The sequence below is a fragment of the Sciurus carolinensis genome (genome assembly GCF_902686445.1).
Source record: "Sciurus carolinensis chromosome 14 unlocalized genomic scaffold, mSciCar1.2 SUPER_6_x, whole genome shotgun sequence".
Taxonomy (NCBI): domain Eukaryota; kingdom Metazoa; phylum Chordata; class Mammalia; order Rodentia; family Sciuridae; genus Sciurus; species Sciurus carolinensis.
This window is the reverse complement of record NW_025920104.1, coordinates 7,079,603-7,144,790: the sequence shown is the minus strand read 5'-3', so window position 1 is coordinate 7,144,790 and position 65,188 is coordinate 7,079,603. Positions and strand designations below refer to the sequence as shown.

Below are 65,188 nucleotides of genomic sequence, written 5' to 3'. Positions count from 1 at the left end.
TTTTTTTAATTGTTGATGGACATTTATTTTATTTATTTATCTGTTGTTGAGAATTGAACTCAGTGCCTCACACATGCTAGGCAAGTGCTCTGCCCAGCTCAGCAGAAGACTTTGAGTTAATCTTATTGTGGTCCTTCAGAGTGAAATTTTTCTCTTCTCTTGTATTCCTCTCCCAGATGCATCAATTCAGTTATGAGAAATGTCATCAACTGTATAATTGTTGATTTTCAAAAGGTACTAAAAAACATTTTTTTGGAATATAAATTAAAATTTGCACATTGATTTATCCAGCTATATATATTGTGAGCCCTTTTTTTTAAGGTTTAAGGCTTCTGATTTTGTCTACTTTTAGTATGGGTGTATAACTTGTAATAACTTTGTGGTGTTGTTTTTGGAAAATTACTTTGTGGTTTCTATTTATTGTCACTGTTTGAAACTATTATTTACTTTTCTAAGTTTAGCTGTATAAGAATTTGAGTCATTTTGTTACAAAGAATACTTTCCTTTTCTTCTCAGTCTTAGTTCAAACAAAGGGTTTTAAGTTGTATTTAGTTTATTCTCTTCTGTGGCCTAGAAATTGCTTTGTCTAGATAACCATGCTACTCATAAATAGTAACCACATATTTGAGTCTATTTTGCAGACTTTTTTAAAAAGTGAAATTTATTTTTACTATAAATGTAATAGAAACTTGGAAAACTGCAAATATGCAAAAAATAATCTTGGTGGGGATTAGGGAGATGTTGGTCAAAAGATACAAAATTTCAGTTAGGAATAAATTCATTTCTGTTGCATAATGTGATGAATATAGTAATTACATGTACTGTGTACTTGAAAATTGCTAAGATAGTAAATTTTATCTGCTCTCACCACACTGCCCAAAAATGTATGTGACATACATGTTAGTGAGCTTGATTTATGCAGTCTGGGGATATAACTCAATGGTAAGAGTATATGTCTAGCTTGTGTGAGGTCCACACCATCTCCAGAGAGGGTCCTTGATTTAGCCATTCCATATTATATATATATTCCAAAACATCATGTTGTACAACATAAATAATACAATTTTATTTGCTAATTTTTTGAAATTTCCAGAAAAAAAAACACTCAAAAATATGCACATTTACTTCCTGTGAACTTTGACTTTCTATTATTTTGATATGAATGTTTTTTGATTTTGCTTACCTTTCTCTTTTCTTTTTCTTTCACTTCTTTTCATATCTTTCTTTTCCTTCACATGGTTGGATCCTAGGGTCTGTTACCAGAGATTTTAGAGATTTAGGGGTCCTAACTTCAAGGAATTCCAAAAAATTAGATCTGGTCACTCACTCCAGAAGTCAAATGGGAAACAGTAATGGAGAAAGACAATTTAATCAGTAGAGCTAAATCAGAAAGACAAGGGGGATCAAAGACCAGCCTGTCTTTGAGGATATTGATGTGAGCTTTAGGTTCAAATAGAAGAAGAATTGGGGCAGGAAGCAGGAGATATGCATAATTGAACAGTGTTGGTCATATTGGTGTGGTTGGTTATTATCTCAGAATTGGTTCTATGAAGCTCAAGAAGTAATCAGCCTCATCATTGGGTGATTTGCCTGTTTCTGGAACATTAAGGACAATGAATGGAGACTCTTCAGTACCATTCTGAGGGACTGGGAGAGGATGGCACAGAAATTGGCACTTAACAGGCTGTTCATGTTACCTTACTTCTCTTATAGATCTCCCCAGTCTTGGAAGAGATGGGATAGGGTAGGTAAGCTGAGGGTTAATCAAAATTGTTTTACCAGTTTTGAAACACTCCTTAAGTGAATAGCATGTCTGTTTGCAAAACTGATTGAAAGTTTAAGATAATAAAGAGACAATGGAGGCAGAGATGCCAAGATGTTTTATCCTGCTTTTTGTTACCCATTGGGTAAAAGCAGCGTGTTAAGTTCTTGTTTCCTACATACTGTTGTGTATTTGGACACACATGTATTTCAGGCAATGTGTATTTGTTTAGAATATCAAAATGCAAGAAAATCTTTGGAGATGTTGCAAAGAATGTTTTTTTTATTTCTTCTGTTTAAATTCTGTTGGGGAATATAGATAAGAAAAAGTAATAAATTTAAAATTGCCAAAGAATCATCAAATATTTTGAACTCGGAAGCTTGCATTAAATGTGTTCTGTAGATCAAGAACTTATTTCTAAAACATATCCTTATTTCTTAGTTGGTGTAACTAACATTTTTTCATTGACAGTTAATGTTCCTTGATTTGGGTAACATTGTTTCTTCCCTTCTTGCCATTTTTAGTATATTCTCTTTCTGTCATCTTTTTATTAAGGAAATTGAAATGAGAATAATCTAATAAAATTATACATATGATATTTCCAACAAAGCACCAATCTAATGCACACTCACCTGTTTCTAGTCATTATAGTTTCTAGTCCATGTAAATACATCATGTTTTCTCAGTATAAAGTTTTCATGTGGGGAAATTCCCTTATAAGAAAACAGAGTAAGATTTATTTTTAATAAATAAAGAATAGACTCTATGTTTTTAAAGTTTTAAAAAAGCTAAGAGGGCAGCATATTTGGGAACTCTACATTTTAGTTTTCCTGTGGCTCAGAATTGAAGTAGCTGAAGAACAGCTACACAACCACACAAGTGTCTGAGGGAGTTCACTGCTAGACACAGAGACTTGAAGAGACCCAGATAGTCTGGTCTTTGTAATAGAGGGCAAGAAAGGATGCATCAGCACTCTGCCTGATGGCAGTGACAGTACCAAAGCCTGGCAGGCAGGCATTGTGGGAAAAGGAAAGAGAGAGAAACATAGTGGTCATATTTGGCAAAAAAAAAAAAAAGCTATAGAGCAGAAAGGCAGTTTGAACTTAGCTCACAAGTGATCCACATTTCTCAACTTGTGAGCAGAGACCTGTGGCAGAGAGCCATCATGTGGAGGTTGCAACTGAATTCACTGCTGTGAAAGTCCTAGAGTGCCTACCATGTGGCCCAGGGTGACCCTGGTGGAATGCTATTGAAGTAGGCACAGAGAAGATTATACACAATGAGATACAGAAGGGCATGCAGCCTGCTTTCCTTTTGAGTCTGGTAGTGAGGACAACCAGTTGAAGAGTTTGGGAGATTGAATGGGAACAAGTTATTGCTTGTGAGAACTGGAACTTGGAAGTCCATACTTGTGTGAGTGCACTGTTCAGGTACTGATGTACCCTCCACCCCCACCAACTGAGATGTTTGGTTACTCTATCCTATAAGTAGAAATCTTGGTAAGTTCCCAAGATCCAGACACACAGCAGTGACAGACATCTGCCAGGCCCTAGTGGTATATCTATCTGCTCTGTCCAGAGTAGACTTCAGCCAAGGAAATATCCCATGAAGAGCTTGGTGTCTGATGCTCAAACATTCCATTTAGAACTCCAAAAATCAACAGCACTCTGGGAGTGCCTCAATCTAATCTGTCAAGAGCAAACTCAAGTGGATGGTACTTTTCTCATTCCATGCTACCAAGTACTGATGAGCAGGAAAGCTGAGAACCATTTAAGTCAGTTTTAGTCCCTGAACACTCCAGTTGATGGTTTGGCAACTGACCCAAAAGGAGAAGGGGGTGAATGAACCTCAGTCCATCCTCTTACCATTGGGTGAATAGCCCAAGAAGACAAGGTAAGAAGTGTAGATTGGCAGAGATAGTGAGTCTGCTTTTATGCACAGGTTTGATGGCCTTCATACTAACAACCTGAGCATATTCTAATTCCCACATATGCCTGCCTTTCCCCTGACTCTGGCCTCCATGCTCACTGACATCATTTCCTGCTTACTGATCAGCTACAACTCTTTTCCTCCTTCAATAGACAGGGATAAACTTTTCCCCTCATGACACACCCCTAGATTGTGGGTAATGATGTGCACAAAATGTTTCTTGCAGGATTGCTGTGAAAAGGAAAATGAAGAATGCATTAGAAATCTTTCAGCTTTGTCTGGGGCTGGTTTTTCAGCATAGAATTTGAGAGACTCAGACACATAGAGGATCTAGAGGGTAACTAAAAGGGGTTCCTCTGGTGCTAAAGAAATAGGTAATTTTTTGCATGTGCAAGTGCTAGGGTTTGAGTCCCCCATGGCTCAGGGAAAAAGAAATAAAAATAAAAAAAAACTCTTTTGAATATGCTAACCCTCCCTGGTCTCAACTTTTTCTCCTTATTCATCAACAGAATCAGCACAGTTGAAAAAGTACCAGTTGGACACACAAGCCTTTTCCAATCAGACTTTAAGCATGGAGCTGCACTGAAAGTTAGCAGTGCTTCACCAGTCACCTGCATTTCTTAAGAGGAGGTGTTCCTTGAGATAAGTCAACTCTCAAGAACCAAGAGGTCAGATTGTTCTCACAAGTATGCTCTTGGGGTTAAATCATCAGCAAGTTCTTGACGAAGATGATGCTCACCAGGTTGCAATGGCAGGAATCAACTACTCAGTTGCTAAGATCCAGTACATTTATGCTATAGTGTTTTTGCTTTGGTCATACACAAAACCTTTATACAAGTGTTTGCTTTGGCAGCACATATACTAAAATTGGAATGCTACAGAGATTAATGTAACCCTGTACGATAATGACACACAAATTCATGAAGCATTCCATATTTTTAATCAGTTAATAAAAAGATGAAAATGCATGCTTTTTATCTTCACTTTCCCAAAGCATTAAAACAAAGATATTTCTCAAAAGTAAATCCACCACTAAAGATCTATACAATTCTGGGATTTCATAAATAAAAGCCACAGATATTACTTTAGCCACTGAACCAAATTACTACTTATCCCAAATTATTAAGATCCGATTATTTTTCTGTGTGCATGTGCATGTTGCATGTGCTGGGGGCCACAACTCAGTCTTTGCCCCTGCTGAGCAAGCACTCTACCACTGAGCTATACCCTCAGCGCCAAGACCATTTTTAAGTAAGTAATTCAAAAGCTACTAACACACACCATTTCTGCCAGTTATTTGGAGAACTAAAAGAAAAACATAGCACTTATCCATTTTGTCTTCATAAACATTCATATGAGAAAGATTGCTAATGGTAGCAATGTGAGAAAATTCCATTTAAAAAAAATTAACATTGACTTTGGCATAGAAGAAAATGTAAAGGAAACTACCTCTCTGAAATTGTAAATCCTTCCTAATTACAAAGATACTAACAATAAACACTCACTTGATTCTTAAAAGACACCTAGGATAGAATGAACAAACATCACTTCCTGTATCTTTTTTTAAACCTTAAAATTTTGTACTCTGTAACTAAGTTGCTAAGGAGTACAGGTGGAGGGACTACAATTTCTTCTGTTTTCCAAAGCTTATATAGTGAACTTTAAGATGAAGGGAAAAGTAAGGATGGTATTCATTTTGGCCTTAAACTAACTGAATTTTCTCTTAACCCATCTTCTGAATCTCCTCATGACATGCACAGAAATAGGCAGAAAGTTTTATCATAAGAGAACAAGGATAGCAACATGTACTTAACAGGACTTTTTGACCTCAGGTCTTCTGTAAATTATTTGATGAATATTTAGCCCTCAGAAAAAAGTAAAAAGAACTAATTTGGACTCGAGCTATATTTATCCATTTCTTAGGCTGTTACAGGAAGAGCCCCAAGCTCACCAAGAATAAAACTAGCACTGGGTTACAGTTTGTCAATCTAACATGTCCTGTTGGGCAGGAAAGGCCAAGCACTGAGGAGAATTTCTAAGGGCCTGGGTGAGTGATAGAACCAGTGGCAGAAAAAACTGACCTTGTGCATTTCCCAAGCTTGTAGAGAAGTACATTAGTTTTGGTTGAAACATGCTGCTTAGAGAAAAACAGAAAATATAAGAGGACCTCTGTTTTGTGAATATTGGGAACAGAGGAAATATAAGAGAACATCTGTTTTGTAAATATTTGGGGAAAAGGAACAAGTAGGTAAAGTGCTGGTTTTAACCCAATGACGTCTGATGACCATCATGCGCAATTCTGGCAATGTAACCATTTCCAAGTTGATGTTTTGATGCAGAGAATTGACTTTCCTTGTGTTTTTGCAGGTACAAAGGGTTCAGTATGAAGTTCAAAGGACAGAACTCTTGCCTGGGGACTGGGAAAACCTTGCCTTTCAGACCCAGCGTGGCCCAGAAAAGCATGAACTACCTGTGTGTTCGTGTATACCAAGAGCTGGCAAGAATTTTGTTCTTAGGATTAGACACACAGAGACCTGTCAAAGGTACCCAATGTCCTGACAGCCTAAAAGTACTTCCTCTTCCACATCTCCTTGGAATGGTCTGACCAAAAATTCACTGGTCCCATTCAAAGAGAACTAAAGGAAATGTTGAAGTTGGATGTTTTAGAAACAACCAGTGAATTAATGAGAACTCAATTTTTTCCCTAAAAGTTCAAAGCAAAATTCTCATAGGAAACTAAATGACCCAAGTATTATTTTGAGTAGTGATTAATAAATATTTCATTTGACCTTTGATAATCAGATATTACTCAGAAAATATCACCTATCAAGATTTCCCTCAAACTGGCATGTGCACCTACCCAGTTTTTAACCTCAGCACTATTTCAAAAGTTGACTATAATAGCTGGGGTTGTAGCTTAGTGGTAGAGCACTTGCCTAGCATGTCATCAGACAATGGGTTTTGATCCTCAGCACCACATAAAATAAGTAAATAAATAAAATAAAGATATTGTGCCCATCCTAAAATAAAAAAAAATTGCCAGTGACATTTCCTCAGAGTATGAATCCTCTGAACAGACAGTAAGTCTTCCAGCACAGGATTTGCACTAATTCTAGCAGTGTCTTTGCTACAAATCCCTTGGTCATCTTAGGAAATTATGATGTCATGGAAAGTACTAGGGGGAAAAAATGAGTACCAGAGGAAACAAAGATGCTTCTTTCCTCCTCAGGTATCTCCCCTAAGTAAGGAAGATGCTGGACAATATTGAGTGTCATGCATCCAATTCCCAAGGAAAGTTTCCACTTCAGCAGATATTACAGTGGTTGATGCTTTACATAAAATACCAGGGAAAAAACATATGTAATCAATCTCACAGGCACTCAAAAGAATGACTAGTGCTTTTGCTTAATAAACAGAACCAAGAATCAAAGCATCAAACACAACTATTAATAAAAATTCAGTTAGTTCAGGAATCCCCAAGGGTATTTAGTATGCCATTAAAATGTAGATAACATGGTTCCAAAAGAATATTTGAATGACTGACAAAGGCCAATATTATGTCTTAGAGGTTTTCAACTTACATTTCATGTAGAGTCAAAACTCAAACCTGACTGGAATGGCTTCTATTTCCCATAAGTTTTCCTACACATGTGGAATTTTTTAATGAAAGCTGAACCACAAAAGAAAATTCCTTAGGCTTGCTGGACCTCATCTTGGTGTTTGTGAAATGTCCTCTTCCAGGCTTATAATAAGGTCCACTTTTGTACATAGACCAATACAGCAGAACTACTTTCCATATCTAACATTTTGTAGCTAAAATTTCTCAGAGGACTTCAGCATGTCATTTATACTATTACCCATTTATCCTTTATCCAAATGTTTTTGTTTTGCATTTCTAAAGAGTTGGTGTCTTGCTATGTTGCCCAGGCTGGACTTGAACTCCGGGGTTAAAGAGACCCTCCTGTTGCAGTCTCCAAAGTAGCTGGGACTGCGTGTGAGTGCATATCAGCATGTCCTACCCTTTATTCCTGCATTTTAGCATCTTTATTTGTCTGTAACACTGAAGTAATTACTAATCAGAAAGTCAACCATATCCATATATGTTACTGATTTTTATCTTTTTAACAGATGAAGGTGTTGAATAAGCCTAAAAAATACATTACTCAACAATAGCTAAAAGTAGTCCCAGATAACTAAAATCCTGTTCTTGCCTAGTAACAAGTTTTTGTAATCCAATCCACTAATGTTATATTCACTTGTTTTAACACAGAGAAATACCAATTAAAGACAACACATTAAGACTATCTAGGAAACTTTATTGTCTATTTACAGAAGAAAAGCTTTCATATCATTAAACAAAACAAATAAAATGTTTTCTTTTGCAACAGAATACATTGTCATTCTTTTAAAGCTATGTCATAGAAATAAGACACTTTTTTTTGTTATCTTTCCTGGTACTCTGGATAAAACCCAGGGGTGCTCCACCACTGAGTTACATTCCCAGTTCTATTCATTTACTTATCTATAGGAAGAGTCTTGCTAAATTATTGAGGCTGACCTTGAGCTTGCCATCATCCTGCCTCAGCCTCCCACATGCTGGGATTATGGTCCTGTACCACTGTGCCCAGCAAGACATGGACATTTACAAGAATCTGGTTGAGAATCCTTTAAAGATCTAAACATTCATCATTCAAGGTGCAGTGTTCATAAATTTAAGTTCCTGGAACAACAGCTTGCATGCATAAGGCATTCACACCAAAGAAATCTGAAAAGGAAAAAATAAGTAGTAATTAGCAGGATTGTATGCAGTGACCCCACTTCTGAAGCCCCAGAAAAAGGAAAGGATTTGATATTATAGCTGACAAGTGAACAAGCAGCACAGAAGTGTTCACCTATCCTGCCACCTTGCTTCAGGGTACTTCTTTCCCCTAGCCATATTCTGTGATATTTTCTAGCTTTTTTTTTTCCAGACACAATTTGCATTCACCCTCCTCAAAAGGTTTAAGAAAAACTTGCTGTTTAAAATTCCTGTGCAAGGAAAGCCTTATTATTTCAAAACAATGAATGGTCTGGATAAATTATCAAACTTCCACTGACTTGGAAAAATAAGTCTTTTTCCTTGTATAAAACTAGGCATCTCACAGAGGCTATGTTACCAAAGTTGGGAAAAGGCCAACCTGTTCCACCACACTTAGTCTGCCTGTATCAATAGCCCAACATGATTATACCTTAAAAAATGATCAAGTCTATACATGCCTGAGTTTTATTGTGACAACCCCTGCATTCATATGTATGGGTCCTGGTGTTAGCAACTGCCATTATTACACAAAGATTGCAAACATGAACCTGAAATGGATCTGATGCCTGAAACAAACTTTGTCTTAAAAACTGGTCTGCTCCATGGGCAATCTGACAATCTTGTTCCATTTCTCCAAAATGCCGGCCACCATCACTATTGAGGGGAAAACATCAGATTATTTTGTATTTTTTAAAATTATAAACACAACCTTGACTAATAGCAAAGATTAAGGATGATATTAGTAAAGAAAGAGAATCCAACTTCAATTTATATACCCTAGTGTTACAGTTATATGTGGTGTCCCCCAAAAGCCCATGTGTGAAAAAATACAAGAAGGTTCAGAGGAGAAACAATTAGGTTGTAAGAATCTTAAAACAATCAGTGAATTAATCCCCTAATAGCAGTTATCTGAGTGGTAACTGAAGTGGTGGGGTGTGGCTGGAGGAGGTGGGAACTGAGAGCATGGATTTTGGGTATATATTTGTATTTGACAATTGGAGTCTCTCTGCTACCTGCTCACCAAGTAAGCTGCTTCACCTTCTGCTACACTCTTCTGCCATGATATTCTACCTCACCTTGAGCCACCAAGGAATGGAGATGACCTTGGTGTATAGGCTCATTGTGTTATCATTTAATTTTCTAGAGGTCAACTCTACAATCAAATGTGAATTACAAAAGTAAATCTAAACAAAGCAGCTTCTCAATGAATGAGTCTCCCAGGAAGGAACACCTGAAATGATAAATGTAAGGTTGGCAAATGCAATAGAAAAACAGGTAAGTGATTACAGTTTTCCCCAATACACAAATTAAATACATTGTGCCAGAGGATAATAACAATTTTCTTAACATAAAATACATTAAACAAAACAAATGGGTTTACATTATTACAAAGAAAAAAGAGTTCCCACTAATGGGCCTCTGGAACAGAAGTCACCTTTGTGTTTCTGAAAAAGAAAAGTCATTATTCACTTTTGAAGAATACTGAACAACAAATTCATTATTTTGAAAACTGGCAAATTAAGGAAAATAATCAAGCATTTATCCTGCCTTTACCAAAAGAACTACATACCAGGTAACTAGTTAAAGAAACAAGAAGCAAAGGTTTGAGAAGTAATTCAGCTAATGAAGGAATGATAAGAATTAGAATCTCATGAGTTTGAAATCACTTTTTCATCAAGGACTTAAGGCAGTGATCATCAGTAACTACTTAAATCATAAAAAAGAAAGGTGACAAGATACTGTAAGTACATAATACCACCTAAGAGGTATTAGTGTCAAAACCTTAAGCCTGAGGTTAGGCATGGTGGCACATGCCTGTAATTCCAGAAATTTGATTCCCTGAGACAGGAGATTGAAAGTTCAAGGCCAGCCTCAGCAATTTAGTGAGACCCTGTCTCAATATGAAAAGAGTTACAGGTGTAGCTCAGTGCTACTTCACACTGAGTTCAAAGTCTGACAAATTTAAAAAAAAACCTCAAACCCTAAGTATCATCAAATCTTTTGATCAGATTAGCTCTTTATAGAACAACATAGCCATGAGATTAGTTAGCAAAGCCCAGACTATTTGAAACCTTCCAAAATAAAATGTCCTATTTCTTCCACTATGTACAAGAAGAAAAGGATGGAGGTCAACCTCTAGATTATTTTTAGAAAGGACTTAAGAAACATATCAATTGCAAAACATGACCTTATTTGCATCCTGATTAAAAAACCAAAAAAGTTCCAAGTGACATTCCTCATAGAAATAGAAAAAGTAATCATGAAATTCTTTTGGAAAAACTAGAGACCCAGAGTAGCCAAAGCAATCTTTAGCAAGAAGAGTGAAGCAGGGGGCATCACAGTACCAGACCTTAAACTATACTACAGAGCTATAGTAACAAAAACATCATGATACTGGCACCAAAATAGACAGGTAGACAAAGGTACAAAATAGAAGACACAGAGACCATCCCACATAAATACAGTTATCTCATACTAGACAAAGGCACCAAAAGCATACATTGAAGAAAAGATAGCCTCTTCAACAAATGGTGCTTGGAAAACTGGAAACCATATGCAGCAAAATGAAATTAAACCTCTATATCCCTGCAAAAAACACAACTCAAAATTGATCAAGGACCTAGGAATTAGACCAGAGACTCTGCATATAATAAAAGAAAGAAGGTCCAAATCTCCATCATGTTGGCTTAGGATCTGACTTCCTTAACAAGACTCCTAAAGCACAAGAAGTAAAATCAAGGATATATAAATGGGATGGATTCAAACTAAAAAGCTTATTCTCAGTAACGTGAAGAACAAGCCTACCAAATGGGAGAAAATCTTTACCACACACTCATCCGATAGAGCACTAATCTCCAGGATATATAAAGAACTCACAAAACTTAACACCAAAAGAAAAAGTCAAATAACCCAAACAATAAATGGACTAAGGAATTGGACAGACACTTCACAGAGAAATGCAATTGATCAACAAATGTGAAAAAATGTACTTCATCTCTTGCAATTAGAGAAATGCAAATCAAACTTGCTCTAAGATTTCATCTCACTCCAGTCAGAATGGCAATTATCAAGAATATTAGCAATAATAAGTGTTGTCAAGGATGTGGGAGAAAAGGAAAACTCATACATTGCTGGTATGACAGCAAATTCATGCCAGAACTCTGGAAAGCACTATGGAGATTCCTTACAAAAACTGGAATGGATCCACCATTTGACCCAGTCATCCCACTCCATGGTTTAGGTCTATACCCAAAGAACCTAAATCAGCACATTGCAGGGACACAGTAACATTGATATTTATAGCACCTCAATTCACAATAGCTCTTCAATAGATGATGAATGATAAAGAAATGATGGCATATACTTACCACAATGGAATATTACTCCTTCTTAAAGAAGGATGAAATTATGGCATTTGCAGGTAAATGGATGGAACCAGAGAATATCATGCTAAGAAAAAGAAGTCAATCCAAAAACACCAAAAACCAAATGTTTTCTTGTGATATGTGAATAGTGATCAACAATGGGAGTGAGAGAACTTTAGATTAGGCAGAGGGGAGTGATGGGAGGAAGGAGGTATGGGGACAGGAAAGGTGGTGGAATGATACAGACATTATTACCCTATGTACATGTATGATTGCATGAATAGTGTGACTGTGCATTGTGTATAACCAGAGAAATGAAAAGTGCTCACAAAAAAACTGCTTAAAGAATTTTGTAATAATTGCAAATCTGAACTAGTATTTAGTAATACTAAGAAGGTTAAGGTCTTCTTAAAATGTGCTAATTTTTTAGAATAGAGTCTCTCAAAGTGTGCTCTGTAGATCTCCTGAGAGTCAAAAATATTTTATACTAATAAAATGAATTATTTGCCTATTTCACTGTGTTGACATTTGTACTGATAATGCAAAAGTGAATAAAACTAGTGACACCATAGCATAAATCAAGGCAGTGGAATCAAACTTTACCAGCAGTTCTATTTGTATTCAAGTAAAGGTAAGTTTTACTTAAGAATATCTTTGTGTGTGTATGTGTGTGTGGGGGGGTGCTGAGGATTCAAACAAGGGCATCATGCATGCTAGGCAAGCACTCTACCAACTGAACTACATTTCCAGCACAAGAATGTCTTTAATAAAACAGTAAAAATGATTATCAAACCCTGATCGGGGAATACCCATCTTTTCAATTTTCCAAACAAAAAGAAAGTCCTCAAAAAATGTACCAACTATATGATGAAGATGACTGTCCTGCAGAAAAGCACTTGGATAATTCTGAACAAGTCACTTTTCTCATAAGAACAGAACATCTTTTCTACCTGAAAGTCAGCTGATACCAACCATGTTATCAATAATATTCACAACAATGTGAATTCAAACTTAGATGTCTAGCAAATAAATCAAAGAAAATTAACAAAGTGAACTTTTTACTCTGTGAATAACAATTTTAGCTCTCTCCTCCTCACTCTCACTCACTTTCTCTCCTCCTCACTCTCTCACTCACTCTTACTCTTACTCTCACTCTCACTCTCTCTCTTATTTCTCTCTCTCTCTTTCACCCTGTGGGCAGACACTCTGCCTGTCCATTAATAAAATCTCCTGCATGAAAAAAAGAATAACAATTTTAATTATCTGCTGAAAATCATTAAAAATCATTAAAAATTGACCTAACAGGGCTGGTGTAGTGGCTCAGTGGTAAAGTGCTTGCCTGGCATGTGTGAGTCACTGTGTTCAATCCTCAGCACCACATAAAAATAAATAAACAAAATAAAGGTATTGTATACATCTACAACCAAAATAATTAAAAAATTTTTGGATGAAGGAAAAAAAAATCAGAATTTTAGAAAACCACCCACAACCAAGGTCTTGATACTTCTCCATAAAAGCTTTTATAAATGACATCAGTGGCGATAATAACAAATACATTTTTTAACACACACACATATGTGTAATGAAATGTGTCAACATGTGAAATTCTGTATACCTCAGTGAATCATTATTTTCCAAATGATCAATTATGATGCTTTGAAACTATGCATTTGAGAAAAAAACTCTATTTTTAAAAGATGATTTCGAAGCACACAACAAATCAATGGAGTTTAGATTCTATGTCATGACTAGCCTTTAGTTACTACAATTTGTAGTGTTGGTGTCACATCAAAAAATAAATGCAATTACCTGAAAAAATCAAAATATCCCTCCCCTTTCTAACCAGGTATCTTCATGAGATCAGATATTCTTCGTGTACTTAAATAATTTTTTTAAAAAAATTACAATACTGTAATGGAATTAATAGAGAAGGAACCAGAAAAATCCAGGTTTTATTTGTGATGCTTGGGATTGCATATCTTTTTATACAGTTGTACTTTTTTTTGTTTTGCTTTTTAAACCAGGTATCTTTAAAAAAGCTAGCTCATTAAAGGAATGTATTCAAGATGTTAAGAAATTTTCTGCAGTTTTTCTGTGAGCTGCTGTTTCTACCCTCCTCTCCACCTTGTGCTGTTTCCCAGCTATGGTTCAAGATTCAGCTCAGATGTTACCACCTAAAGACTTTTTTTCACCCTCTAAAGTTGTGATAAAACCTTTCTCCAGCATTCCAACAGAGCAGGTGTGGGGGTCTCTTAGTATTATTCTGTACCATGTTGCAATTACCTGTTCACATCCATCTACAAGTGTATGTAGTAAACTACCAAAGGTTAGGGATCTTGTTTTATTCATCTTTCCAGCTCTACAATGTAGGAAAGCACCTGACATATCACAAGATCCAATAATAATTCACTGAACTGACTTTGCAGTATGGCATCATTTATCATATCAAACCTCAGGGTACAGGAGCTTCATATAAATGAATGTTACTCTGCTAGATGCTGATGAATTCCTTGAGGGTTGGTACAGAGACTTATTCAAGTTGTGAACCCAGCATCAAAAACATCAACTATACTACTGAAATTTTTAATGCATTAAAAGGAACCAGAAAATTAACTTTGCTATGTGCAATATCCTAGAATTTCATAGAGCATCTAGAATTTAGGAATATGAATTTGCTGTCTGAATGCCAAATCAATCAGGTAAAACCAATATACCCCAAAAGGGAGTATATACCCCATAAACCCATAAAGATAGATAAGTACATTATAGCTTTAAAAATTTCACAGGAAAAGAAAATATATATATATATATGACATGATGGTGCAGTCCTGTAATTGTGGCAACTTGGGAGGCTGAGACAAGAGGTTCTCAAGTTTGATTCCAGTCTTGGCAATTTAGCAAGACCCTGTATCAAATTAAAATAAAAAAAGACACTGGGTGTAGTGGCACATGCCTGTAATTCCAGGGACTTGGGAGGCTGAGGTGGGAGACCCCAATTTCAAGACCAGCCTATGCAATGTAGGAAGGTCCTATATTAAAATAAAAAATAAAAAAGGACTTAAATATAGTTTGACACCCTGGATTCAATCTACAATTAACAAAAATGAAAAAAGTAAAGCAAATATAAAAATGTATTTAAAAAATGCCTAATGAGCCTTTTAAAAACTTTTTCTTAATATTCCAGTTGAGATTAGCAACTGCATTCACTACATTAAAAACTCTGAAGTAGCACGAAATTTCCAAAAAATGAAGGGGATACCTATTTATTCTTTGGATCAGCTTCTAATATGTAATTTTTAATATTATTCTTTTTTGGAATTTTTTTAATACACAAAGCTTTACTACCACATACTGTCTCACCACCCATGTAGCTACTCTTATTAACTATCTTGAGTTTCTAAACTGTAAGTCAAAAACTTGGTTCCTCTTTGTTATGCTAATAGCTAAAGAAAAATATCAGTTTCATAATTTAAGTCCTCTAGTGATTTCATATTGAGAACAAAATAAAAATAAAAATGACCTAGGGTAAATGAAATAAAGAAATTACTAGTCCTATAACCTTTTTCCTATGAATCCTGTAGTCATAGTTGACACCCTTACCTGAGATACTCTAGCTCTTGCTTGATGAGCTTTCTTTTGGAAACCCCAGTTTCCAGTAGTTGAAGACTATTTTAATCCATCTGATATTATTCTTGTTTTAATTGCCAATTCCAAGTTAAAGTACTTTCCTCGATCAATAAACTTCTGTGCATAGATTCCCACTTCGTTCAGCAAATGCTTTAACATATTGACAAAATGTTATTGCTTTAAACATGTTAATATCTACAAAATTCTTTCTTTTTCTATTGTAAACAAATGGGATACATTTCATTTCTCTATGCATGGAGTAAAGGCATACCATTCGTGTAATCATAAATATACAAAGGGCAATGTTTGATTCATTCTGCCATTTTCCCTTCCCCCCACCCCTCCCACTACTCCTCTCCCTCTATACAGTCCTTCCTTCCTCCATTCTTGCCCCCTGCCTAACCCAAACCCTAAAACTAATCCTAACCCTAATGCTAACCCCTCCCACCCCCATTAATGTCATCATCCGCTTATCAGTGAGATCATTAATTCTTTGGTTTTTTGAGATTGGCTTATCTCACTTAGCATGATATTCTCCAATTTCATATGTTTGCCTGGAAATGCCATAATTTTATCATTCTTTATGACTGAGTAATATTCCATTGTGTGTATATATATATATATATGCCACAGTTTCTTTATCCATTCATCAATTGAAGGGCATCTAGTTTGGTTCCACAATCTGGCTATGGTGAATTGAGCAGCAATGAACATTGATGTGACTGTATCTCTGTAGCATGCTGATTTTAAGTCCTTTGGGTATAGGCCAAGGAGTGAGATAGCTGGGTCAAATGGTGGTTCCATTCCAAGTTTTCTGAGGAATCTCCACACTGCTTTCCAGAGTGACTGCACTAATTTGCAACCCCACCAGAAATGTATGAGTGTACCTTTTCCCCACATCATACAAACACCTATTGTTGCTTGTGTTCTTGACAATAGCTATTCTAATTGGGTGAGATGGAATCTTAGGGTAGTTTTGAATTACATTTCTCTTATTACTAGAGATGTTGAACATTTTTTCATATGCCTGTTGATTACTTGTACATCTTCTTCTGTGAAGAGTCTGTTCTTTTCCTTAGCCCATTTGATGATTGGATTATTTGTATTCTTGGTGTAGAGTTTTTTGTGTTCTTTATAGATTCTGAAAATTAGTGCTCTATCTGTAGTATGAGTGGCAAAGATTTTCTCCCACTCTGTAGGCTGCCTTGTCACATTACTGAGAGTTTCCTTTGGTGAGAGAAATCTTTTTAGTTTGAATCTATCCCAGTTGTTATCTCTTGCTTTTATTTCTTGTGCTATGGGAGTCCTGTTAAGGAAGTCTGATCCTAAGCCAACATGTTGAAGATTTGGACCTACATTTTCTTCTATAATATGCAGGCTCTCTGGTCTGATTCCGAGGTCCTTGATCCTCTTTGAGTTGAGTTTTGTGCAGGGTGAGAGAGAGGGGTTTAATTACATTCTGTTGCATATGATTTTCCAGTTTTCCCAGCACCATTTGTTGAAGAGGCTATCATTTATCCATTGCAAATTTTTGGCCCCTTTGTATAGTATGAGAAAATTGTATTTATTTGGGTTTGTGTCCATGTCCTCTATTCTGTAACATTGATCTTCCTGTCTATTTTGGTACCAATACCATGCCGTTTTTGTTACTATTGCTTTGTAGTATAGTTGAAGATCTGGTTTTGCGATACCCCCTGCTTCACTCTTTCTGCCAAGGATTGCTTTAGCTATTCTGGCTTTCTTATTCTTCCAGATGATTTTCATAATTGCTTGCTCTATTTCTGTAAGATACGTCATTAGGATTTTAATTGGAATTGTATTGAATCTGTATAGCACTTTTGGTAGTATGGCCATTTTGACAATATTAATTCTGCCTATCCAAGAACATGGGATATCTTTCCATCTTGTAAAGTTTGTTAAATTTCTTTCTTTAGTGTTCTGTAGTTCTAATTGTAGAGGTCTTTCACCTCTTTTGTGAGACTGATACACAAGTATTTTATTTTTTTTGAGGCTATTGTGAATGGGGTAGATTTCCTAACTTCTCTTTTGAAGATTCATCACTTATGTATAAATATGCATTGGATTTATGAACATTGATCTTGTAATCTGCTACTTTTCTGAATTTACTTATGAGTTCTAAAAGTTTTCTGGTGGAATTTCCTGGTTCCTCTAAATATATAATCATGTCATCAGCGAACAGGGATAGTTTGAATTCTTCTTTTCCTATTCATATACCTTTAATTACTTTGGTTTGTCTAATTTCTCTGGCTAGATTTCAAGGACAAGGTTGAATAGAAGTGGTGAAAGAGGGCATCCCTGCCTTGTTCCAGCTTTTAGGGGGAATACTTTCAGTTTTTCACCATTTGGAATGATATTGTCCACAGACTTAGCGTAGATGGCCTTTACAATGCTAGGGAATGTTCCCACTATCCCTATTTTTTCTAGTGTTTTGAGCATGAAGGGATACTGTATTTTATCAAATGCTTTTTCTGCATCTATCAAAATAATCATGTGATTCTTAACTTTAAGTTTGTTGATATGGTGAATGACATTTATTGATTTCCTGATGTTGAACCAACCTTGCATCCCTGGGATAAAACCAACTTGATTATGGTGCACTGTCTTTTTAATATGATTTTGTATGGGATTTGCTAAAATTTTGTTGAGATTTTTTGTGTCAATGTTCATTAAGGATATTGGTCTGAAATTTTCTTTCTTCCATGTGTCTCTGTCTGGTTTAGGTATCAGGGTGATATTGGCTTCATATAATGAGTTTGGGAGGGTTCCCTCCTCTTCTATTTCATGGAATACTTTGAGGAGTATTGGAATGAGTTCTTCTTTAAAAGTTTTGTAGAACGTGGCTGAGAAACCACCTGGTTCCGGACTTTTCTTTGTTGGTAGGCTTTTGATGACATTTTCTATTTCATTGCTTGAAATTGATTTATTTAAGTTATGTATATCCTCCTCTTTTCAATTTGGGTAATTCATATGTCTCTAGAAACTTGTTGATGTCTTCGAGGTTTTCTGTTTTGTTGGAATATAGATTTTCAAAATTGCTTCTAATTATGTTTTGTATTTCACGCATGTCTGTTGTGATATTTCCTTGTTCATTCCGAATTTTAGTAATTTGGGTTTTCTCCCTCTTTCTCTTTGTTAGTGTGGCTAAGCATTTATCAATTTTGTTCATTTTTTCAAAGAACCAACTATTTATTTTGATAATTTTTCTGATTGTTTCTTTAGTTTACAATTTCGTTGATTTCGGCTCTGATTTTAACTATTTCCTGTCTTCTACTACTTTTGGTGTTGGTCTGCTCTTCTTTTTCTAGGGCTTTGAGCTGTAGTGTTAAGTCATTTATTTGTTGATTTTTACTTCTTTTGTTGAATGCCTCTCATGATATAAATCTTCCTCTAAGTACTGATTTCATAGTGTCCCAGAGATTTTGATATGATGTCTTTGTTCTTGTTTACTTCTAAGAAATTTTTTATTTTACTCCTGATGTCTTCTGTTATCTATTCATCATATATTAGCATATTATTTAATTTCCAGGTATTGGAGAAGTTTCTTTTTTTATTCTGTCATTTATTTCTAATTTCAATCCATTATGATCTGATAGAGTGCAAGGTAGTATCTCTATCTTCTTGTATTTGCTAACAGTAGCTTTGTGGCACAAAATGTGGTCTATTTTGGAGAAGGATCCATGTGCTGCTGAGAAGAAAGTGTATTTGTTCTTTGTTGGATGGTATATTCCATATATGTCCATTAAGTCTAAATTGTTGATTGTGTTATTGAGATCTATGGTTTCTTTATTCACGTTTTTTATCAAGATAGCAAGATCTATCCAGTGGTGAGAGAGATGTGCTAAAATCGCCTAGTATTATTGTTTTCTGGTCACTTTGATTTCTGGAATTGAGAAGGAATTGTTTGATGTACAAGGATGAGCCAATGTTTAGGGCAAAGATATTTATGATTGCTTTGTCTTCCTGATTTATGCTTCTCTTAAGCAGTATGTAATGTCCTTCTTTATCCCTTCTGACTAGTTTTTTCTTGAAGTCCACATTATCTGAAATGAGGATGGTTACTCCAGCTTTTTTGCTGTGTCCATGTGCCTGGTATCCTTTTTCCCATCCTTTCACCTTTAGTCTGTGGGTATCTCTTTCTATAAGATGAGTCTCTTGCAGGCAGCATATTGTTGGATTTTTCTTTATAATCCAATCTGCCAGTCTATGTCTTTTGATTGATGAGTTCAGGCCATTAACATTCAGGATTATTATTGTGATATGATTTGTAATCCCAGTCATTTGACTCATGTTTGTTTTTTGACATGATTTGCTTCTCCTTTATTTGGGTGTTCCTTTAGGCTACTTCCTCCCATTGCTGATTGGCATCATTGTTTTTCATCTCTTCCTCATGGAATATTTTGCTGAGAATGTTCTGTAATGCTGGCTTTCTTTTTGTAAATTCTTTTATCATTTTTTATCATGGAAGGATTTTATTTTGTCATCAAATCTGAAAGTAATTTTTGTTGGGTTTAAGATTCTTGGGTGGCATCCATTTTCTTTCAGGGACTTTGTAAATGTTGTTCCAGGCCCTTCTAGCTTTTAGGGTCTGGATTGAGAAATCTGCCGATATTCTTATTGGTTTCCCTCTGAATGTAATTTGATTATTTTCTCTCACGACCTTTAAAATTCTGTCTTTATTTTGTATGTTAGGTATTTTCATAATAAAGTGCCTTTTTGTGGGTCTCATTTAATTTTGTATATTTGGAGGTCTATAAGCCTCTTGTACTTGGTTTTCCATTTCATTCTTCAGATTTGGGAAATTTTCTGATATTATTTCATTGAATAGATTGTTCATTCCTTTGGTTTGTTTCTCTAAGCCTTCCTCAATCCCAATAATTCTTAAATTTGGCCTTTTCATGATATTCCATAATTCTTGTAGATTCTGTTCATGATTTCTTACCATCTTCTTTGTTTGGTCAACTTTGTTTCAAGATTAAATATTTTGCCTTAAATGTCTGAGGTTCTGTCTTCCAGGTGTTCTATCCTATTGGTTATGGTTTCTATGAAGTTTTTAACTTGGTTTATTGTTTCCTTCATTTCAAGGATTTCTGTTTGTTTTTTTCAGTATCTCTAACTCTTTATTGAAATGATCTCTTGCTTCCTGTGTTTGATCTTTTAACTTTTGATTGGTGTGATCATTTAATGCCTGCTTTTGCTCTTTCATCTCCTCCTTCAATGCCTGCATTTGCTCTTTCATCTCCTCATTTGCTTCCCTGATTGTTTTAATTATATACTTTATGAACTCCCTTTCTGACATTTTCTTTGTTGTGCTGTCATTGGGTTTCATTGATATATCTAGGTTTGTTTGGGACATTTTCTTCCCTTTTTTTCTCATATTGGTCAGATATCAGTGGGACTCTGAGATATTGCAGATTTCCTCTTTGGCTTATAGTGTCCCTGTTGATTTCCAGTAAATCACCTCTCAGCCTTCAGTATCCTTAAGTCTTGGAGGAACTTGATAATTCAGTGCTTCCAAAGAAAGCTGTCCCTAGCCTGCTACTGGTTCCAGGGCCGGGGGCTGGTTCTGTGCAGAAAAGTTCTCACTGGGCGGTCTGCTCCAAGAAGCTCGCTGTTGAAGGAGCTTGCTGCTAGAGGGAGCAGGGCTGCTTGGAGAAGTCTGTGGCTGCCCTGACCTGGTCCCAGAAGCTGCCTGTGGGCCAGGGCCTGACTCTGGGTGCAGGGCTTGGAGCTCACTCTGTGCAGAAAAGCTCTCAATGGGCGGACTGCTCTGAGAAGCTGGCTGTGGAAGGAACCTGCTCCTGGAGGGGGCATAGCTGCTTGGGGAAGATTCTAACTGTCCTGCTCTGCTCTGAGAAGCTGCCCCTGTCCAGGTCTGATGCCCGGGCCAAGCTTCACTTGGTGGGAGAGACTTACCCACAGCTCTGTTTTAGCCAGAGTCTTAATGCCTCCCCTTCTTGATGGATCAAAATTCATTCTTAAGAAGGACAATATTGCCTACAAGGGGGTGAAAATGGTTGTGGCAGGGCACAAAACCAAACCAAAACAAAAAAAGAAAAACCACACAAATACATAGTATATACACCTATGTGGAAATTAAGAAAATGTGTCAAAAATGTCTCCATAGTACAATAACAAAAAAGGCTGAAAAATACTAATTTATAACAAAGTGACAAAACCTGTGCAAAATACTAATGTTAATAATATTTTTGTAATGATATGTGTTTTGCTGTTAAAATTATTTTTTTCTGAAAGTTCACTATAGAAAATATGGGAAATATAGAAACATCAAGAATAAAATTTAAGGCCAAATTACATTGTTGTATTGTGTTCATAAAGGAATATGTAACAACAAATATCATTATGTACAACTGTAATGCACCAACAAAAAATATAGGGAAGGCTGGGATTGTGGCTCAGTGGTGGAGTGCTTGCCTAGCTCATGTGAGGCATTGGGTTGTATGCTCGGAATCACATAAGAAAATAAATAAGTTATTGTGTCCATCCACAACTAAAAATATTTTTTTTTAATGTGGGCGAAAGGGTGTCAGTTTTGCTCTTTATGTCCGGCTCTGCAGTACCAGCCCTTCCCTATGATTGACCATGAGGAGTTTCATGTTTCTTCACCTCCCCCACTGCCTCCCTCCTCTCCTTCTTCAGATGTCTCAACAGCATACACCCCCAGTGTCCCAGTGAGTTTGGGCTGGCCAATTTCAAGCAGAAGCAGTGACTGAACTGTGGACCCACTGAGGGAAGTGGAGCTGCAGATCGAAGATGCAGCATTTTCTCTAACCAAACTTCTTGAAGCCACATCTGCAGGATCAGTTCAAGTGAAAGAGCTTACCCTCAAATGTACAGAAAATGCACATTTCCTTAAAAACTTGGCAGGACCACTTGAAAGAAGGCTTTGATTCTTTAAAACCTAACAACTGATTTCACCTGATTTGGACAGTGTAACATCCTTCTTAACATAAATTTTTTGCACATGTATTGCAAAATAGGATGTTCTCTCCAGCAGTTCTCTATACTCAGAATGAATTTTTTCTGGATTTTATGAAAGAAGAATACTGATATTTTTGATGCAGACCAGTATTCATTTATTTTTAAATACTTTCTGACCTCTAACTTCCAAAGAATTCTTTATGGAAGTTAATTCCATCAGTAGAAAATTAATGTTAATAGTGCTACCAGTAGCATACTATACAGATCAATATGCAAGAATGGTAGACTTTGAAGTTGAGCTTCATTTTATGGTCCAAAGGAGTTAACTAAGGTTGCCATGCTAGATCCAACTCCATTAGGGTAAATTCTCCAAAACCTATGACTGAGTCTTGTTTTTATATCCTTAGCACCTGAAACAGTGTCACACAACACTTGCTAAATCCTTGTTGAATAAAAGACTTGACAAACATAATTAAAAGCTTTTTTCCTTTATATTTTTAGCATGAAGACTGTAATTGTTTCTCTAAAAATGTATGAATCTGAACTTCATTGACTTGAAGGTAAACATTCTTTTTTTCAATGGGGATTTGAACTTTGTTAGTAGTTTTTAAAAATACAACTTTTTTTAACCTATGAAGATGCTTTTTTAAAAAAAGCATGTCAGAAAATGAAAGCATGTCAAGAGAGAATGCATGCTTTTGCCCTGTTTATTTCTATGGTTAACTGCTCTCATTGTTAATATTTCCTGTATTTTACATTTTTGTATTGTTGACTGCTTGCTTTAAAATACCTTATCAGGGGCTGGGGAGATAGGTCAGTTGGTAGAGTGCTTGCCTTGCATGCACAAGGCCCTGGGTTCGATCCCCAGCACCACAAAAAAAAAAAAGAAAACCTTATCAAATTTTTGACTCAGTACTAAGTTGCAAGTTATTTACATAATAATTCTAAAGAAATTGCTTTGTTTCCAGTGTATCAAATTTAAATGACATATTATTGATCTCAGTGACAGTGTTCTATTTTATGTGTCCTGTATCTTATATTGCTTTTTGGTGATTTGTGTTATGTGTCAACTATTAAGCCAACTTTGATGCTCTACTATATTATAATATTTTAAACATATTTGATGTGGCATCTTAATTCTATGTAGATATGAAGATGTGTCCAGAAGTATATTCCTGAGCTACAGAGTGGAGACAATTCAAGGGGACATATGAATGGGCAAAGAATAGTTTTGTTCAGCATATTAGGTCATAGATCTTCATTAATTTTTTTAGTTCAAGATCACACATATTGTGTGATTTTTATACCAAAGAGATGCTCATTTCAGTATCATAAAAATATTTTTCTTTTAAATTTATGAAAGTTGTAGTTTTAAAATATATAAAAATAAACTTATTAAAAAACAAATAATAATAATAATAATAATGAATGAATGAATAAATAATAATAATTAATGAATAAATAAATAAATAACTGGAAAAATGAAAAGCCAGGTGTGGTGGTGCATGCCTATAATCCCAACAAATTTGGAGGCTAAGACAGGAGGATCACAAATTTGAAGCCAGCCTTAGCCAATTTAGCAAGGCTCTGGGCAACTTAGTGAGACTCTGTCTCAAAGAATTAAAAGGGTTGGGGATATAACTCAGTGGTAAACGTCCCCTGTCTTAAATTCCCAGTACCAAAAGGAAAAAGAAAAAAATGTAAAATCCCAATGCTCAAAGAAATGATCACTGCTAACATTTTCATGCATTTTCCTCTAGCTCATGTGTGTATACTTTAAGAGAAGATACAAAACAAGACTAATAAAAATTTCAGCATCAGCACTTAGAAAATGAATGCATGGCTGAGAATATAACTCAGTGCTACAGTGCATGCCTTGCATGCACAAGGCCCCAGGTTCAATCCTCAGCACTGCAAAGAAAAAAAAAGAAGAAAGAAAATCAAGGCAATGTATTATTTTCTCACACATTCCTCAAGGTTACCAGAGGAATAAAGAAAATATGCACTGCTGGGCACAGTGTCACATGCCTACAATCCTTGCTCCTTGGAGGCTGAAGGAACAGGATCACAAGTTCAAGGCCAGCTTCAGCAGCTAGCAAGATAAACATAAAAAGAACTGGGAATGTAGTTCAGTGGTAAAATGCCCCAGGGTCCAATCGCAGCATTAAAAAATATAAATAAACAAACATAAACAAGAAATACACTGTGCTTACAAACATCATTCCCAGATATGAACACAAACTAAATCTGAGCAAGTAGCAAAGAGAACATAGCAAGTTTCAGAGGTACATAATATGGTACCAAGATGGTTTAGCAACTCCACATGTAATGAAACAATCTATAATCAATCTCCTTATTTCAACAATTTCCTTCTGTAACATCCTACCCTCTAAAAAAGAACTCAAGTAGTGGCCTGGAAAGATCCAATCTTTTGTTTCCATAGTGATCTCTGTCATCTAGTTCTCTTGCACCCAAAGTGGCTAGAAGTAAACTATGAACCATATATCTTAAAAAAATAAAAGAAAAAAGAAGTGAAAAAAATTTGTTTTTGTTTTCTCCCCCAATAATATTTATCAGAAAACATCATTTTTACATTTAGCTTTAAGAAAAACACCCTATCTCAGCTATATCTTAGTAGAGAACTTAAAACAAAAAAATTTAAAATATCCCAAAAAATATACTTCTTTTTTTTTTTTTTTTTGCAGTGCTGGGGATCGAACCCAGGGCTTTGTGCTTGCAAGGCAAGCACTCTACTGACTGAACTCTCTCCCCAGCTTGAAATACACTTTTATGGTCTCAAAAAAATCACTAACACCAACATGAGGAAGCATTTCTTTTTGTAAGACTTCTTTTACATATTTAATTCTTTTCTCTTTAGTAATGCCAGGCTTTGCCCCTCTTGAACCAATGAAATTTAATGCAACATTCTGTTCTTGAATGACAAAATCTTCATCAAGAGAAGGTTTTACCTGTCAAATAATTTATATAGAATTTTCAAATTCATATTTTCACCTCAAAATGAGTCAGCTCTCATTTAACTTAATAACACACAAAATATTCCTATAAACCTAATCAAATATGTAAGTGTTTTTAGAAAATCAAGGAATTATAAAAACCTTAGAACCACCTCAAAGGGCTGGGGATGTAGATTAGTGGTAAAACACTTCTGGGTTAAATCCCTGGTACCAAAACAAATAAACAAAGAAACAAAAAAAATGCAATGAATGATTCTGAATTGGATTCTGAACTAAGAAAAAAATACTATTAAAGATATTGTTGGAGCTGGGTGTGGTGGGGCACTCAGGAGGCTGAGGCAGGAAGATTCCAAGTTCCAGGTCAGCCTAGAGAACTTTGCAAGGCTGTCTCAAAATATACAAAAAGATATGGGAGTTGGGGATGTGGCTTAGCAGTAGAACGCTTGCCTACCATGCTCAAGGCCCTGAGCTTGATCTCCCGCACTGGGCACACTCACTCATTCACTCACACACACACACACAAATGAGACTGTGGCTTAATAGTATAATGCCCCTGAATTCAATCCCCTACACAAGGGATGGGAAGAACTAGCAAATACAACTAGCAAATACATGAGTAAGATCTGCATATTCATACTATTACATCTACATTAAATTTCTTGATTTTAGTAATTATACCATGATTATGTAAGTGAATATCTTGGATCTTAGGAAACAAACTAAAGTATTAGGAGTTAAGAGGCATAATACCTGTTAACTTACTTTCAAATGGTCCAGAAAAAAAGTCATGTGTATGTATAGATAGAATAATAAAGCAAATGTAGCCAAGTTAACAACTAAATCTGAGTGAAGAATACAGAGTTCTCTGCACTACTCTAGCACCTGTTCTCTAAGTTTGAAATTCCTACAAAACAAAAGGTTTTTCTTTTCCTCAAAATAAAAAGAATTATAGGCATCAACTACTCAATTTCCCTTTTTACTAAATTACACTAGACTAGTGTACTTTTATAATTTTTCTTACTGCTTTCTTCATGAGGCTACCATTGAACTTTTGGCTGTCTCTACTTTTCATGTCTATTTTGTATGGAACTGTCAGCAGAGAGGTCTAGACAGGGAAGACTTTCACTACATATGAAATTTGTGACAGTCAAATTGCTCTTCTCAGATTTCTGCTGCTTTAGAGTTTGTTTGTTTTGGGACCAGGGATTGAACCCAGGAGCACTTAAACACTGAGCCACATCCCCAGTCATTTTTTATACTTTGTTTAAAGACAGGATCTTGCTGAGTTGCTTGGGGTCTTACTGAGTTGCTGAGGCTGGCTTTGAACTTTCCATCCTCTTGCCGCAGTCTCTGGAGCTGCTGGGATTACAGGCATGCACCACCACACCCAGCTCTTCTATGTTTTAAGGTTAGCCACAATTAGTACCTCTAAATTTCTTACCAGACACTATGAACATATTGTTTTCATATTACCATTTTCATCATCTCTGGATCTTCAAAATCATAAGTAATATGTTCTAGGATATCTCTATCAGACACAAAACCTAATGCTCTGAACACAATAATGATGGGAACTTCTTGTTTGATATATGTGCTGACCAATAGCACTTTTTTTGCACCCTAGAAAAATAAAATACCATTAGAACACAAATATACAAGAGTTCAGAGAAATATAAAAGCACCAAGAAATCCATTTAAATTCCAGCTACTCAGATGAATGAGGCAGGATGTTTATAAGTTTGAGGTCAGCCTTGGCAAAGTCCAAACCAGTCTCCACAACTTAGCAAAACCCTGTCTCAAAATAAAAAAATAAAAAGGGAGAGGGGTATAGTTCAGTGGTAAAGTACCTCTAAGTTCAATCCCTAATACAACAAACAAAAACAAAATTTTAATCCCCCAAAAAATGGGAGACAGCAAGCAAACCATTTAAGTTCATACATTTCATAAAATCAAGTCTTCCCATACTCTGAAGAAACTCCTACAACTGCTTTTCAAAACTTCTTTAGTAAGTTAACTAATTTTATAGACAACCTGGTCATTTAAACCATATAGAACTTCCATTGTCATCCATCTGCCTGTCAAGATCCTCTAACAATTAAACAAATACCACACCTGGAAATGACTTTTGGCTGGCAAAGAATACAAATAAAATTGATACCTTCCTATCCCCTCCCCACTGGGGGTTGGGGGGTCTTGGGAAGAAAACAATAGATGAGCAGTAAAAGAGCAAGGACATGAATAGACAAATACAGAAAAAGCTAAGTACAGAATAAAAGCTAAATATTAGATCAGTCAATCTGTGAGTGCTTTGGTTTAGATGTGATGTCCCACAAAATTTTGTGTGTGAGACAATTCAAGATTTGGAAAAAAAATGATTGAGTTATATCCTTAACCTAATCAGTAAATTAATCCAGATAGGGATTAACTGAGTGGTAACTGAAATGGCAGGGTATGGCTGGAGGAGGCAGAAATTGGGGGCGTGTCTTTGGGTATCTGGTGAGTGGAGTTTCTCTCTCTGATTTTTGATCAACATGTAGGCTGTTTCCCTGGGCCCCACTATTCTGCCATAAAGTTCTGCCTCACATCAAGCCCCAAGGAATGGAGCCAGAATTCTACAGACTAAGACCTCTGAAATCATAAGCCCCCAACCTTTTGCTCCCCTACAATTGTGCTGGTCAGTTCTTTAGTCACAGCACAAAAAGGCTGACTAAAATAGTGAAGTAGGCTCTTTCTTCACATTGTTGATAGTCTCCTTTGCTGAGAGAAAGCTTTTAAGTTTGAATTTATCCCAGTTATTGATTCTTGTTTTTATTTCTTGTGCTATGGGAGTCCTGTTGAGGAAGTCTGGTCCTAAGCCGACATGTTGAAGCTCTGGACCTACTTTTTCTTCTGTAAGATGCAAGGTCTCTGGTCTGATTCTGAGGTCATTAATCCATTTTGAGTTTAGTTTCATGCATGGTGAGAGATAAGGGTTTAGTTTCATTCTGTTGCATATGGATTTCCAATTCTCCCAGCACCATTTGTTGAAGAGGCTATCTTTTCTCCATTGCATATTTTTGGCCTCTTTGTCTAGTATGAGAAAATTGTATTTATTTGGGTTTTTGTCCATGTCCTCTATTCTGTACCATTGATCCACCTTTCTATTTTGGTACCAATACCATGCCATTTTTGTTACTATTGCTTTGTAGTAGAGTTGAAGATCTGGTATTGCGAAACCCCCTGCTTCACTCTTTCTGCCAAGGATTGCTTTAGCTATTCTGGGATTTTTATTGTTCCAGATGAATTTCATAATTGCTTGCTCTATTTCTGTAAGGTACATCATTGGGATTTTAATTGGAATTGCATTGAATCTGTATAGCACTTTTGGTAGTATGGCCATTTTGACAATATTAATTCTTCCTATCCAAGAACATGGGAGATCTTTCCATCTTCTAAGGTTTTCTTTAATTTCTTTCTTTAGTGTTCTGTAGTTCTCATTGTAGAGGTCTTTCACCTCTTTCATGAGATTGATTCCCAAGAGCCTACAGAGTGGGAGAAAATCTTTGTCAATCATACTTCAGATACAGCACTAATCTCCAGAATCTATAAAGAACTCAAAAAACTCTACACCAAGAATGCAAATAATCCAACCGACAAATGGGCTAAAAAAATGAATAGACACTTCACAGAAGAAGATCTACAAGCAATCAACAAACATGGAAAAATGTTCAACATCTCTAGTAATAAGAGAAATGCAAATCAAAACCACCCTAAGATTCCACCTCACCCCAATTAGAATGGTGATTATCAAGAATACAAGCAACAACAGGTTTTGGTGAGCATGTGGGGAGAAAAGTACACTCATACATTGCTGATGGGGCTGCAAATTAGTGCAGCCACTCTGGAAAGCAGTTTTAGAAAACTAGGAATGGAACCACCATTTGACCCAGCTATCCCACTCCTCGGCCTATACCCAAAGTACTTAAAGTCAACATACTACAGAGATACAGCCACATCAATGTTCATAGCTGCTCAGTTCACAATAGCCAGATTGTGGAACCAACCTAGGTGTCCTTCAATTGATGAATGGATAAAGAAACTGTGATATATATATATATATATATATATATATATATATATATATATACACAATGGAATATTACTCAGCCATAAAGAATGATAAAATTATGGCATTTGCAGGCAAATGGATGAAACTGGAGAATATCATGCTAAGTGAGATAAGCCAATCTCAAAAAACCAAAGGATGAATGATAACTCTAATAAGTGGATGATGACACATAATGGGGGGTGGGAGGGGTTAGTGTTAGGGTTAGAGTTAGGGTTAGGGAGGGGGCAAGAATGGAGGTTGGAAGGATTGTATAGAGGAAATAGAGGGGTGGGAATGGTGGGAGGGAAGGGAAAAAATAACAGAATGAATCAAACAACATTACCTTATGTAAATTTATGATTACACAAATGGTATGCCTTTACACCATGTAGAAACAGAGAAACAAGATGTATTCCATTTGTTTCCAAAAAAAATAAATAAAATAGTGAAGTACCTTCTTGTTTGAAGACCACTTCAAAACTATCAAACAGCCTCTTACATACAAGTTTCTCTTTCCAATTTCTTTCAAAGGAATAGGGATACAGTTAGTAGTAGAGCACTCCTGGGTCCATTCCCAAGTACCACAAAGAAAAATAAAAGTTTATGATAGAATTCCTGAGTAAGCTATATAAGAGTGGTTCCATCTTGCTTATACTCTCTTGCTTTTCTGCCAGCACTTTCTCCCCATACCAGGGATTATGTGGGCCTTTGTGGGCATTCTACCACATCCTTAGCACCAACCTCCCCCCTTTATTATTTTTGAGACAAGGTCTTGCTAAGTTTCTCAGGCTTAACTCACATTTAAGGTCATCCTGCCTCAGCCTCCCAGGTTGCTGGAATTATTCATTTGTGTCACTGTGCCTTGCTCTATGGCTCTTTGTGCTTGCTCTCTGTGTCAGCTGAATGGAGAGGAACAAATGGCAAGAAACGGAGAGGCTTCCAACCAACAGCCAGTAAAGACCTGAAACTGTCCAATGACCAGTAAAGAACTGAATCCTGTCAACAACCTTGTGAATATGCTTGGGATAACTGCAGCCTAGGCAAACACCTTGACTATCACCTTGTGAGAGACACTCAGTCAGAGGACCCAGTTAAACTGCACCCAGAGTGCTGACCCACAGAAAGTACAAGATGATAAATGTTGCTGTTGGAGTAATATGTTACATGGTAATATTAATAAAACCTAACACATAATACCAAAAACATGCTCCAGAGAACCTTTTTTTGACTAAGAATGCAAAACAAGACACAAAGGAATGAAAAAAAAAAAAAACATATCATAACCCAGACCATACCTGCCTTCCTCTTGCCAGCATGCTAACCCATATAGTACTGGTAGGTCGGGAAGAATTCTCCAGACATGACCTCCACTCTCCTGTGGAGTCATATTTAGAATCCTTTTTGGCAGACACATACTGTTTTTGTTGCCATTTTCTATTGGACAATCAGAACCTATATGTGCCATAAGAAAGTTATAGCCATGAAACCAAAAGGTCATTGAAGTACAAAGAGTGAAATGTGCACCTTAATTTAACTTGATCATAAAGGTTCACAGAGAAACAGCAATTCTTGAACTTTGAAAACTCCATTTTGCATTAAATGCTTTGTAAAAATATATAACTCTAATAAATGAAGAAATGCTAGTTTATAAAATTATATTCATCTAAATAAAGCTTAAGTTTAGCTGTCACACCATAAATAATTTTAAATCCAATTTCTGGCTACCCTGTATGAAAGTCTACTTTTTCATTTCAAATTTAATAATTTAAATTTTAACTGTCATTTTGTAATGTTTCAAAATAATGTTACTATATCTTTTAAGATCCATTAATAAAAAAATAGCCACCATGATCTAAGGGACATTCATTTAACTCACACAGATCATGATCTGTTAAGTCATTCAACAGGCAGCAAGTTTAATGCATCATAATTGGAATTTTTCCTATAAAAGTTTTCTGATCTGAGTCTGAAGTTGTTCTTCACCTTATTTAATGACTGTTTTTGTTATGTAAACATCAAGTGGAGCAGAATACCTTTGAAAATTGAAGTAGGTCACAGTTGAGCAATAGTAGGGTATTTGCTAAAACATAAATCCTCACCTGGTTAACACATATTTTCTGAATTCTATTTCATTAACAGCTGATGATAAAAATATATATTTATTACATGAGATTTCTTAATCTGGTCTCATTTGGCATCATTAGTTAAGGAGTACCCTCTCTTTTCCAATGGGTAGATTTGGAGAGGTAAATTTGCTCAAATTTCAACAAATACATTGGCTAAAATTAAACAAGAAACAGGAAAAGGACAAATAAATTTTCCCATATACACTTTATTGATTCTGACTTAATAAATGACATTAATATTTTAAGTAAAATTAGTTCTTCAAACTGGCAAAATTAATCAATTATTGATATGAGGACTCTTCAAAGTCAATATACACACTACATATATGTATAACTTTACACCTAATTGCTTTTTTAAGGCAGAAATAAAATGACTTAATATTCCATAGGTACATGAAAACTGCATACAGGTTTATATCAGTCAAAATAAATTTTATTAATAATCTGTACAGTTTCATACCCCTCTCTCTGGTTAAGGTCAAAAGTACAAAATGACCAGAGAACAAAAATAAATTGACATTTAGAAGTTCTCAAATCTAATCAATAGAATATTAGGAAAAATAAACCTAACTCTTCCATTAAACAACCAAAAAAATAAAAATAAAAAATAAAAGGGCAGACACAGTGGTACATACCTATAGCCCCAGTGACTCAGGAGGCTGAGACAAGAGGATGGCAAGTTCAAAGACAGCTTCAGCAACTTAGCAAATTCCTAAGGGACTTAGTGAGATCCTGTCTCAAAATTGTACAAAAAATTTTAAAAGGCTTGGGATACAGCTCAGTGGAAAACCCCCTTGGGTTAAATTCCCAGTACCAGACACACAAACACACACACACAAACACACCAAAAGAGAAATCCTAATCATTCTCATTCTGTATAAAGTACTAAGCACTTCCAATCCTGGTTGACTATAGCTCAGCCCACAGCAAAATACAAACAAATAAAAGTTTTCAATTAAACATCTGTTGCCTAACTAAACAAGATCCATGAATATAACTCTTCAGAGAGAAACAGATACAGGATTTCTCTCTACATCAAATCTCATAGAAGATGGAGCTAAGCAGACCCTTTCCTAAGGGAAAATTATTGATATCCAAGGCTCCCAAGCTGGAGTAGATAAAGGGAAAAGAGAATAGGTAGGAGTATTGAACCAAGGGGAAGGAACCCTCCATTCCTTATATCCATTGTCACTTTAGTTTAGGAAACTATCTTAGACTATTCTAAGATTTTCAACTACTTCCAGCCTCTTTCCCTTTCAAGTAAATACCATTTCCAAGGTGACCTTTCTTAAATAATGCTTTATGCATATTCTCTGATAATATTTCAACAATTCCTCATATCATCCAAAATCTCTGACAATCTGGCTCCATCTTATCATCCAGTAAGACCAAAAACAGAAACTGAGCTGGGTGCAGTGGCACACACCTATTGTTAGGGGCAGATACGGTTAGGATAGCTCCCAGAAAAATGCTCCGCAGACACAGGTCTCACACGAGGAACTTTTATTTTATGTGGATGATTTGCGTCCACTCAGGGAAAAGGAAAGAAGAAAAGAAGAACATGGCGCATGGTTTCTCCTCAGATATTGGAATTTTGCGGGCTGGGAGAAACCAATCACGGAGGAGAATTATTACAGACTGACTGATGGACCAATGACATATTAAAACGTAATGTGGGAGGCAGGAAGATTACAGCAATGTAAGCCAGAAATTCCTGTAATGGGAGAGGTGGGCAGAACGCAGATTGACAGGTGGTTGGGAGGCCAGATTCCTTACACCTATGATCCCAGCAACTTGAGTGACTGAGACAAAGACTGCTTGGGCAAATCATTAAGGCCCTATATCAAAATGAAATAAAGAGGACTGGGAATAAAACTCAGTGGTAGAGGACTTGCCTCACCACAGGTGAGACCCTGGGTTAAATACCTAGTATTATGGGGTGGGATGTGGGGAGAAGATAAACTAAAATTTAGAGGTTGATTGCAGTGGTTCCAATCCCATTCTCAAAGCAAATACATCAAAACTTTCTTGTGGAAATGCCTAAGCCTTTTTTTCCTCTGCTCTTCTTTTCTATTAAGCTCTGATAAGTAAGCTTTACAGATCACTTCTACTGGAACTTTGAATATGCTGTTGTACTATTATCTCTCTAATTATGCATAAACCATGAAGAAAAAAATGAGAACAAAAGAAATCTTATGTTCCTTTTTCCATCACAGCCCCTGAAAATTCAATTACTTTTGCTGTTAAGAGCAAAATTCTGTGTAGGATGTCCAATTATAATGAAAACAAACCAGTCCTCTTAATATAAGCTATGGAGAAATAAGACTGAAATGGCAAGAAATAACCACTTTTCCCACTAGCTAACTCTACCTCATTTTGCTTTACAGTTTTTCCTGTTAATGAAAGTCCAACAATATCCCACAGTTGCCTCTCTACATCTCTAAAACTGGGGACAGTCAATGCATTATTTTGGACTTTACAACCATTATATAAAACTAAAATCATACATTTAACAATGTTACAATTTTAACTTATAATTTTAACAAACTTAAAAAATGCACATATGTGAAAAAAACTTTAAAGAACTGAAAAAAATAAAAAGGGCTAATAAGTTTTGATGATTTTCCTTTTTGTCTTTTATTTGTACTTTGAGAACGGTCTCCCCTTGTTACACAGGCTGGGCTAAAACTGGAGATCCTCCAGCCTCAGCCTCAGAAGTAGCTAGGATTACAGACAGGCACCCCCACATTCAGCTTGTGGTTTTCTTTTTCTCAGTCTCATATTGTTATGATAATGCATCCCATGTAATAACCAAAAATCAGGAGAAAAAGTCCTCCTAACACTTTTTCTTATCCAGGCATGATGGCACTGCCTGTAATCCTAGCTACTTGGAAGTCTAAGTCAGGATGGTTTTCAGGTTTGAGGACAGCCTTTTCAATGAGAAAGAATGTTTCAATATAAAATAAAAAGGGGTTGGAACATAGCTCAGAAGGAGAGTGACTTCCTAGCATATACAGGGTCCTGGGTTCAAACCCCAGAACTGGAAGGGGGAAAAGAGACAAAAAGTAAAATTATCTAAAGTAATTATTTTTGGCTTGCTTCTCCTAGTTGTTCATCTTTGAGTTCCTTCTTCCCAAATATTAAATATCCCCATCTACATAAGGATTAGGGTTTTGACTTACTTACAAAAACACATCTCTAGTAACAATAAATTAGAAGTTGACTAAAGATGCTGTAAGTACACTGCTAAAAACTCTTACTGACTTTTAACCTTTAATCCAAGTGCAAACAGGGCTGAAACTTCAAACTATTAACTTACTAGAATAACCATCTTACCAGTTCTTCAACTTCTCCACTAGCATGTTGAACTTTAGCTTGTAGGTCGATAGGTGGAGCATCTTCCACAATTCCTTGAAGACACATCTGAATAAATTCATCAAAAGAATCCAACTGTTGTATGGCCAAGACTTTTTTATCAAAATAAGAACTAGGAAAATAATGAAGTCCAAAAATGAGTTTCAGCTTGGTTTGTTTTCTAGCATATTTCTTCATTCTCATTATAATTCAATTCAAATACTCTTAAGAAACAATCACTATGTGCCAACCACTAAACAAGATATTATGAGGTTGCTAAAAAAAGAATAATGTCAGCACTAAGTATTTTATAGACAAATTTTATTCAACCTCTTAAAACATTTCTTGAAAAAAGTATCAAAGAAAATGGAGAGCAAAATATAATATTAAAAATTTTAATTTGAATAAAAGAAGGATCATGATATTAACATCTAAAATAGGTGCCAGGAACAGTGGTACATGCCTGCAATCCTAGTGGCTTGGGAGGTAAGGCAGGAGGATTGGAAGTTCAAAACCAGCCTCAGAAGCTTAGGCCATAAAAGCTCAGTAAGTCCCTGTTTCTAAATAAAATACAGTGCCACTGAGTTCAATGCCCAGTTCAAAAAAAACAAGAACAAGAAAAAATAAAAGTAAAATAGGAATTGCATATGAATTTTAGGTAAAAATCATTAGTTCTGGGCTTCGGGATATTGCTCATTAGTACACACAAGGTTCTGGGTTAGAACCCCAGCACCAAAACGATAACAAAAACAAAGATAATTAGTTCTCTTTAGAATATGTTAAAGGAGAGATGAGAGTAAGTCATTTTAGTGAAAATACTCAGCAAATGACTGGTGATAAAAGTGAAGCATGTGTGAGAGATGAGTTAGTAGTGTAGTTACAGAAATTAGAAGGTCCAAGAGGAGGATGGACCTTATTAGTCACAAGGAACAGGCCCTTGTACAGGAAAGGGACAGGGAAAGAAACACATAAGACAGAGAAAAAATGCAAGTGAAATCTCAGCACATGACTCCCCAGCACCACTCAGGAAAGCTACAGTTAGGCATCAGAGGCTGGAGAGTTCTAAGATCTAGAACAACCCTAAAAACTGGATTGCCTCATCAGCCCTCAGCAGGAAGTATCCCATCATATCTGTTTCAATTCCTCCACCTGTGACATCGACATTTAATACCTGAGTCTTTCTTAGAATTACTGACTGACTCTCTTGGATCCTTACATCAATTTTCTGAGATATGATAACCAGTCTCCCATTTTTGCATCATCAAATCACCTAGATCATTGACAGGACTACAAAATGGCTGACACTTTATCAAGGGTTTAACCTCATCAAATCAATTATGACCACCAATAAAAAGTTAGATACTACAGTAGGGAGCAAAGCATACAACCATCCTTGTATAAAGCACGACCTAAGAATGAGTCATTTTCTTTTCTTTTTTTTTTTAATCTTTACTTGTTTATTTTTATATGGTAATGAAGATTGAATCTAGTGCCTCAAATGTGTGAGACAAAGGCTCTACCAATGAGTTACAGCCCCAGCCTCTTTCTTTTTCTTTTTTTTTTTTAAGTGGCTGGGGCATTTTCTTTCAGTAGAGTGTGGGATAGCAGGAAAAAATTCTCAACTATGTGGGACATCTACTGATATATAAAAATCACATGGAAGGCATGGCCTAATATAAATAAAAATGGTTGTTATGAAAAATTTAAGATGAAACATCTTCACAAAACTATACAAATATTTCATTACTTCAGGACACTGAATCATAACTATTTTCATTAAAAACTGAAGAATAGTACTTCATTAAAATGTTGTCCTGGAACAGCTTGGCAGTGGTGGTGAGGGCGGGCCTTGCGGGCACTATGACGTCGGGCTTCTCAGTCAGCTCCTTCCCCATCAGCATCCCTGCTGTGATCACAGCTGGCTATGTTCTCTGGCCCCCTGAGAAAGCAGCGTCCAGACTTTAGCCTGCCCTACATTACTAACTGTGTGTCCTAACAGTAGACAGACTGGAGAGAACCATGGCTGGTGGGGCTGGCTGTCTTCCATGTGCTCTGCCTGCTCCTCACCTGCTTCTCATCCCAGAGGTACAGACTACAGATTTGCCATTTCCTGTGCCTTGGTTGTTTTCAAAATACCAGTATTTTGACTCCAGGGGGATGTTCATTTCTGTAATGTTCTCAGCTCCGCTGCTGCTCATTGTGATTTTGTGGGTACACAAGACTTTGAATGTGATGACTGACATGAAGAACTTACAAGAAAAAAGAAAAGAGAAGAAGAGGAGAAAGGAAGAGTAGGCTTGTGGCAGTGCTGGGCTCTGTTGGTCTTCCTGGCCATGGTGGCTTCTGTGCAGTGATGCCCAGGCATCCTCAGTTGGCGTGGTGTGAAACCATGCTCCTCTCTGGGGCTCCAGCACTGGAGCACACACTAAAGTTGTTTCTCAAACCAACATGGATCGTACCCTCATGTGTTTGTTGAACCTGGTCTGCCAGACTGGTTAGCAGGCCTGGTCTCTCAGGCTAAGCCACAGGAGGACCCTGTGCATCCTTCCAGGACTCTATGGTCAGTTGTAGAGTGTCCACTTGGCATGGAACCCCAGCGATAGTGCTGTCCTGCACACAGGTCAATCACCTGACCATTGCCCTGCATCTTGTGCTCTACAGGATAGCTCTTAACTGAGGGCAGGTTTACCCCCAAGGGACATGGGACAGTTTGGTGACACTTTTGCTTGTCACTGGAGGAGGAGTGCTGCTTGCAACTAGTGAGTGGAGCCTGAGTGCTGCTGAAATCCTGCAGGGATGGACTGTGTCCCCACCCGGGAGGATTGCACAGAGTGCTGGCTGGCCCCACATCTACTCTGCCTGAGGCCTTTAAAGCAGGTCTAGAAAAGATGGTGCATATCTCATATACTGACCAGTCCCCTGGACCTGGGCCTTCTGAAACCACCAGATGGGCATATCATGTAATGGCCCATCTCCTGAGTCTGGGTCCTCTGAAAAGCTGGGCATATCTCATGTAGTGACCAGTCCCCTGAGCCTGGGCCTTCTGAAACCAGGAGCTGGGCATGTATCTCAGCTTAACAGCTGGGTCCCATGAGGTTAGGCCTTTTGAGCCAACAGTGGGGCTACTTCGCTTATCACACTTTTGCTAATGTGAGGAGAAGAATGAAGTTGGACTGTGTGGACAAGACTGTGCACCCTTTATTTTGCTCTGAGTGCAGCACTACAAATAGAGAAACATTCCCTGAAGGACCCAGTGGTCTCCACTCCACCTGTACAGTGCAGGTCCCTTCTGCCCTCCTGAGTTCCATCCTGCAGGGGTGCACTCCGGCTGCCTGTCTGGGGCACTCATGTGGTGTAGTAAAACATTTTTCAAATTTCTAAAAGAAAAAACTGTCCAAGTGAAAGCACCTAATATATTAAGAATGTTAACAATTGACAGTTTGATTGCAACATTTTCTTGAAATCCAGATGTGTAAGTTTTAAGTTTTTAGGTGGTGTTAAACTCTTAGTAGAGAAGCTGGCAGGCGGTAGATGTGAGTGGATAGAATCCTCTCAGTCAGGCCACTGGAGTTTTGTGCCTGCAGCTCTTTCCAGTCCCTCTGCAAATTGTTCAGCTTTTACAGTGAATGCAGAGGTGACCTGGGAGTAGCAGCCTGATCTTAAGCAAGACCAAACTCAAGTTGACATTACCTGTGGGATCATGTGGCAAGTATGATTGTGCACATCTCAGTGGATGTCTCAGGGTGTTTGATGACGCATGGCTTGACAAGGGCTCCCCTCACTCCCCACAAGGTGGTTTCACAGAAAACAAAGAGCCACTAATGTGTGACTGCAGGAGTCCAGAGCAGGCATTGTGTGAGTGTGGAGGTGGTCCTCAAGGGCTGTTCCCTGCCAGGATGTCCCAGGCCAGAATTGGGAAGCAGGTCAGGAAATTGCTGGAGAGAACACATCTGAGGCAGCTGTGGGACCTCCCATGCAGCTGAAATAAGCCAGTGAGACCCCATCTGTACATTGGACCATGCAGATCTGGGCCCGTCCACCTGAGTCTAGCTTCCCTGTGATAAAGTGGTGTAATAGTACTGTTAGCTCAGTACCTAGGTGTCAGCCCATGTGTGACCCTGATGTGGGCTCTGGGTTTCACATGTGTGTTGTTTTCACAAAAATGAAGTTTGCATCATTTAGTGAGGCTCCTATCTCAGTGGCTGGAATTGCATTATTGGAAACTGTCTTTACATCTCATCCTCTTATGAGGGAAAATCCTGCAAGCTAAAATCATCAGCTCTCGAGTAATTCATATAACTTGTGTGGGTACATGCAGGGTGTGGGCTGGGACTGTGGTTTGGGGTAGGCACTTGCCCATATGCCTGAGGTGCTGGGTTCCATCACCAGCACTACAGAAAAGTAAATTTAAAATAAGGTGTGGGGTGTGTGCCCCACTACATTCATGCTCTGAGAAGTGGAAGGCTCATAGGTGATCTGCTCCTCTGCTTTAGTTAGCAGATGCTTTTACCATGTGTTTATGAACAAAGCAGAACAAAGAACATTGTGCATTCTACAAGCCTGTGACACTATCAGTTTATTGATTGATGTGTAATAAAACATCTTTGATATAAAAAAATGTCCTGTTTGTGAACATAGACCAGTGGTAGAGCAAACATCTGTCTAGCACACATATGGCTCTGGATTTGATCTCTAGCACCCTTATTGCCAGCAACACAACAATCTAAATAGCCAGGTGCAGTGACATGCACCTGTAAGTTCCAACTACATGGGAAGCTGAGATAAAGCATCATTTGAACCTTGGAGTTTAGGGACAGACTGGGCAACAGAAAGACACCATCTCTCCATTTTTTGGGGAAAGATGTAAGAGTACCACGGATTGAACTCAGGGGCACTCAACCACTAAGTCAAATTACCAGCCCTATTTTATATTTAGAGAAAGGGTCTCCTTGGCACCTTGGCATAATTGAGACAGGCTTTAAACTAGACATCCTCCTGCCTCAGTCTCCCAAGCCACTAGGATTACAGACATGCATAACCAAGTCCAGCAAAAACCCATCTCTTTAAAGAAAAAAAAAAACTCTTTTGAATATGACAACCCTCCCTGGTCTCAACTTTTTCTCATCTTTTCATCAACTCAATTGGCACAGTTGAACAAGTACCAGTTGGATAAGCAAGTTGGACTTTCAGCATTGAGCTGCGGTCAAAGTTAGCAGTGCTTCAATGGTCACCTGCATTTCTTAAGATGAGGTGATCTTTGATATGAGTCAACACTCAGGAACTCATAGGTTAGATCATTCTCACGAGTATGCTCATGGGGATATATCATCAACAAGTTCTTGAAGAAGATGATGCTCATCAGGTTGCAAATGATAGGAACTTCCAATTGACAATTGCACTAGTCTTTGGAAATTACCAGGCTTCTTGGGCACACTCCAGATGCTGTGCAACTGAAGTGGACTTGCACAGTTCAGCACTTTCCATGTCAACCTCAATGTCATGTGGAAAAGCAAGAGGTGAGCACCAGAGACAGCTGCCCTTGGCCCTGGCTCTTCTCACTCAGATTTCCTTGGCATCAGGTTGCAAATGACTTGAAGTCCAATTGTATGATTTAGTGATACATATGTGTTAGCTCCTCCTGATAGCATTCAGGAGGAAATGGGGGAAGGTTCAACCTAGTCTCCCAGTATCATTAGAGGTCCAGTGTCAAGGGGAATGAAGCCTTTTTCTACACTGTTGTTAATTTGGATGAAGGTTCTGAAGAGATGCAGTGTAGAATTGGGTGAAGAACATGGTATTCTCATGTACACCATGGTTCTAGGAATGAGTGGCTTGGGCTTTGCAGGGTCAAGATTGACACAAGAAGTGCTCTTTGAAAGAAAGAGGGAAAGCAGAGACACTAGGCATGTGGCATGTTGGTGGTGGATATAACAAGTCTAAGAAATAAAAAGGATGCTAAAACTTGCAAATGCTTGAGGATACACTCTTTTTTTTTTTAATTGCCAAGCTCTATTTAGGCCGTATTGGTTACAGATAACATATCTAAACCTATATCCCATCCCATCCTATGCAGTCCCCTGGGCAGGCTCTGCCACCTTTTTCCTCCAGTCTCACTTCTTATCCTCTTTCTTCTTGTCCTTCTTGCCATCCTTGGTGGCCTGTGAGTCCAGAGAGCCTATGGCATTTTGAATGACTTCATTATCAGTATCCATACCCAGAAGGTTCTCTAGGACACTCTGAAAAAACTCAGGGTCCTGCATCATGTCATAATCATCCTCCTCCTTGGTTGGTTCAGATTTGCCCATGACTGAGTTGGCATCAAGGTTGGCTGATTCTGCCTGGCCAAACTCTGCTCCCTGCAGGGACATCTGTATGGCATAAGCAATCTGCTCTTTCTCAATCTTACTACTTAGATCAGGGAGCCCTGTGCAGCCAAACTCCTGCTGGCTGATGGTCATATTAAGCAGGGCATCATCTGAGTCTTCAGTCCCACCTGTAGCAATCCCAGCCTCAGCTGCAGAAGCTGCTGCTGCCCACCGTGACTCCTCATCCTGCCTTTGCTACTGCTCTTCCATAGAAACACGAAGAGCCAGGGCAAGCTCAGGATCAGCACTGGGATCCACTTCAAATTCAAAGTAACTGGCACCAAGACCCAGCATGGCACCGCCTTCACCAGCAAGAATTGGAGAACTGATGAGAGCATCAACCAAGTTGGGCCCAGGAGGCATTGTCACCAAACGAGAACAAATTCCATCTTTGCCATTCAGTGTGTTTACAAAGGCCGTCACATTTTCTGTGTTCACCTCCTCTTCCCCAAAATTGATAATGTAAACATTTACTTTTTCTTTCTTGAGGTGCTTAGCCAGTTTAATCAGATCCTTCTCATTGTCTTCTACAGGACTTCCCTCAAAAGCAATGATGCACAGCTTGTGATTCTTGCCCTGTTGGTGCTTCAGAGTCAGATGGGCTATGCGAATGATAGTGCAGAAAGTGATCTTGCACTTGGGTTGAATGGTATGGAGCATGGACAGGATGCTGCCAGTGTCAAGGGTTAGAGTGATTAGCACTTCACCGTCATTGGCCAGTGTGATGAGGCCAACTTTGTACTCACGGTTGCTTCTAGTCTTTGAGTGACATACTTCATTGACAACATACTGTTGGGCCTGTGGCCAAGGGGGTAAGAAGTCTCCATTCCACATATACTCACTGTGGTACACACAAAGCACAGTACTCTCCAAAAAAAAATATTGCAACCTTCCTCCCTCCTGACCAGTTCTTGGGGACTGCCTCCAGGATACACTCTTCCTGCACACTAAAGCCTATCACACATTTGCATGTTCTTTAACGTGTCCTCTTTTGATATTCAGGTTTTTCCCATTTTGGGTATGCACTTTTAATTTTGAGCAGGATTGTTTGGACTAAATGTTGATATTGAGGTACATTCTTGAATTTGAGAGCCATGTTTCAGTGCTGCATATCCTAACATAAAGTCGTTTACATTGAAGGTAAATTGAGTTGTGGGTGTGGAGTAAGGAAAGCCTTTCCTCAGAGGTCTTGTGATGAAAAAAATAAAATCAGCAAATCAGCTGTCACTTGCAATCAAAAGGAAAGAGCCAGGAAGTGGCAAGGACTTTGAAGTCCTTGCTGGGAGAATTAAGGTCAGTCATGATGGTTGCTCATAGAATGATCTGGCACTGACTACCTCCTGTATCTGTACAGGATGTTGAAGCATAAGAAATGTCCTGGAATTTGGACATAGACCTTAAGCAAAGCCCATTTTGTTAGTGTTCATTCACTGAAGTTGGTTTTCAACACCAACACCCTTGTTCTACTCATGCCCCTCAAAGGTCCTCATCCTTCGGTTTGGAATACTCAGCCTTGAAGCTTTGTGCTATTTCTCATTCAGCACGATGCCTGTTCACCTTTGGTATTCTGCCTTGTGAAAATGTGTTCTTCATGCCAAGGGCAGGCTCTTGTTTCATGCACTGGCTTGTACTCTGTATCATACATGGACTGATAATAGGCCATTTCTCAGAGGACCTTGTGACACAGAGGCAGCAGGCTGGTCAAGGGAATGAACCCTTGGGTGAAGAGAGAATGGCTAGATATTACTGCCTCTGAAGGTGGGTTTCAGGACATCTGGAACAATTATGGTAGGACAAATTCTGAGTGCAGCCCACTTGTAAGACAGCAGCCAAGTTGGTTGGCCCTGGCTGGTGGAGTGAGCACAGAACATCTCTCCTTGACTGGCAGCACCCCTCTGTCCTTCTTCCAACATGCTGACTGAATGACTCCCTGGCCTCCTCATGAGCCATCAGAGCAGCCACACACCTGCACTTAGAAGACCAACTCCCCAGGTTCCAGCTGTCTCCTGTTAGGGCTATCTTGGAAAGGAGAGGCAACTGGCCAGACAGGGTGTAATGTTTCCCAATTCAAGGAGCACCTAAGCCAGGGAGCAGTGCTGCAAGCTCCCCTGCCCTGAGCTGTCAGCATCCATCATGCCCTGTGGCTGCTAGGACACTAGGTGAGTTGCCTGACTCCGACAAATCCCGGGTGTGCAAACCTGGAGGAGTGGTTTTGGAGGGCAATGCCAATGTGGCAGTGCTACGGTGAGTGACCAGAACTCATGCAGCCTTCCATCCCTGCCTGGTCCCCCACACCTCATGGGGGATCCCTGCCCACAGCAGTAGCTAGGTGACCGTGCTGTCATGATGCCCGATGCAGTCAAACCAATGCAGCACCACCTAGGAGGCCTAAAGTTTAGTGCAAGTTGTCAGGCTTCAGCTGGGTCCCCTAACCTGCCTGGACTGGGAGTGATTCCTGGCCCACTCGGCTGCACCCCACAAACCTGATATTTCCACTTCAACTGGTTCAACAGGTTAGGATTCCATTTCTTGAAAGATCAGGCCCCTGGCCCTGGCTCCATTTCTCTTTCCTCTTACCATCACCACACAGCTGGCATTTCTTTTCAATTTCCATCTGAAACCCCCAGGATCTGAAGCATCTCTGATTGCTATGGGAACCATGATGCCACCGAGCTGTCCAGTTGCTCCTCTGTGACCTCAGTCATTGTCTGATGTGCAGGCATGAGGTCAAAGACACCACTCCTCAATATCCAGGTGGCCAAGGCCCTGAGAAAGCCTCTGGGGAGAGAGAGAAAGTGTGTGTTCCTACCAGGGCCTGGAACCTCTGCGTCCTTCACACCTGCCATGCCTGAAGCCTGCCCCTTCCACTGAGAATAGAGTCACTCTCCCATCTTTCCCTCTCAGGGAACAAGAACACTGGAAACCCAAATTCAGGCTATTTTCAGAGGGGAACGGATTGAAGTTGAAGGATTGAGATATTCAGGATATGACTTTCAGTCACTTATCTCACTCCATTGAATCTTGAGAGAAAGAGGTACAAAGCTAACTAGTGGCAGGTGGACATTGCATGAAAATGTTTTTTTCTTCCTGCCAGTAAATATTGATCCTGGGACCCCAGATCCCATGAGCCATAACCACTCCCCTTTTCTTCTTTAAATTTACTGACAGGGTCTGGCTATGTTTTTGAGGCATTCCCTCATTTAGGGAAACAGGCTTTGCCCATGAGAAACACCTTCCTATTACTCATCCATAAATAAGATGTGAGGCAAGATCCAGCACCTGCACTGAGTTGTGCCTTTTGCCCAGATATCTCCTGGTTAGAAATTTTCCAAGGAAATGCCAGAAGTAAAAAGAGGAGAAGGAAGGATTCAGTGGTTTGTGATTGTAATGACTAGGGCTCCAGGTGTGAATGATCCCCAATATCTCCCTTCATACTGACAACCTGAGCATATTCTGATTCTCACATACGCCTGCCTCTCTTTCTGCCTCCCCCCACCCAAACTCCAGGTTCACTGACATCATTTTCTTCTCAGTGGTCAGCTGCAAACATTTCCTCCTTCAATATGTAGGGATAAAAATTTCCCCTCAAGATGCATTGCTTGACTGTGGGTCTTGATGTGCAGGAAAGGTTCCTTGCAGGATTGCTGTGGAAAGGAAGATGAAGATTTTGTAAGGAATCTGTTTGCTTTGTTTGGGGCTGGGTTTTCTGCAGAGAATTTGACAGAGTTACAGCAGTAGGGGATCTAGAAGGTACCTAAAAGCAGGTACTGCAAAGCTAAAAGATAACTCCTCTTGGAGAGCACTCACCTAGCATGCACATGGACTATGGTTTGAGTTTCCAGACCCTCAGACAGGGAGGGGAGAGAAAGGCTCTTTTAAATATGCCATCCCTCCCTCCTCTCATCTGTTTCTCCTCTTTTCATCAACTCAATCGGCACAATTGAAAACAAAACAGTTGGACATGCAAGCCTTTTCCAATCAGACTTTCAGCATTGAGCTGCAGTCAAAGTTAGCAGTGCTTGCCGGGTCACCTGTGTTTCTTAGCAGAAGATGTTCCTTGACATGAGTCAACTCACAACAACTCATAGGTGAGCTCCTTCTCATGACAATGCTTGTAGGGTTATATTATCAGTAAGTTCTTTAAGAAGACAATACTCACCAGGTTGCAAATGGCAGGAACTTCAAATGACAACTGCACTAGTCTTTGGAAATTACCAGGCTCCATGGGCACACTCCAGATGTGTGCAACTGGAGTGGACTTGCACAGTTCAGCACTTTCCATATCATCCTCAATGTCATCTGGAAATGCAAGAGGTGAGGACCAGAGATAGCTGCCTTTGGCCCTGGCTCTTCTCACTCAGTTTTCTTTGGCATCAGGTTGCAAATGACTTGAAGTCCAATTGTGTGATTTGGGGATGCATACGTGTTAGCTCCTGATGATAACATTCAGGAGGGAATGCGGGAGTGTGCAACCTAGTCTCCCAGTATCATTGGAGGTCCAGTGTCAAGAGGAATGAAGCCCTTTTCTAGACTATTGTTAATTTGGATGGAGGGTCTGAGGAGATTCAGTGCAGAATTGGCTGAAGGATATGGTGTCTCATATTTACCATGGTTCTGGTAATGAGTGGCTCGTGCTTTGCAAGGTCAAGAATGATACAAGAAGACCTGTTTGAAAGAAGTCACACTGAAAGAGGGAAAGCAGAGACTCTAGGCACCTGATGGGGTGGCAGTGGACATAGCCAGTCCAGGAAATAATAAGGATGCTACAATTTGAAAATGCTTGAGGATACATGTTGTCAAATGTCGGTTGGCTTCTCAGGAAGGGAGTGACTGTGACAGTGCCCCTTAATTCAGACACCAGGATCCAGGTTCTGAGACACAGTCTTTATTTATTCAGGAAGTGCAATAGTTTATATATGGAGTGAGAACCAATCATATGAATGAGACAGCCAGGCCAGTGCTCAGTTTACATGTTTATAATACTGCACTACAGGGAAGAGCAGACTTCTACTGGGGACCAGAAAGGCTCAAGATGCAGTAGGTCATCACAGAGTGTACTGATGTTACATGAAGAGAGCCCAGTGTTCTGTGCTCAAGCCCAGTCCATACCTTGTATCCATGCCTGGTACACCACAGGATTCTGTTCATTTCCCCCCCCCTTTTTTTGACATCATAACCTGAGTTAACATGACCTGTCTAGTTTCAATTTTTGATGTTCTGTTACAAAGGCAGCGAATACATAGAAATGATATTACAATGCCAGCAAGGAAGAGTCCAAATAATGCAATATTTACAGAATCAAATATGGAGGTGATTTTGTTCCATAATCATGTAAAGAAGCATTCAGTACAAGGTGGGCTTGGGTTTCATTGATTGACATGATTGCATGACCTAATTTGAGTGTTAAGTTCTGAAACTGGGCATTCCAAGGACCCCTTAAATATGTACATAATTCTTGCCTCCATTTAGTCACATTGTCAAGTGTTACCATAGTTTCACAAACATAGGGTAATGAGGGATTACATTGTACACACATTGTCATTTGCTGGATATCCATTTTTTTATTTGTGAGATCTATTTGTTGCTGCAAATTTAGGATACCCACTTGTATTAGTGTATTAGTTTGGTGTTGAAGAGCGAAGTCTTCACTTTCTCTAGTAGCCTGTGCATTTAGCACTGCAGCATTAGCACCAGTTTGTACTAAGGCTATTGTGGCAGCAGTTGAAGCAGCTAGAGCAGCAATGATGATACTTGCAAGCAATGCAATAAGTCCAAAATCTTTTAGCAGGTATTAGCTGTACATCTTTAGTAAGAACTATTGGTTGAATAGTATGAGTGTCATTTGATATAGCCCAAATGTAAGGAGGTACTCTAGCTAACAATGCAGTTAAAAATCCAGGAGACCAACAATTGGTCAGGAAGCACTGTGTAGAATCATGACAATATATAGACATATTGGTGGTTTGATTAGAGACAATGTAATAAAATGGATGCTGAACAAAGAGAGTTGCATTTAACATTTGTGAAGATGTTCCATTAAAATGAGTCCCATTGAGAAAAAGCATAGCTCATATATCTAAACATCTTTGCTGATTACATAATGGAGTACCTAACAGTGAGGCACTTCCAGAAGAATTATAATACATTTTCTGTGAGCTTGGGGTGGGTTCTGAGGCATTTATTACTAAAGGTCTGGCAAAGGATGAAAGCTGCTGGGTAACTCTAAAAGGAGTGTGACTCTGCACACACTTGTGGGGATGGATGTCTGCCAATGGTTTAATTCTGTTTTCACTTTTAGTGGTATTGGCAGGAATCCCTGGGCAGACAGGCAGACTGGGGAAGACATTTGTAGAACTATTCTTAGATATAGAAGTTAATTTAACCTATCTAAGAACTGTGATGTTTCCAATAGTACGATCTAGGAGAGTATCAGGGCATAAGCAGATAACATGATTATATAATGAGAGCTCAGGAGTGGAGAAACAATTGGAAAACTTCACGAATAGCCAACTGCCAGTAGTGTTAGCAGTAGTATTAAATTGAGCTTGACAAGGAGGTGCTGAAGTGGCAGGAATGCCCATGGAAGTATTAGAAGTTAAGATAGAAGGCAGGACATCTGCATCTAAGCCTAATGGCAAAACCGTGGATGGATTGGGGATCCCAATAATTGTTGCACCAGTGTGGTGAGAGTTGGCAGTGATAATAGCACACATTATTAAAAACAAAGTGGATGGGGAAGTATCACCATCAGGAGTCATTTGTTGAGCCTCCTGAGTTACCCTTTTAATCACCCCCCAAGTTACTGGAGGTGCATGTTGACCTCTTTTCTTCGTTTTTCTTGTTCTGTTTTGATGATTGTCCTTGCCTAGTTGAGGAGCCCTCTGTGTCCTCAAGATTGAGTCTCTTCAGTTCCTCCATCAAGGTTTGCCAACATCTTTTGTTGTTGCCCTACATATGATGTAGTGGGTTTGATCGATCTGACTGGTATCCAAATTGGCGTAGATTCACTTTCTGGGAAAACACAAGCAAAACCTCACCCCTGAGTTGGTAAAGAGTGTGGTCCACAAAGGTGATTTGATAGGTGGTCTTTCCAGTACATCAATGGCAGAGGAGTACTACCAGAAAAGGAATCCCAATTCTTTCCTTAGTGAACAGAATGTGATAGAGTGTGTATGATGGGGGCATATGTGTTCCTCCTTTTCCCCCTTTTTCTTTTTGTAACTGAGTTTTTATGGTATGGTGTGTTCTTTCTACAATTCCTTGCCCTTGTGGATTGTATGGGATTCCTGTAATTACTTTGATATTCTGAGTAGATGTCCAAATTTTGAATTTGTTTGAGGTGTGTGCAGGTCCATTGTCTGTTTTGATGGCCCAGTTTGGGGGCAATTGTTTATATTCCTAGGTGGTCAGAGTGGAATGCTCCCCTCTGCAAGTTTACATACTTGAGACATTAACTGCTGCAAACCAAGAATTAGGACAAGAGATTCCTTCAGGAGGACCTCATTAACCTGAACCCTCATGAGTCTCTGGTTAAAAATGGACTGCAAACATTTAAGGACTGCAATTATTATAAGGAAGAATATACAGGCTAACCCTAACACTGTAGTAGGATTCAGCATTTTAAACATGTTCTATTTAAAGTTGATAACACAGACCTCTCCCGGGAGGGAGAAGGGGACCACAGCTGATGTTCTAAAGTCCCAAGAAGTGAGTGCACCTTACATCCTTTATAGGTTAAGGTCTCTTTTTTCTCCAGTATTTTCCCCTTATCTCTCCTTCTCACCTGTGTGATTAGGCCTAGTTTTGCAGGTGAGATGCATAAAGTGAGAAGTGAATGGGCAGGAGAAGGACCAATGTGATTCACCCAGGTAAATCTGATAACCAACGTACTCTGCAAATGCTTGACATTACATTCTCCCAGGGATAGTCTCCAACTTCCAGAGGCACATGGTTTTCATGACCTTCATTTCCTCTATTTGACTGATCCCCTATTTCTACACTAACTGCCTGTCCCCAATTCTGGCTTCATTTTCCCCTTTTGCTTTAGGAACTCCTTACTGGTGTAAGAACAGGGAGTGAGTGATGACCACTCTGACTGCTTCAAGCTGGAAGGGGGCACCCTGGGGCAAGCAGTTTGGAGTTCCATTTTAAAAATCAGGTCAATCAAGGGGTCCAAGGTAGAAGTTTGGTTGGGGAAGAGCAGGTTGTAAAGGCATCTGGGGGTGGGTGCTTCTATGAGAGAAGAACAAAGGACATGAGTACTGAAATGAGATTAATACAAAATAAATGTTGCAGAATCTGGAACATGTCCATGAATATCATGAAGATGACAGAAGTCAATAATCCCTCACCAGGAGGCAGAGGAACTGACAAATTGTTCCCATAATAAGGCCTAGCAAAGGCTGGAAAGGAACCTTGTGTGGGAACCTTGACACTGTCCAAGTTATCAGGAATGTAAATACAACATGTAACATTTAATGTCATTGATGTCTCCAGAAAATATAGCTAAGCTACTTGATGTCATCTGATTTTTGTAATATATTATTTTATTGGTATAATCTGGTTTAGTAGAGATCTCTATATTTCTGTTATTTAGGGCTAGATAATCATACTAGCAAACATAGATTAAGCCTACCCATGTAGCTTAGGAAGGTCTGTAGGCCTTAAATTGACTAAAAAATTCTGACTCTTGCTGTTTCTCTTGATAATTATTAGGCACATTTGTCTAAGAATCTCTCTTTTGTAGCTTCCAGTCTTTACTTATTCTACCATGTCAACACAAGTGTATTATTTAATTTGCATTTAACTATTGCTTCTTTTAGACTCTGTAATGTAGTACAATACTCTAACAGTTGTTGTTTAACCATAATTGTATAAACTCTAATTTTCAAAAGTAATTATTCTAAAGAAGAAAACAGACATGATGTTAAGAGTAAATTAGTGTTCCTAAGAAATCCTTGTCATTTTAACATATAGATTGAACTTTGGTTTATATCAGTACATTAGTATTTGACCTTAGGAAAAATCTTAAGTAGCTTTAACTGATTGTTTCACATACATATAACCAACTTAGTTACACACTTGTTGAAATTAGCCCTTTACTTACACATAGATTGTCTTAGCACTTGCTTAGACCCTCATGTTTACCACATAAGCATTTTCTTGCCCAGGAACACTTTGTTGTTTATAGTACTCTAATGGAAACACAATTAAAACTTTTGGAGCTCTTTGTATATAGAATTTTACCTATAAGGACTTAACTCTTAGTTACATTGTGTTTAGTGATAACACAAAACAATCTTTAAACCCTTTTATCCACCAATCTTTGAAACCACCAATAATGTTTAAGTATGTTGCCCCATGGAATTTAAGGAGTTAAGAGTACTTGATGTTATTTAATAATTAGCATTTTAACTTTGCAAATTAATCAAATGTTTCTAACAAACATATTTGAGTAATCTTATATATGTTAAGTCTAATTTACTTATTTTACTGTAAAACCAAGATATCAGACAAGAGTATTGAACAGTATTTGCCAGCTCTTTCCTGTTGAAGAAAAGTCCTAGAATCAATTGATATTAGGCATTTTTAACATTAACATTTTATTAGTTTGACCACCTAGAGACTTTCGAGTTAATTTCAAAGACATTTTACTCTTATTAGTTTACCCAATTTAAATTGAACCTTTTTTTTTCTTTATTTTTTTGCAGTGCGGGGATCAAACCCAGGGTCTCATGCTTGCAAGGCAAGCACTCTACCAACTGAGCTATCTCTGCAGTCCAAATTGAATCTTTTTAAATCATGTGAATTTAAAATATGTGGATCCATTTTTTTAAATTTTAATTTCATGCACACTTATTATTGATACCACTCTTTACTGGTGACGAGTCCTGCTTCCTCAGGTGTTGAAGTATAATGCCAGAGAAGCATGCCGAGGCAAATGTAGAGTGGAAAATGCAGCTTTATTAAAGAAAAGTAAAAGCAGATTTCTCCCGGGTGGAAGAAGGGGACCCAAAGTTGGAATCCATGGGATGAGCAAATCTTGTCCTTTTTATGGGTTTTATTCTCTCATTCTTTCTCCCTTATCTCTTCCCTTCCTGCCTACGGGATTAGGCCTGGTTTTGCAGGTGAGATGTAAAAAGTGAAAAGCGGATGCCCAGGGGGAGGGTCAAAGTGATTCAGACAGGCAAGGGCCCAGAGGGCATTAATCAGCACCTTCCTGCCTGTAGTCTCTGACAAGGGCAGGTAAATTTGGTTATCAATGGGTTCTGCAGGTCCAGGTCCTTGACATTCCATTCTCCCATGGCAGTCTCCAACTTCCAGATGGCTTTATGGCCTCCATTTTCTTGATCTGACCCGATTTCCTATTTCTACACTAACATGCCTGTCCCCAATTCTGGCTTCATTATTCATGTCAATTTTGTCTGGTACATACATAGACAATATGACATTAGACAAAAACATATACACATAACACAAAAGAAAAGGCCTTGTAACATTTATCTCTATTGCAATGTAACAGATGTTCAAAAATAACTCGAGTTGAATAAAAATAGAACTGATTAGAAAATCATTAACCTAGGTATGTAGGATCAAAATTGTGAGCTCATAAAATATTGCATTTAAGGAAAACAAAATAAAAAAGAATTGTAGAAGAAAAAATTATAATAACCATTAATTATAGCATAAAAGACAGAGGAAGAGGAAGGCAGTGAGAAGGGGTGAAGAGAAGGGGTGAGAGAGAGAAAATGATTTATTTCCTTTTTTGCTAGGGATTTGTTTTAAAGTTTGCAGGGTACATAAACCACTTGATCTAAATACTGAGGTGGGTCCTGCACCTGAACAGCTGATGAAACATAGATTCCTTCTCCCTGTAAACATTCAGCATTTAACTGTACTCCTGCCCTATTATTCCTTTCAGCTTGTTGTTCACATTAATCATAGAACTCTGCTCTCCATAGGAGTCACTCACCAGAGCCCAATATCATATGACACAAATATTTCCAGTCCTTGGGAGTGTTAAGATCTAGACTAAAATTCTATATTAACTGTGTAGCAAAAGGGGAATGAACACCATCTTTTTGAACTGCCTTCCTAATAGTAGTAACTGTCTTTTGTTCAGGAGGATACCAATGCAAAAGTCACTGTAGCTGTTCTATTGAGATTTACTGGAAATGCTTGTAAGGGAGTTCCCCAATTATGATCCCTAGTTTGACATAAGTCAATAAAGTGTGAATCCCCCAAGGATTATTATTTGAATATGCTGGAGGAGCAGAAACAGATTCTTTAGCTACCCACGTGGTTCCTTACTGTCATTTGATGGCAATGTAAAACTCTGGCCACAAGATGGCAATACAGGATAAAACTGACTAGGCCTTGGCTGTGGATGATCATCGTCCTCCTTATCTCTAAATTCCTGTGGTTTTTCTAACTCTTATTTTTCACTTTTTTGTCCTGGTGTCTGTTGATTGGCATTTATAGTTTCATCTTTCTTTTAACCATTCCCACGCTCTACTTGAGCAGCCAGAATATCTTGTAAGCCTAAGTATGTTTCCACAGGAATCCCCATAAGACATGCTAAAAGAGCATTAACAATTGGATAAAAAGTGAGAAAGTAGGTTTTACCATCCTATATCTCCTTCCTAAGGGCTAAATGTATAACTCTCTCCCATGATCCAGTATCCCATATTATATCTATTGCCACCCATGAGGCAAATTTATAACACTGTCCCATATATTTATAGCCTCCTTTTCTGAGGCTTTTACATACCTACTCCTTAACAGCACTTGTAAATATTATGCCTGGGGAACTCTAATGAAAGGCGGTAGACTCCCCATAAGAAGGTCACTCACCAAGTGGCTCTGTGGGTATCATCTTCCTCTGAGGCCCCATGTTGGGAGCCAAAATGTTGTCAAATGTGAGTTGGCCTCTCGGTAAGGGAGTGAGTGTGACTGTGCCCCTTAATTCAGACACCGGGAGCCAGATTGTGGGACACAAACTCAATTTATTCAGGAAGTGCAATAGTTTTTATAAGGAGTGAGAACCAATGATATTAATGAGACACCCAGGCAACTGCTCAGGTTACATGTTTAAAATACCACACTACAGGGAAGAGCAGACTTCTGTTGGGGACAAGGAATGCTCAAGAGGCATTGGGTCATCACACAGTGTACTCATGTAACAGGAATAGAGCCCAGTGTTCTGTGCTCAAGACAAGTTCATACCATGGATCCATGAAGGGTACACCACAGGATTCTCCTCAGATACACTCTTCCTGATCACTAAGGCCTATCACACTTTTGCATATTCTTTAAAATGCCCTCTTTTGATATTCAGGTTTTCCCATTCCATTGGGTATTCGATTTTCCTTTTGAGCAGGAGGATTTGCAATAAATGTCTGATATTGACATGCACTCTTGATTTCCAGAACAAAGTTTCTGTGCTGCTTATCACAAAATGAAGTCATTTACATTGAAGATCAATGGAGAAGAGGGTTCGGTGTAAGGAAAGCCTTCCCTCAGTGGTCTTGTGCTGAAAAACTGAAAAATCAGCACATACATCAACAGCTGTCCCTTAAGAAAAACAGGAAAAAGCCAGGATTTAGCAAGGGGCATTGAAGTTCTTGCAAGGGAAATTAGGGTCAGTCATGATGCTTGCTCACAGAATGACCTGGCACTGACTACCTCCTGTACCTGAGCAATATACTGAAGCTAAAGAAATGGCCTGGAATGTGGATATACACCTTAAGCAATGCCCATTTAGTTAGTGTCCCTTAGTGAAGTTGGTTTTCAACACCAACACTGTTCTGCTCTTCATACCCCTCAAAGGTCCTTACTCTGTTGTGTAAATATTCAGCCTGGAAGCTCTGTGCCATTCCCCTTTCAGCACGACGCCTGTTCACTTTTGGTATTGTGCTCTGTGAAAATGTGTTCTTCATGCCAAGAGCAGGCTCTTGTTTCATCCATGGGCTTGTGCTCTGCATCTTACAAGGGCTGATAATAGGACTCTTGGCCATTTCTCAGAGGGTCTTGTGCCACAGAGGCACCAGTCTGGTCAAGGGAATGAACCCTTGCGTGAACAGAGAAGGACTAGATATTTCTCCCTCTGAAGGTGTGTTGCAGGACATCTGGAAAAATCATGGTAGGACAAATTCTGAGTACAGCCCGGGTGTAAATCTGCAGCCAAGGTGGTTGGCCCTGGCAGGTGGAGTGAGCACAAAACATCTCTCCTTGCCTGTCAGCTCTAACCTGCCCTCCTTCCAACATGATGAATGAATGACTCCCTGGCCTCCTCATGAGGAATCACAGCAGTCACACACCTGCACTTGGAAGACAAGCACCCCAGGTTCCAGCTCTCTCCTGTTAGGGCTACCTTGGAAAGGAGAGGCAACTGACCAGACAGGGTGTGATGTTTCCCAATTCAAGAGCACCTAAGCCAGGGAGCTGCACTGCCACTCCCCTGCCCTGAACTGTCAGCAGTCATCATGCCATGTGACTGCTAAAACCCTGGGTGATTTGCAGGCTTGGCCAAATCCCAGGTGTATCCAGACTTGGAGGAGTGGTTTCGAAGGGTGATGCAGATGAGGCCGGTGTTAAGCTGGGTGAACACATGACCTCATGGCAGACCTCTGTCTCTGCCTGGTGCTTCACACCTCCTGGGGGATCCCTGACCACAGCAGGAGCTAGGTGACCATGGTGTCATAACGCCCAGGGTGGCCAAAGTAGCACAGCGCCACCTAGCATGCCTGGAGTGGAGTGAGAGCTGTCAGGCATCAGCGGGGTACCCTGTCCTGCCTGGAACCGCAGTGATCCCTGGCCCACTCATCTGCACCAAAAAAAAAAAAAAAAAAAACACATAGCTCCACTTCAACTGGCTCCACAGATTAGGATACCATTTCTTGAAAGATCAGACCGCTGGCCATGGTTTCCAACAACTTTGCACTTACTAGTACCGTGCAGCTGGCACTCTTTTCAATCTCAGTCTGAAACCACCATGATCAGAAATGTTTCCAGTTGCCAAGGGAACTGTGAGGCCATCCAGCTAGCATGCACCACTCTGTGACCTCAGGCACTGTCTGAGGTGCAGGCACGAGGTCACAGAAACCACTCTTCAACATCCAGGTGGCCCAAGGCCCGGAGAAGGACACTGGGGAGAGAGAGAAAGTGTGTACTCCTGCCTGAGCATGGAACCTCTTCACCCTTGACACCTGCCATGCCTGAAGCCCACCCCTTCCACTGAGAATAGAGTCCCTTTCCCATTTTTTTCCTCTCAGTGAATGGGAACACTGGAGACCAAAAGTGAGGCCATTTACAGAGGGGAACGGATTGAGGTTGAAGGATTGAGGGACAGATCCAGTATATGACTTTTAGTCACTTATCTCACTCCATTGAATCTTGAGAGAAAGAGCTACAAAACTAACTAGGGGCAGGTGGACACTGCATGAGGAATTTGTGTTTTCTTCACCCAAGCATATATCAATCCTGGGGACCTCAGAACCCATGAGTCATCAACACTTCCCTTTTCCTCTTTAGATTGACTGACAGGGTCTGGATGTATTCCTGAGGCATTCCCTCATTTAGGGAAAAAGGCTTTGCTCATGAGAAACACCTTCCTCTTCCTCATTCATAAATAAGATGTGAGGCAAGATCCAGTACCTCCACTGGGTTGTGCCTTTTGCCTAGATATCTCCTGGTAAGAAATTGTCCAAGGAAAATGCCAGAAGGAAAAAGAGGAGTGAGGAAGGAGTCAGTGGTTTGTGATTGTAATGACTAGGGCTCCAGGTGTGAATGATTCCCGATATCTCCCTTCATACTGACAACCTGAGCATATTTTCTAATTCTCACATATGCCTGCCTCTCCTTCTGCCTCCCACCCACATGAACTCCATGCTCACTGACATCATTTTCTTCTCAGTGTTCAGCTACAAACCTTTTCATCCTTCAATAGATAGGGATAAACATTTCCCCTCATGACGCACCGCTTGATTGTGGGTCTTGATGTGTATGAAAGATTCCTTGCAGGATTGCTGTGGAAAGGAAGATGAAGATTTTCTAAGGAATTTGTTGTCTTTGGGGCTCGGTTTTCTGCAGAGAACAATAGATGATCTAGAGGGTATCTAAAAGCTGGTTCTTCCATGCTGAAGAGATAGTTCCTCTTGGAGGGCGCTCACCTAGCATGTGCAATGACCACAGTTCAATTCCCTCCCTGCACCCTTAGATGGGGAGGGGACAGAAAAACACTTTTGAAAATGGCAACACTCCCTCCTGTCATCTTTTTCTCCCTCTTTTCACCAACTCAATCGGCACAGTTGAAAAAGAAACAGTTGGACATGAAAGCCTTTTCCAATCAGACTTTCAGCATGGAGCTGTGGTCAAAGTTAGCAGTGCTTTCCGGGTTTCTTAGCAGGAGATGTTCCTTGACAGGAGTCAACTCACAGCAACTCATAGGTGAGTTCCTTCTCACGACTATGCTCATGGGGTTATATCATCAGCAAGTTCTTCAAGAAGATGATGCTCACCAGGTTGAAAATGGCAGGAACTTCCAAATGACAACTGCACTTGTCTTAGGCAATTACCAGGCTTCTTGGGCACACTCCAGATGCTGTGCAATCTGAAGTGGTCTTGCACAGCTTAGCGCTGTTCCATGTCAACCTCAATGTCATGTGGAAAAGCAAGAGGTGAGGACCAAAGACAGCTGCCCTTGCCCCTGGCTCTTCTCACTCAGATATCCTTGGCATTGGTTTGCAAATGACTTGCAGTACAGTTGTGTGATTTGGGGATGCATACATGTTAGCTCCTGCTGATAGCATTCAGGAGGAAATGTGGGAATGTTCAACCTAGTCTCCCAGTATCATTGGAGGTCCAGTGTCAAGAGGAATGAAGCCCTCTTCCAGACTATTGTTAATTTGGATGGAGGGTCTGAAGAGATGCAGTGCGGAATTGCTTGATGGATATGGTGTTCTCATGTACACCATGGTTCTGGGAATGAGTGGCTTGTGCTTTGCAGGGTCAAGAATGACACAAGAAGCCCTATTGGAAAGAAGTCACATTTAAAGAGGGAAAGCATAGACACTAGGAACCTGGCAGGTTGGCAGTGGATATAGCCAGTTTAGGAAATAATAAGGATGTTACAATTTGAAAATACTTGAGGATACACTGTTCCTACTCCCTAAGGCCTATCACACTTTTGCATGTTGCTTAACGTGTCCTCTTTTGATATTCAGGTTTTACCCCTTCTCCTACTCATATCCCTTTAATTTCTTTTGTCTGTCTTATTGCTCTGGCTAGAGTTTCAAGGACACTGTTGAATAGAAGTGGTGAAATAGAGCATCCCTGCCATATTCCAGTTTTAGGGAGAATGCTTTCAGTTCTTCACCATTTAGAATGATATTGGCCATGGGCTTAGCATAGATGACCTTTAAAACAGTAAGTAATGATCCCACTATCCCTATATTTTCTAGCGTTTTGATCATGAATGGATGCTGTATTTTATCAAATGCTTTTTCTGCTTCTATCGAAATAATCATGTGAAATTTGACTTTAAGTCTGTTGATATGGTGAATGACATTTATTGATTTCCGGATGTTGAACCAACCTTGCATCCCTGAGATATATCCCACTTGATCGTGGTGCACTATCTTTTAAATACATTTTTGTATGTGATTTACTAAAATATTGTTGAGAATTTCTGCATCATGTTCATTAAGGATATTGGTCAGAAATTTTCTTTCTTCCATGTATCTCTGTCTGGTTTAGGTATCAGGGTGATATTGGCTTCATACAATGAGTTTGGGAGGGTTCCCTCCTCTTCTATTTCATGGAATACTTTTAGGAGTATTTTAGAATGAGTTCTTCTTTAAAGGTTTTGTAGAACTCAGCTGAGAACCCATCTGGTCCCAGAATTTTCTTTGTTGGTAGGCTTTTGATGACTTCTTCTATTTCATTACTTGAAATTGATCTATTTAAGTTGTGTATGTCCTTCTGGTTTAGTTTAGATAATTTATATGTCTCTAGAAACCTGTTGATGTCTTCGAGATTTTCTCATATTTTTTGGAGTATAGATTTTCAAAATAGCTTCTAATTATATTTTGTATTTCACTTGTGTCTGTATTGATATTTCCTTGTTCTTCCAAATTTTAGTAATTTGAGTTTTCTCTCTCCTTCTCTTTGTTAGTGTGTTTAAGGGTTTATCAATTTTGTTTCTTTTTTCAAAGAACCAACCATTTATTTGGTTAATTTTTTCTATTGTTTCTTTTGTTTCAATTTCATTGATTTCAGCTCTGATTTTAACTATTTCCTGTCTTCTACTACTTTTGGTGTTGCTCTGTTCTTTTTCTAGGACTTTAAGCTGTAGTGTTAAATCATTTATTTGTTGATTTTTTCTTCTTTTATTGAATACGCTTCATGAAATAAATCTTCCTCTAAGTACTACTTTCATAGTGTCTCAGAGATTTTGATATGATGTGTCTTTGTTCTCAGTTACTTCTAAGAATTTTTTTATTTTCCTCCTAATATATTCTGTTATCCATTCATCATATAATAGCATATTATATAATCTCTAGATGTTGCAGTAGTTTCTGTTTCTTTATTCTATCATTTATTTCTAATTTCAATCCATTATGATCGGATAGAATACAAGGTAGCATCTCTATCTTCTTGTATTTGCCAGCATTAGCTTTATGGCACAAAATATGGTCTATTTTAAAGAAGGATCCATGTGCTGCTGAGAAGAAGGTATACTCACTTTTTGTTGGATGGTATATTCTATATATGGCTGTTAAGTCTAAATTATTGATTGTGTTATTGAGATCTATGGATTCTTTATTCAATTTTTGTTTGGAAGATCTGTCCAGTGGTGAAAGAAGTGTGATAAAATTGCCTAGTATTATTGTGTTGTGTTCTATTTGATTTCTGGAGTTGAGAAGGATATTTTTGATGTACACGAATGAGCCAATGTTTGGGGCATAGATATTTATGATTGTTATGTCTTGCTGATTTATGCTTCCTTTAAGCAGTATGACATGTCCTTTATCCCTTCTGACTAACTTTGGCATGAAGTCCACATTATCTGAAATGAAGATGGACTCTCCAGCTTTTTTGCGGTGTCCATATGCATGGTATGATTTTTCCCATCCTTTCACCTTTAGTCTGTGGGTATCTTTTTCTATGAGATGAGTCTCTTGCAGGCAGCATATTGTTGAATTTTTCTTTTTAATCCAATCTGACAGTCTATGTCTTTTGATTGATGAGTTCAGGCCATTACATTCAGGGTTATTATTGAGATATGATTGTATTTCTAGTCATTTGGCTCAATTTTGTTTTTTGACACGACTTGGTTTCTCCTTTATTTGGCTATTCCTTTAGGCTAGCTCCTCCCTTTACTGTTTTGCATCATTGTTTTTCACCTCTTCCTCATGGAATATTTTGCTGAGAATGTTCTGTAATGCCAACTTTCTTTTTGTAAATTCTCTTAGTTTTTGTTTATCATGGAAGGGTTTTATTTTGTTATCAAATCTGAAGGTAAGTTTTGCTGGGTATAAGATTCTTGGTTGGCATCCATTTTCTTTTAGAGCTTGATAAATGTTCTTCCAGGTTCTTCTAGATTTTAGGGTCTGGATTGAAAAATGTGTTGATATCTTTATTGGTTCTCCCCTGAATGTAATTTGATTATTTTCTCTTGTAGACTTTAAAATTCTGTCTTTATTTTCTATGTTAGATATTTTCATAATAATGTGCCTTGGTGAGGGTCTGTTGTAATTTTGTGTATTTGGAGTTCTATTTGCCTCTTGTAGTTGATTTTCCAATTTATTCCTCAGATTTGGAAAAATTTCTGATATTATTTCATTGAATAGATTGCTCGTTCCTTTGGTTTGTTTCTCTAAGCTGTCCTCAATCCCAATAATTCTTAAATTTGGCCTTTTTGTGATATCCCATAATTCTTGTAGATTCTGTTCATGATTTTTTACCATCTTCTCTGTTTGGTCAACCTTGTTTTCAAGATTAAATATTTTTTCTTCAATGTCTGAATTTCTATCTTCCAGGTATTCTATCCTATTGGTTATGCTCTCTATGGAGCTTTTAATTTGTTTTTTTGTTTCCTTCATTTCAAGGATATCTGGGTTTTTTTTTTCAGTGTCTCTAACTCTTTATTGAAATGATCTTTTGCTTCCCATATTTGCTTTTTTAACTGTTGATTGGTGCGATCATTTAATGCCTGCATTTGCTTTTTCTTCTCATCCTTCAATGCCTCCATTTGATGTTTCATCTCCTCGTTTGCTTCTCTGATTGTTTTAAATATGTACAGTCTGAACTCCCTTTCTGACATTTCTTCTGCAATGCTGTCATTGGGTTTTATTGATATAGCATCTAGGTTTGTTTGGGACATTTTCTTCCCTTGTTTTCTCATCTGAAATATCTCAGTGGAACTCTGAGATATTGCAGATTTTCTTATTGGCTTATAGTGTCCCTGTATATTTGCAATATATTACTTCCTAGCCTTCAGTAGCCTAAAGTTTTTGAGGAACTTGATAATGCAGTGCTTCTGAAGAAAGCTGCCCCTGGCCCACTACTGGGTACAGGACTGGGGACTGGGTGTGGGCACAAAGACTCTCACTGGACGGGTCTGCTGTGAGAAGCTGGCTGTGGACTGGGCCTGCCATCAGATGGAGCCAGGCTGCTCAGGAAGCCTCTCGCTGTCCTGCCCTGCTCTGAGAAGGTGCCCACTGTCTCAGCCTGCTTCCAGGGCCAAGATATACCCAGTGGGAGTGACTCACTCAGCGCCTCTGAGCCAGTCCAATCTCTCAATACTTCCTTATCGCGTTCCCTCTGCCCGCAGAGAGAGACACGACAAACGTCTGAAGCTTTGGAAGTTTATTGTGCACAGTCTTCCTTTCTTTCCCTCTTTTCTATCCCCTTCTCTCTTTTCTTTCTCTCGCTCTCTTTCCCTCTGCTTAGCTCTCGCCTGCTCCGGTTGCTCCGCTTCTCCTGCTCGGCTCACGCCTGCTTCGGCCGCTCCGCTTCTCCCGCTCGGCTCACGCCTGCTTCGGCCGCTCCACTTCTCCCACTCGGCTCTCGCCCTCGCTCGCACTCTTCTTCCTCACTTCTACTACTCCTACTCTCAGCTTCCTCTTACTCTCAGCTTCTTCTTACTCTCAGCTTCTTTCTTCTCTCAGCTTCTTTCTTCCTCCCCCACCCACCAAGCTTATATACACTTCAACCAATCAGGGGAGAGCACACGAGGTAAACGCGCGGACAGCTGCAGGCATAGAATAGGTACACAAGGGGGGCATGCTCTAATCACATCGTTAACTAGCCAATCATTGGAATTCACTGGTTGTTTACTGTATAGCTGGCCACTTTTGGCTCAGCGCCAGGCGCCATCTTGACCGTGCCCAAGGCTGGGGGTCCCGGAAACACTGACATATCCCCCTTCTTTATTATTAAACTAAGGCTCGGGACCGTGTCTGTCTTAGGCTGAGTGGTCAGCATATGTCCTTACCCGTCATCAGAGCCTGCAGAGCATGCTGCAGCTCCTGTCTTAGGTTGGTACACAGCCACCTCCTTCATTACCCGTCTTTGACTACCGGTCCAGCATCAAGAGCCATACTAATGGGGGGCTGTCGGCCTTTAGGGCAGTCATGGCCTGATGAAAGATAATCTGATCTCTCTATTGGCTGGTTCGTAGATGCATGCCAAAACGAATGAAGAGAAGGAGGCCAAGGCAGAGGAGTACCACCATAGCTCCTAAGCCTGCCCGCTGTTTGATAAATCTATAAACAGAAGAAAAACCATGTAGCCATACAGAAACAATATACATCCCAGTAGAGTTACAATACGGGCAACACAAACAGCTCTCAGGGGATAAACGTATCCCAGTCCCAAAAGTTCTTGCAAGGTATCCACTTGTTCTTGTAGTAAGTCCACTCTCTGATAGAGTCTCTATGGTCTGTAAGGCTGCAGCTGTATTTTCGGCCAAATGATCGTTGTTATGGTTGTGTCAATGCTGCTACTGCAAGCACTGTGATAGCAATGATCACGGCTGTTGCAATGTCAAAGCCTCTTCTGTTTCTTGATAATAGCACTGGCAATTCTATATCTGCAACAGAAACTAGGACTGGTAGGAAGATAGGAATGTGCATCAAAATTGCACGGGTGGCAAAAGAACCATTCCAGCATTGTGAGAGATAGCACATGGTTAGTGAACAGTTAAGAGGTGTTATAGAAATGTTAGTTGGTAGAAACATAAAAGGGAGGAAATACACAAGCTGATGTGGGAGGAAAAGCAATATTACAGCTAGGGTCAGCAGAACGAGTTGCTCTACTCTGGGTCTGATTTGTAGTATGATTCCAACGGCAAAGTGCAAAAATTCCTCCTGTTAAAGCAAAGAAAGACTAGAGATATCCTTGTCACCAAAAACAGCACGACCTGAAAAATCATCAGTAGAATTGACAGGCTTGTAGAGGAATTGGTGAAAAACAAGAAAAGGAAGGATAAAAAATGTGTTAGTTAGAAGTACAAAATATGGCTAGGCTAACAATGGCCCATAGGTTCCGGGTTTGCCTTTCCGTCTGAGTTTTTGTTATTGGAGGAAGGCTCAGGCTCGCCATTGCGAGGAGGAGCAGCATCACTTGCATGCTGTAAAACTCTGATTAGCCTTTCTGGAATCCAGACTGTAGTCTGTTGATCCTGTGGGAAAATACAAACAGACCCTTGGACCCAACGAAGGACTGGATCCGGTCCTTTCCAACAACCTGTCAGGATATCTTTCCATTTTGCCCATACTTGAGGAGTATCATGGGGATTATAATGTCGATCAGCTGCAGAGTGGCCGTCCCTATCCAGAGTTAAGAAATTTAGAATGAAGAGAACTAAATTAAGTTTATCTTTAGGAGACTTGTCTAGTCTTAATTTTTGTACTCTTTTTTCCAGTTCCTCTCCTGATAGTTCCCCTTCTGATAGTTCCTCATCTGAATTAGTTCCTTTTTCTGAATTTTGAAAAAGATATGAGCGTTCCTCTTTTATTTCTTCCAAAACCTGTCTTCCCTCAGCTAAAGGCTCGGTGAGTGAAGGTTTTTTGTTTTTATCTCGCAGACAGGATTTAATAAGAGACCAAATAGCCATAGTGCCTACTGGCAAAGGGTTTTGCCTATCCGCTATATGAAGGTCCTCCCCCAGCTGTTCCCACTGTAGGGTATTCAAAAGGCCCTCATCCAAAAACCAAGGGGAAACCCTTTCCACAGTATCGAGAAATACTTTAGCTGTTTTTTCCTTTAATGGCGTCCCATGGTTTTTTAATAGCTCCCTGAGGGGTTACTGCATTCTGAATTTAGACGTTTCAGACCCCATTGTTACTAATTTGAATAGCTTCAGTTATGGCAGTTACAATAACAAACAGTGGCCTAGCTGCCAGGAGCAACGAGATTACTGAAAGGAAAACTATCTATCAAGTGTGCATTAAAATTTTTATAAAGGCTTTTCACGTGCTACCTATACCCTAATTGGACCGCTTCAAGCGTGTTTCTACTTTCACTTTTAATTGGATCGCGTTTCACACGTCAGGATTGCTGCTGGCGTATCCCGATACCGGACCACCTTCCGTGTGTCCTTATTTTTATTTTAATCGGACCGCATCCTGCGTGCCCCCAGGACCGCTGATGGCGTATCCTGATACCCTTTAACTGGACCGCATTCCGAGTATCCCCAGGACCGCTGATGGCGTATCCTGATACCCTTTAACTTTTTTATAACCGGTTTAACTTATTAAAAAATTTTTTTAAAAATATCTTACCTTGTCTTCTTTATAAACCCTTCATGTTCCCGGGTTTCGGCACCAGTTATCGCGTTCCCTCTGCCCGCAGAGAGAGACACGACAAACGTCTGAAGCTTTGGAAGTTTATTGTGCACAGTCTTCCTTTCTTTCCCTCTTTTCTATCCCCATCTCTCTTTTCTTTCTCTCAGCTCTCTTTCCCTCTGCTTAGCTCTCACCTGCTCCGGTTGCTCCGCTTCTCCTGCTCGGCTCATGCCTGCTTCGGCCGCTCCGCTTCTCCCGCTCGGCTCATGCCTGCTTCGGCCGCTCCACTTCTCCCTACTCGGCTCTCGCCCTCGCTCGCACTCTTCTTCCTCGCTTCTACTACTCCTACTCTCAGCTTCTTCTTACTCTCAGCTTCTTCTTACTCTCAGCTTCTTTCTTCTCTCAGCTTCTTTCTTCCTCCCCCACCCACCAAGCTTATATACACTTCAACTAATCAGGGGAGAGCACACGAGGTAAACGTGCGGACAGCTGCAGGCATAGAATAGGTACACGAGGGGGGCATGCTCTAATCACATCGTTAACTAGCCAATCATTGGAATTCGCTGGTTGTTTACTATATAGCTGGCCGCTTTTGGCTCAGCGCCAGGCGCCATCTTGACTGTGCCCAAGGCTGGGGGTCCCGGAAACCCCGACACTTCCTCTTCTTGAATCCTGAGTTCTGGAGCAATAGGAGATGCAGTCATCCTCTATTTTGCCATCTTGAAAACATCAGATTTTTTTTTAAGATTTGAATGTTGTTAGATTTTTCTATTCTTTGTAAAATATTGCTAATTTTGAAAAGGTAAAAATCTTCAAAACCATACTATGGTTCTCAAACATTATGAAAAGCAGCAGTTTTATTTTAAATATTAATAGCTTCTTGAGCATGCAAATAGGTTATAAACATCAAAGCTATATCACTGAAACATAATTATATTTAAACCAATAAACTTTTAAGTTAGATCCCAAAATTACTGTTAAATGAAGAAACTTCAACAAACTGAACAAGTTTAAAATAATGATTCATAATCCAGGAGCACAAAGCAGAAG

The 65,188-nt window shown here is 39.0% G+C and overlaps 1 protein-coding gene, 1 non-coding gene and 3 pseudogenes across 2 annotated transcripts; 3 read left to right on the top strand and 2 right to left on the bottom strand.

Moving 5' to 3' along the window:
• Window positions 1–4,528: 4,528 nt before the first annotated feature.
• On the top strand, window positions 4,529–4,631 carry LOC124973175 (U6 spliceosomal RNA). The gene has a single exon (XR_007106627.1). It is a non-coding gene; the product is annotated as a U6 spliceosomal RNA (small nuclear RNA).
• A 10,281-nt stretch (window positions 4,632–14,912) lies between these two features.
• On the bottom strand, window positions 14,913–35,181 carry LOC124973165 (DNA-directed RNA polymerase II subunit RPB2-like; annotated as a pseudogene).
• LOC124973116 (renal cancer differentiation gene 1 protein-like) lies at window positions 22,093–22,432 on the top strand (annotated as a pseudogene).
• A 1,662-nt stretch (window positions 35,182–36,843) lies between the features above and the next one.
• LOC124973172 (transmembrane protein 18-like) lies at window positions 36,844–37,278 on the top strand (annotated as a pseudogene).
• A 3,815-nt stretch (window positions 37,279–41,093) lies between these two features.
• LOC124973164 (26S proteasome non-ATPase regulatory subunit 4-like) lies at window positions 41,094–53,241 on the bottom strand. Its single transcript, XM_047537275.1, is given in 3 exon segments — window positions 41,094–42,215; window positions 45,508–45,647; window positions 53,202–53,241. Coding segments are annotated over 3 exon segments (1,302 nt in total).
• Between the last annotated feature and the right edge of the window lie 11,947 nt (window positions 53,242–65,188).